Here is a 53,293-nt window from a genome sequence, read left to right on the forward strand (position 1 = left end):
TGTACGGGAAGATCGTTCCACCAGCCAGGAACAGAGAACGAGAAAGTTCTGGAGAGTGATTTTGAGCCTCTTTGAGATGGTACCACGAGGCGTCGCTCGCTAGCAGATCTCAGACTTCTAGAGGGCATGTAGATTTGTAATAGTGAGTGGAAGTAGACCGGTGCCGAGTCTGTGGTTGCATCAGTATGCAAGCATCAGTGCCTTGAACTTGATGCGAGCTGCAACCGGGAGCCAATGTAAGGAGATAAAGAGAGGTGTAACATGGGTTCTTTTGGGCTCATTGAAGACCAGCCGTGCCGCTGCATTCTGAATCATTTGTAGAGGTTTTATTGTGTTTGATGGAAGTCCAGCCAGAAGAGCATTGCAGTAGTCCAGTCTAGAAATGACAAGGGCCTGGACAAGAGGTTGTGCAGTTTGCTCTGTTAGAAAGGGCCTGATCTTTCTGATGTTGTGTAGTGCAAACCTGCAGGATCGAGCAGTCTTTGCAAAGTGATCTTTAAAGGTGAGTTGGTCATCAAGGATTACACCAAGATTTCTGACCGAGGTTGATGGGGTAATTGTAGAAGAATAGAGATGGGAACTCTATCGTCCTGCTGGGGGACTTCAGCGCTCACGTTGGTGATGCTAGCGACACCTGGAGGGGCGTGATTGGGAGGAACGGCCCCCCTGATCTAAACCTGAGTGGTGTTCTGTTGTTGGAATTCTGTGCTAGTCACGGTTTGTCCATAACGAACACCATGTTCAAGCATAAGTGTGTCCACCAATACACGTGGCATCAGGACACCCTAGGGCGGAGGTTGATGACCGACTTTGTGGTTGTATCATCTGATTTCCGGCCGCATGTCTTGGACACTCGGGTGAAGAGAGGGGCGGAGCTGTCAACTGATCACCACCTGGTGCTTGAGTTGGATCCGTTGGCGGGGGAGGGGGCCAGACAGACTTGGCAGGCCCAAACGTACCGTGAGGGTCTTTTGGGAACGTTTGGCAGAGACCCCTGTCAGGGAGATCTTCAACTCCCGCCTCCGGTAGAACTTTGACCAGATCCCGAGGGAGGCTGGAGACATTGAGTCCGAGTGGACTATGTTCTCTGCCTCTTTGGTCGACGTGGCCGTCCGGAACTGTGGCCGTAAAGTCTCCGGTACATGTCGTGGTGGCAACCCACGAACCCGGTAGTGGACACTGGAAGTAAGGGATGCCATCAAGCTGAAGAAGGAGTCCTATCGGGCCTGGTTGGCTCGTGGGACTCCTGAGGCAGCTGACAGGTACCGGTGGGCCAAGCGGACCGCTGCCCGGGTGGTTGTGCAGGCAAAAACACGGGTCTGGGAGGAGTTCGGGGTGACCATGGAAAAGGACTATCGGACGGCCTCAAAGAGGTTCTGGCAAACCGTCCGACCCAATGGAGGTGTTCCGGGCATGTCCCACCGGGAGGAGGCCCCGGGGAAGACCTAGGTCACGCTGGATGGACTATGTCTCTCGGCTGGCCTGGGAGTGCCTCGGTGTTCCCCCGGAAGATCTGGAGGAAGTGTCTGGGGAGAAGGAAGTCTGGGAGTCCCTGCTTAGACTGTTGCCCCCGCGACCCGGCCCCGGATAAGCAGAAGAAGAAGTAGATGTATATACACACATATATATACTTATAAATACATATATATATATATACATATATACACACAACTACACACATACACACACACACACACACACACACACACATATATATATATAAAATCATTATAATTTTTATATACTGTATAGTTTTTCCTGCATAATATTCAATCACATTTACTTAGCCTTAATACATCAACACAAGGATGGGCTAATAAGAGAAAAGAAAAATTGTGTAACACATCAGACGGGCAGGTTTCTCGTAGACTGGGGAAACTAGCCTCATAACTGGTTTAGTGCTATAAAGCATCCAACGGGAACCTAACCTTAATTTTAGCAAGCCATTTTCGGCCAAATGTTTATGGTCTATATTTAGCTTTTATCTAGTGGGCGTTTTATTTGATCGTACTCTCTCCTGCCCTCGTCTAAGAGATCGCACACCAGCTGAACACCAACAACAGCGAAGGTACGCGAGAACGTCTTCAAACCGACTTTATTCAGCTCTCCTCCGTGAATTCGCTCGAGCCCGACCTCGAAGCCTTCAGGGTCCGGATAAGGCAGAGAACACCTGCAGACGCCAAAGACAACCAAAAAGAATAAATCAACACTGCGACTGAATGACATCGAATGAAAGCTCAATGCATTTATTTAGTACTTGATGAAGCTCAGTCCTGTCTGGATCTCCTCCCTGCGCTTCTGACGCTCAGCGCTCATGTTTGATCATCACAACCCTGAAAAACAAACACGGGCGCGAGAGTCCACGGTTAACGGCGGTGCTTCCTTAAAAGTGTGCATTATTAAAACCAGTATCTGCCGTCGACATATTGTTGAGTTTTAAGTCACGGTGTAAAGTGTTATTATGCATTTTCAGAAGTGCGTTTATCCTTATCTTTGTCAGACGAGTCAAAAACTAGATATCATTATTATCATTGCATCCCAGCTATACTAGAAATTTCTAGAAATGCTTTGCTAACAAAAATTGTGAAAATAGTTCGTTTTCTAATAATAATACTATTAATAATATGTTAGTAATTACAAAAATAAAAAGTTCTGAATTACTAAAAACGCTCATCAGTGAGCAAGGACCTTTACGAATTGGATTTATTGTAGTAAACGTGTAGTAACCGTGTTTTAACAGTTTAACTTTCAGTTTAATAGTGGTTAACTTTCTTAAGGACAACTAAAAGAATTGTGTTTTGAATAATGTATAATTATTGTTATTATTATTATTATTTTTTTTTGTATGAGAAAGTAATCAACGGACGTTAACTTTGCTAGAAGAGAAGCCTGTCAGAACGTTGTATGTGAGAACGTTCCCTCGGCAGGGACGACGCTCGAAACCGTTACTGAGATTTGAAACACGGCCGAACTCCCTCGACTTCACTTCCTCTCGCCGAAAAACCGTTTCTTCGAAAACGAAACCGAAGCAGCTGGACATTTAAAGCGACAGTCTAATAATAGGGACCGCGCGTTCAATCTGAATAAAGTCGCACTAGAATCGCAGCAGAGAACTCGCAAACTTCCCACAGGACGCGTTTCCGAACTCACCTGTATCTGCAGAAACTCCCGCGCTTTCCTCCGAGTCGCGCGCGCGTTTCGTTGGCGGCTTGCGTGTAAAACGTTAGACGAGCGACCGACGGCTCGTCCGCTGCTCGAGCTCAGCGCGCTGCCAAACGCGTGTGGACGTCGCGCCGCTCCCTCGCCTGATGTTTCCAGCTAATAATAGAGGGGGCGCTCGACGTCCATTCGAGTACGTCCAGAAATCGTTTTTTCGCGTTATTGGGAACGTGTGCGGAGTAGAAAGCGTATTCTGCTTATTTATAGAGCTAATAACTGGGATGCAAATTCGATACGCGATATAATTACGTTCGACTAATCCAAGCCCAGCAATCAACGAAACACTGTGATTGGTCTATCCTGACCAGCGCTGTGAAAAGTAACACTTCTCACGTGACAATGGTGCTACGCTTGCTGTCGAAATTTACAATATATATATTTTCACTAACCCACATCTAATGTGTCCACAAGAGAAGGATTCGTTCATTCATGTGCTATAAACATGTTTTAATAAAAAATACCTTTGTTTTAGTTTCGGTTTTGCCGAATCCACCAAAACCGATCCCATGCGTAAAATGTATTTTATTTATGGGCATACAAAGAGATAAACATTTTTTTATGGATGATACAGAATATAATTACTCCATAAAAACTGTCTTTGGTAGCTATAAGGCTGTAGAATAATGCGTATTACTTTTACCTCACGATTTAAACCCGCGCCGTTTCTGCACAGATCTAATGCGCATGCGCGACTTTGCTAAAGCTGTTAAAAACTTCTTTTGAACAGGACATTGAATAAATATGAGATTTGCTATAATCTACCCAATGACTGAACTGAAGGTTCGTACAGGAAAAATGGCAGACAATCATGAAGTGAGTTTGGAGAAGACCAAAAATGTGAGATTCTCCTCCAGCACTGAAGTTCTTCTCCCAATGAAGCCACTGCAGCGGTTCTGCACAGATGACATACAGAAGATCTCTAAAAGAGGTGAAATAGACCTTCTGACTCCAGAATATTACACCAGAAAGGAGTTTAAAAGCCAGTCTAGTGGTGTTTAACCTTTTACACTAATGGTGTAACAATTGTCACTATGAGAAGCATATTACAAACCAAAGGGCATTAAACAGAATATACGTGCATTTACAAGAAATCTAGCTCTGCATTTTACATGACATATATTCATATTCATTATTTTTTTATGCTTATATGTACTATTAATGATAGAAGGTCTTGAGTAATGATGGAAAGGCCCAAACCACTGACGCCTGCCTCTTCAAGCAGTGCCTCAAGTGCATGCTGAGAGCCACAATCAATCAGTCTTTGCTATTAAAAAAATATATACGAAATAAATACATATTTGTCAATGCATACATGCACAGGTCTAGCTGTGAAGCCAAACAGAACCACAGGAACATGCCAAAAAACCACTAATCCTCCTGTACTACTATATGGGTCCATTCAGAATCACTAAACCGCTGACCGTTTTAAGCCAAGTGCACACTGAAAAGAGTCATTCATCTAGATGTAAGGCACTATTCTCCGCATTAGCGATCACAAAAACCCGCTTCGTTTAATTTTAAGATGTTGTTTGCGTTATAATGTGAGTTATTGAATCAAATTTAGTAATTAGTAACTAATCGTGCATACTGACAACATATAAATGGCAATCGGTTTGAACGGATTTGCCTGCAGTTTTTTACAGTTTTCAAAAGTTTGTTAAATTAGTGTGTGGTGATTTAAAGCCTGCGTAAAATATACCCCTACGTTTCGGTCTGCTTTTCGCAAGGTTTGATGAATTCTTTCATTCATTGCCTTCCTTTTTGGATTGAAATATACTCAGTACTCAGTATATACAGTATTATTTAAATCACTAGGGTTCTCTTGGGTTTGAGAATGTGGTTGGAAACATTTTAAAAGAGAATAGAGGAACGGTTATGTTCCAGGAATGCGAAAAAACGTATTAAATTAAACTGAGCTGGATGATAACATCACTGATATCGAGTGTTTATCATTGTCCTTGTATTTATTTATATGCATATACATTGATATGCTTTTTATTTTTATTATAATTGGTGTAGTACTTAGGGTTGAGGGCCAGAGAAGCAATATTTTTATGTAATGTCATGGTTTAACCCTTATGGCCTTCTGGTCGCTGTGAAGAGTTGTACAGAATAGCTTTTTTCATTTATTTATTTGATTAATGTTTGCATTATATGTTTAGACGTTATCAAACACTCCATGTTTATACGTTTAGCTTTTTTCAAATGTCGAATTTTTTCAAGTTTTTTAATGACATTTATGCGAATGTCAGTGAAGGTTAAAAAAAAGGCCAGCAGATACGGAATTTAACCAAAAATAAATAAATAAAAAATTAAAAAATTGAGTAAAAGCAAGCAACAGCATCCAGGGAAACTCTTTCTTGTATTACTTTGATGGGCAGTCTTCATTGAAACCCATTTTAGTTCCTACAGGGAAAGGAAGACTGCGGGAGGAATAAAAACATAAAATAAATAAAAATGGATATGATTAAATATAGCATATTATCTAAACATAACTAACATATTTAATTTGCGCATAAAATCAGTATTTAGGACGAATTTGTTCAACGTGTGATCCTAAACAACAACAACGATAACAAAAAACTAACCAAAATAAATCCGAAATAAGATACGAACTACAAACCCCATGAACCTTTGCGCGCGTGCGCCGCTACGTCATCAGAACGAGCGGGAGGAAGAAACCGGGTGAAACAGAAATACATCTGCGCGCAGAAAATCTCATCAAACGACCGCTGTAAGTACAAACTGAATATTTGTGCGCGAAGTGTGTTCCGGGGACGGCTGTGTAGTGGCTGTAAACAGGCGGAGTAACTTAAAGCGTGTTTTAAGTGCTGGTCCTGCGTCAGTGAAGAAAACACATGTTCATACAGACACAAATAACATTACATTTATGTAAACATGTACACACCTCACTTTAGTGGTGAAAAACAGCGGCTGCTACTACATTAAGAATAATTGACGTTTTAATTTATTCGTGAAGTTGAATCGAGATTAATAAATAAATATATATTTAATTACTAATTAAATCTATTTTTGATTATACTTATTAGAACATGAAAATGAATGCTATCACAAATACTAATTAATAGTGGAAACGAAGTGTGTGTGTTATGCTTGTTTATTTATTTGTCTCTTTAGTAGAAGAGATGCAATCAAGTTAAAGTCTTGTGTGTTTTATGTGTTTTCTTCAGTTGGTGTCAAGATGGCATCGGACGACGTGGCGAACCTCGCCGCCTCATTGGCCAAAACTCAGGTCGATGAGGGCGAGCTCAGTTATAAAGGACAAGGCCTTAAACTGGACAACGCCCAGTCCGGTGAGCTGCCGATGATCTTTTAATGGTGCATGTTAATGCGTGTTTGTGAACGAGAACCAGAGGCAATGGCGTGTTGTGTGCAGTGGAGACGATGGTGAAGGAGATCGAGGAGTTCGACGGCCTGCGCGCGCTCCGGCTGGAGGGGAACACCGTCGGCTTGGAGGCGGCGCGGACCATCGCCAAAGCCCTGGAGAAGAAGAGCGACCTGCAGGTGCATGTGCCAGAACGATCCCTGAACACAGCCTAGAACGGGACGTCGACCTGAAACATTGAAAAAAACCATGTTAGATCAAGCAATTTAATGCATCGTAATGACTAGACCGATCACATTTATTATGATGTCGACAAACTCTGCAGTATTATTCCACCAATGCATCTGTCATTTGATGTCAAGTCGATGTAGGCGTGGACGAAAAAAGCAAAACGTAAACAAATATGAGCGAGACTTGCAGCAAAATTTGCGTTGAACGTTGCGTTGCGTTTGCGTTATTGGTAATTATTTATAATAAGCTGCTATTTGTGAACATGGATTGATAGCGAAGAACGCATATTGCATTAATGCAGCAGTATATTATACAAAACAGTATTTAAGCGGTAGTTAATAAAAATGTTTTGATTTAAACTCAAAATGCAACTTTTGATCTTAAAAATCAACGTTGAGATTAGCATTATCTAATAAAAGTCGAAAAAAATTTGTTCATTGTTAGTTCATGTTAATAAATTAAACCATGCCATAATAATATATATATTTGCTTAGAAAATCAGTATAGTGCGTTTTGCAAATGTAATTATTGGCTGCCAAGAGCAAGAAACCACGTTTAGATGATAATATTGTGCTGATAATAATGTTCATTAAACACATCGCCATATTGGGAATGTAAAGTTAGAAACAAAAGACATCTATATCTCTGTTGTTTTTCTTGTATGTTAGTGCTGCCACTGGAGTGACATGTTTACCGGCCGCCTGCGAGCGGAGATCCCTCCAGCTCTGGTAAGAAGGACTCCTCATGATTTCATTCTGCGTTTTTTAGCGCGAAGGCTTCTTACGAGCTCGTCATCAAACCCAGCGTCTCCTCTCTAGGTTTCTCTGGGCGATGCGTTGATCATGGCTGGAGCTCGGCTGAAGGTCCTGGATCTGAGCGATAACGCTTTCGGCCCCGATGGTGTGAAAGGCATCGAGCAGCTGCTGAGGAGCGCCGCCTGCCACACGCTGCAGGAACTGCGTCTGAACAACTGCGGAATGGGCATCGGAGGAGGGAAGGTGGGTGGGGTTTGTCCTAATGACATCATCGAATCCTGAAAAAGTGCTCGGTTATATTGTCGGTTTATTTCTCTTGAAATGTGGCGTTACCTGCTTCTCCAGATCCTGGCGGCGGCTCTGACGGTGTGTCACAAGGAGTCGAGCGCGCTCGGGGCCCCCTTGCAGCTGAAGGTGTTCATCGCAGGCAGGAACAGACTGGAGAACGACGGAGCCACAGCACTGGCGCAAGCCTTTCAGGTGCTGGACCCTACGAGAAATGACCCTGACCTACAATCTTCCAGAATTATATCGACCATTTCCTCGATTTTCATTCATTTGAAATGTACCTGATCTCTTGACCTGTCCTTTGGTTCATTGTAGATGTTGTTCAGTTTCCCTCAGCTCATTGATCCTGTAGTGTTGGTCCATTGCCTTGTCTTCTCCATTCATTCAATGGTGTTGTTTAATGTACTCCATTGGTCCACTGGTGTTGGTCCATTATGTTGTCTTCTCCAGGGGTCCATTGGCCCATTGCTTTATTTTGTCCAATGTAGGAAATAAAGCAATGAACCAATGGACCACCATCAGTGGGCCAATAGAGAAAAGAAAGCAATGGGCCATCACCCAATGCTTTATCTTCTTCGTTAGTCCATTGCTTTATCTTCTTCATTGGTCCACTGCTTTATCTTCTTCGTTGGTCCACTGCTTTATCTGCTTCGTTGGTCCACTGCATTTTCTTGTCTGTTGGTCAATTGCTTTATCTTCTTCTTTGGTCCACTGCTTTATCTTCTTCTTTGGTCCACTGCTTTATCTTCTTCGTTGGTCCACTGCTTTATCTTCTTCTTTGGTCCACTGCTTTATCTGCTTCGTTGGTCCACTGCATTTTCTTGTCTGTTGGTCAATTGCTTTATCTTCTTCTTTGGTCCACTGCTTTATCTTCTTCGTTGGTCCACTGCATTTTCTTGTCTGTTGGTCCACTGCTTTATCTTCTTCGTTGGTCCACTGCTTTATCTTCTACATTGGTCCACTATTTTATCTTCTTCTTTGGTCCACAGGTATTGGCCTAGTGGCTCATTGCTTTATCTCCTTCAGGGGTGCATTGGGCCATTGCTTTATTTTCTCCAGTGGAGGAGATAAAGCAATGGACCAACTAACCAACATCAGTGGGCCCATAGAAAAAATAAAGCAATGGACCAACACCAGTGCACTAAAGGAGAAAATAATGGACCATCACCCAGGGTGCAGTGGTGTTGGTCCATTGCTTTATTTTCTCCTTTGGTCCGTTGTTAAATCTTCTTTATTATTAAACTAGTTTTGCTCCATTGATACATTGCTTTGTTTTCTCTATTGATATAATAGTGCTGCTTTATCTTCTCAGTTGATTGGCAGTCTAGAGGAAGTCCACATGCCCCAGAATGGCATCAATCACCCAGGAGTCACTGCTTTAGCCACAGCGATGCAGCACAACCCACAGCTACGAGTCCTGAACCTCAACGACAACACTTTCACCAAGAGAGGAGCGATCGCCATGGCACAGGTGCGCTGGAAAACACGCCGCGTCTACAGTAAAACGTGAAAACTGAGCTGTTAAAATTATGTAATTTGGGCGTTTTTATTTCACTGGATGAAAGAAGAAATTGTTTAAATTAAGCCATATTTAACTCACCCCAACGCCATCCTATGGTGTATATGACTTTCAGACAAACACACTCTTGAGTTTTCCAAAAAACAAGTACCCTTCCAAGCTTGGTAATGCTGGTGGAAAGTGGCCATTATTTTGAAGCTCCTTAAATCAGATATATCCAAAAGTACTGCGTCGTAAAACTAACCTATACGTCTTTGGGGAGGGTGAATGAAAGCGATGTTTCTTGCCTTAATTTAAGAGGTGTTTTCTGTTTTTTAGGCATTGAAACACCTGCGCAACGTGCAGGTGATAAATTTTGGCGACTGTCTTGTTCGGTCTGAAGGAGCCAGTGCTATAGCAGAGACCCTGAGAGAAGGACTGCCGATACTCAAGGTACTGACTGGTGGTCAACGTCTATGGGAGAGCTGTAAGTGGTGACTTGAAAAGCTAAATCGGTAAACCTGCTCGTCCCTCTCTCGCCAGGAGCTGAATCTGTCTTTCGGGGAAATCACGGAGGAAGCTGCGTTGGAAGTGGCTCGATCCGTAAAGCATAAAGATCAGTTTGAAAAACTCGACCTGAATGGTACAAACGCCAGAAGCATCACAGCATTGTCAGGATTTATCTGCAAACATCGCTAATAGCTAATGATGCGCTGCTTAAGCTAAGTCTAGTCCTCAAAAAATTGTGACGAACAGGTTACAAACCTTAAGACATTTAAGATTTAGTTAAGGTTAAACATTGTGTTTTTGTCTATTTGCTTGGAAGGTGAATGCTTTGCTATTAATCTCCTAATACGTAACATTAAATATGTTAAAATGCACAAATAATGAAATCACCGTGGGTCATTATAGTTAAACTGAACTAAATGCATGTTTAATTAAAATGAATCTTTAGTAAAATATATATTAAAAAAATGTATTTCAGTAAATTAAGGTAGCTTACTAAGAAATATATATATTTTAAAATTGTTTAAATGTACTAAAATAAATGAAAAAAATACTGTACATGTAATAGACGAATAAAAATTACTAAACTTCTAAAAAAAATAAATATGAATTCTGAGTATTAAATTTTTTTTGCTATATCTATTGTAAGACAGTTTTAAAATCATAAACTATTAATAATAAAACTCTTTGAATTAAAGATGAAATAAAAATAACTTAAAATGTTGAAGGTTGAAGTTGAAACACTGAAACTGTGAAATGAAAATAAATACTAAAACTAAAATAAATCCAAATAGCAATATAAAAAGCTAAAAAAAAATTAGTCAAAACTATTAATTTGTAAAATGTTTTTTAATATTATTAGTACATTAATAATACTACATTAACGTCAGCGTCATAAACTTAAAATAAATAAATAAAAATACACACTGTTTGTTTTTAGGGAACAGTTTGGGTGAAGAAGGCTGTGATAATCTGCGGGAGGTAATGGAGAGCATGGACATGGCAGACAAACTGGGCACTCTGAGGTATCAAACGAAATAAAAACTACACCGTGACATAAATTCTCTGCATATTAATGCAAAAAATACATTTGTAAAGCCTGACTTGCCCAAGCTTTCATCTGACTTCTTCTTCTCATGTCACAGCGATGACGAGGGAGAGCCTGAGGAAGACGAAGATGAGGAGGAAGACGATGACGACGACGACGATGAAGAAGAAGATGTGGAGGAAGAAGAGGAGGAGGACGAAGAAGAAGAGGAGGAGGAGGATGAGGGCGAGGAAGAGAAGAGTGAATTAAACCAGGTTTGGTCAATCCGTCAATTCAGATCAGCGTCACCGAACAGAAAAACGTGAGAATAACTGCGCATGTGTTCACCTAGTTCTCGACGCCTCCTTCAGCGCCTCGGACTCCAGACGTCTCGTCTTTCCTCAGCTTTCCGTCTCCAGACAAACTCCTGCGACTCGGCGCAAAGAGAAGCTTCCTCATCCAGCAGCAGGTCCGTCCACAGTCTCTCCAGCTCACTTCAAGGTTTCTGTTTCCTGCTTGAAAAGGAAAATTGAGCGCAACGTCTTGAATTGACAAATTCGAGGGACTTATAATACAAATATATAAATATCTTTTCCGATACAAATATCTAAACATCCTGAAATCAAGATGCATTCACTTGAGATGCAAAAGGTTGTAAGTCACGTGATTACTTTTCTAAATGTCTAACAAAGGTCCTTCATCACATGAAATTATTGTAATGACTTAATTTTAAAGCAAAGGTACCACAAAATCGGACTTCAGCGCCGCCTTTTACTTTAAGGTCGTTCTGAAGTTAAGTACAGATTTGAAATCATAATAGCTTCAGTCCTTCGCACAACCGAACATAAACGGAGCATGAATAAAACCGTCATCAAATAAACGACGGTCTAAAGTCCTGAAACATCGGCATCTCGTGTTTTAGAGCAGTCACTGCGATTTGGGAAAGAAATGAATCATATCTGTATGAATGTGTGAAATATATTCAACCAGTGTGTGTGTGTTCCTCAGGTGGACGTGTCGGACGTCAGTAAGACCGTGGAGGCGTTCCTGAAGATCTCGTCGGTGTTTAAGGAAGACGACGGCGAGGTGAAGGCAGCCGTGCTGGAGAGCGTCGGTGAGATAGACATCCATCAGACGACCACCGGACGATCTGAGACCTCTAACTGATTCCTGTGTGTGTGTGTGTGTGTGTGTGTGTGTGTGTGTGTGTGTGTGTGTGTGTGTGTTTCAGACGCAGTGCTGAGCAAGGCCTTCCTCACACCCTCCTTCCAGGGCTTGACCTTTATGTCGTCGTTGCTGGTGATGCTCGGACTGTTAAAGGTAAAAACCTTTAGCGCTTTCAGAGCGGGAGCTAATTGGAAACATCATGCAACTAAAATAGGTTATGAATGCCATTTCAGGCAAGATTACGGTGCTGAAAAATCAGGTCTTCAATTACTTCATAAGTCATTTGTTCAACACGCTTCTCCTGTACTTTAGTGTCAAATGTTGCTAACAATCTTAGTTCTCAACTATAAAAGGTGTCGTCTTTATTGTAGACCCTGTACAGATCATATAAACTGCATGAAAAAAACTATTACAGCATATATGCACGTTTGAACATCTTTGTGCTAATTTTTAATTAAAAATGTATAATGATCTTTTTATAAATATATTAAGGTGTCTGCAAGATGTCAATTTAAGACTTTATTGAGAACAATTTAAGGAATGAATTAAAGGAAGCACAGTACATTAAAATAGTTTTGAAATGTAAGTGTTTAAGAAAAACACAAAAACTCGTATTAGCACGACACTAAAAGTTTCAAAAACTCCCCTCCAACTGATCTCCATTAATTTTCAATTAATTTTACGAAAAATAGCTTAATTATAATGCAGATGCAATATCATAAGATGCAAAAATTACATATAAAGTCTTACATATGTGTGTGTATGCATGTGGATGTGTGTATATATATATATGTGTGTGTGTGTGTGTGTGTGTGTGTGTGTGTGTGTGTGTGTGTGAGTGTGTGTGTATGTTTCAGTGGGCTCAGAAAAATTTACTTTGATTCGAAGCCAAACACGTTCTTGTTTTAAGCATAAACTCACTTAATTTTCTTCAGTTTCTTGATTTAATGAACGCTTTGATTTCTACAGATGTGTGCTAACAAAGATATGAATTTTTGTCAAGCATGCAACCGTTTAAGACCATTTGTGTTAGACACATTTATTTTATTTTCATACATTTCTACACAAAACTATATGTATGTTGCGTCTCGTTTCAATCTCACCCTGAACCTCTGTCCTAACAGAAATGCAGTTTATCTTTTATCGGTCACCATGGCCGGTTGGTGGGCTGATTGTGGAAAGCGTGTCTGATGTTCATCTCTTTCTCTGCAGAGTGAAGACAAGCTGAAGCCGGTGAAGGTGGTCCCAGGACATCTACAGTGTCTGGAGCATGCCGTGAAACAGGGCTACTTCCCTCGAGAACACATCACCGTGCTGAAGGCTTTCATGGCCAGGTAACCCCACGAACAGAAGAGTTTACATCCGCAACGGTTTTTTCGTTGTTAACCGTGTTTGATTATTTTGTAAATAGGCCGAATAAGTCTCTGGAGCCGTGCAGCAGCGCTCGAGACCGTCTGAAAACCACCCTCCAGAAACTCACAGCCGAGAGCTGAACAGCGCTCTTGCATCTGATTGTTAATATTAAACTGTTATAACATGTCTCGAAAGCTCTCCGACTTCCTGCCTGGTTTGTCTTCCATCTAAGCACACCAGTAACTGCTTATATAAATACACACAAGATGAGATTTATAGAATAATTGTGTGGCACGTGAACTGATTGATTTATTAATTTTATTTATAATGTAGGAACGCAGCTACAAAGAAGAAGAAGTCGCGACAACACATTTCTTTTCATTTATTCATCAATCACTTGAGCGTCAGGTCATGGGCGGGTTGTAGTATTTTAGGACATGAATGCAAAACAGTACAAAGCAGGCTCGAGAGCACTAAATGTTTTGTACCAAAAAATAGCCCAACATTTCCTTTACTAACCCAACATGAGAAGTCGTTTCGGGTTCATCAAGAGCTTCATCAAATTCCACAAAAGCCAAGAATCCACATCTACATTTTCCGCATTCACGAGTGATTATAAGTTCCCACTTCCCGGAAAAAAAACAAAAAAATACAAAATACTCTCGTATCTGAGGTCATTAGGAGTACCAGAGGTGGCACAAAATTAATTCTGGAGTGATTTTGAAGCTCAGAGGTGCCATAAATCCACTTTCGAATATATTCATGCTAAAGCCATTATATCTTTACGCAAATCTTTACAGAGCAGCCTTGGCCTGGCTGCGTCAGAACTCAACTGCGTAGGCGACACAGTTTTGCGGTCGAGTAGAGACCTAGTCCGAACCCAGCATACAGCGGCTGAGTGAAAGCGGTCTGGACTCTGTGGATGAGACTCATTGTGTCTGAGACGCTGTAGAAGGACAGAGTCCCTGCGCTGTGATCCACATACACTCCTACTCTACGGCAGGACACTGCAGGGAGACTAGTGTTTTTGTTGTTGTGCCTAAACGAGCACCTCGAGGGAGAAGTGAACAGTATCCAGGATTGATTATTAGACCCAAACGCGCACTCCAGTCCCTCTCCCTTTCTGCCGATGCTCTTATACGCCACTGCTGTATACACGCCTGCACTACCGCTGTACTCCACCTCCCAGTAACAGCGTCCCGTCACACTCTGTCTACACAGCCCCTGAGCGTAGTCGAACCGCTCCGGGTGAAAAGGGTAATTGTTGTATGTGTCGGTGTAAGTGATGACTGTGTTGCCCTCAGACAGGAGGAGACAAGGATGCACCGTGTTTGGATCCAGAGTGAGCTGATGGAAATCTGATGGATGCAGAAACGATATTTTAGAAACCGGAAACTGGTTTGAAATGGTTTCGCACCAAATCGGCGTTGATGCGCTGCCCCAAGAAACACACAAAGATTAAAAGGAGAAATTGAAATATGCCCAATATCCCTATGCACTACTAAAGGAAGTCCTGCCAGCTCAGCGATGTTGAATACAGCAATAGTTGGCATCTACAGATAACAGTTATAAAGAGGTTTTTTTTTTTTTTACACTTAGCATTTACTCTACACTCCACGTGTATAAAAAGTCTGTAGTAAAGTCTTAACAAGTGTTTGTGATGGTTATTCGGTAGCTTACATTGTAGGAACTCCTGCTTGGTGTCATATTCAGGATTCTGAAGGATCTGGATGGTTTTCACTACGGACGTCAAAACACATCTGCTGTTTAATTCTCATATTTACAGGAAATTAAACCTACCTTTTTCAAACTTGATTTCATTTTTGAGACCAATTTTTTTTTACCTGTTCCAGATATGTTTTCTATAGTCTCACTGGAGAACTGCTGCAGTTTGTCTCTGAGCTGAGAGATGGATTTCAATACGCTGTCAAAAGACAGATGAGAACTGATAGTGAGGCTGTCGGTGGATCCGGAAAGAGAGAGAGACGACAAACTCTGCAAAGACGAACACAAACTCTCTATAATTACAGGAGCTGGTTAAAGTCCTCAGTGTTTGAGTAGTTCTCTGTTACCTGGAGGAAATGAATATGATCATCCGTGTGTGAAACCTGCTTCAGTTCAGCTTCTGTTCTCCTCAGATCATTGATCTCTTGCTCCAGTCGCTCCAGTTGTTCTTCAGCTTGCTTCACTGCAGCTCTTTCCTGATCTCTGATGAGCTGCTTCGCCTCAGAGCGTCGTTTCTCAATGGATCGGATGAGTTCAGAGAAGATCCTCTCGCTGTCCTCCACCGCTGTCTGTGCAGAGCGCTGTTTTAAGACACACATCACGATCAGAAGTTGTCATGACTTTACCAAGTAAGATATGATCCTGTATCAACGTGACTGTCCTAAAATATAGACTTACCCAATCCCTAACCCCACCCAACATTTATTCCTAAAATCAGTGGAAGAGATAGTTGATTTACAAAGATGTAGAAGCCTGATCCCTCAAATCTGATTTTGTTCCAGGAACATCTTGTACTCAATCAGATCATCCGCTCATGACTCAAGTAAAGTAATAGTTCACCCAAACATGCACTGTCATCCTAATCTTGTGTCTTTCACTCAGTGTATGACTTTGTCTCTTCTGGAATACAAACATGCTTTTCAAAAAATGGCTGTCCACATTCGATGTGTTGGACAGAGCAGCTCAAACTTTTGTTCTTGACATCTCATAATATTCTTTAAAGAAAGAATAGATTTTAAACTGCAGGGAGGACGTCCCATCTTTTCCAGCTGTCTTATCACCTTATGAGACGCCACAGCTTCTCTCAGCTCCTGAAGATCTTTCTCTCTCTTCTGGATTCTCAGATGAATTTTCTTCTTCTTCTCCTCCAAATGTGCCTGCAACACAAATAGTAATGTCTTAACTATACTGTGGTGTAGATTTCTTCTTTCTGTATTCAGTTTGTCCCTCAGAGACCTTAATGTTTAAAAACTTAGTGGCACAATGCTAATACATAACCAAGATTAAGCAGTAGTTCACTTCCAGAACAAATATTTGCATATGAACTGACTGAGTTTGAACTTCCAAAATGCAGTTAAATGCAGCTTTGAAGTGCTCTAAAATCTAATTTAGCAAAACACTTGGTTATTTTGATGATTTGAAAGTTGGAGTAGAAAATGAGATCAGAGTTTCTGTAAAAACAAAAGTTGAGCCAACTTAAAATTTTAAGGCAACCAGCTTCAGCAGATTTTTGAGTTCTCTCAACTTATTTTTTTTTTTTTTTACATTATATAAATTGTGTTTCACTAGAAAATGCCTTCTTCCTCAACTGGGATCATTTAGAGCCTGTTGAAGCTGCATTTAAACTGCATTTCAGTAAGAAAGTCCATTATATAAAGAGAAATCCCTAATGTTTTGCTCAAAAAAAAAGAAAGAAAGATACGAACATCTTGGATGACAAGGGGGTGAGCACATGATCTACTACTCCTTGAAGTCTTACATTTCATACCTGTTTCTCTGTCCTCGCTGCTGCAGTTGATACAGTGTCGTGATTTTTATGTTCGTCCACCAAACACTGCATGCAGATACATCTCTGATCGGTACGGCAGTAAATCTCCAGCATTTTATCATGTTGACGGCACATCATGTTCTTCAGTCGTCCGGTGGCGTCCATCAGATTGTGTCCTCTACCTCTGAAGAGACTCTCATGTTGTTCAAGGTGATTTTGGCAGTAAGAGTTGCGACACTCCCGACACGTCTTCACAGCGGTCTGTTTGATCCCAGAGCAGGCGTCGCACTGAACATCTCCAGATCCTGTGTGATGATGAGCAGGAACCGGTGGAGGAACCAGTGGAGGAAGAGGAACGGGAGTGGCTTGGAGTCTCATCTTGAGTTTCTCCACCATTTGAGCAAACACCACATTTTTACCCAAAACTGGCCTTGGACTGAAGATCTGTCTGCACTGAGGACATCTGTAGATTTCCTTGCGATCCTCTTGATTCCAGATTCCTGAGATGCAGCTCATGCAGTAACTGTGTCCGCAGGGAATCGTCACTGGATCCTTCAGAAGATCCAGACACACAGAGCAAGTGAATTCATCCTGTTCCACTAAAATATTGGTTTCCGCCATTTCACTGCATGAACACACCGACAGACCGGTGTTATTCTCAATACTGTAGCTCAAGTCAAGTTAAGTTGTATGAACTGGAAGGCTGATATATATCTTTTTGACGACGTGCTTGAAAAACAGGTTTTTCTGAGTGACTTACTGGAACTGAGAAGATTTTTAGATAACAAAATGATTCCAGTTTTAATTGGCCAAAAGATAAAAATACTCTGACCATAACTGCATTATTTCTGATTTCTCACTTCCCACTTCCTTACAGCACATTACAAAATCGCCACAATATTATAACTGGACCATGATAAAGGTGTTGCAAACAATATAAAAACGACTGCTCTGTAAAAACGTAGCCAGCATCAAGGTGTGTAGAATTGTCATTTTTAATAAGGCATGTTAATCATTTTTTTAGAACGTCCAGCTATTTTAATGATTAAAATACTGCTTCAGGTGCTTTGTATTTTTGTCGTCGCTTGTCAGCATTACGAAAATCATTATTGTCTTTTCAAATATCATCCAACCACAATCCTAAAGTTCTGCTTAAATGCATTTTAGGGGCAAGACTTGACAATTGTAATGGAATACAGCTATATGAAAGGCTACATGTTGTATAAAAAGTACATGTAGATGTAGTACAGGTAAGGTACAATGAAATATTACTATATTTAAGGACGTAACACTACCAGATTACGTTTGACCTCAACTGTATAATAGTGACTGTAATGTAAGAACTGATAATGAAAGTTTTTTTTGTGATGTAACTTCTTTGGCTTTCAAAAGTGCATTTCAACTCTCCCGATAAAATACAGTTTTTATAGGTCACATGCACTTTATGGTTTAAATACATTCCAAAAATGAAACATGATAGTTAAGTGGCAAACTTGAGTCCACTTAAAGTCCAATTTATCATGAATGCCTGTCACAACTATGGACTCTGGTTTCTGGTTTCATTCCTTACGTGCCGCGTGCGACCTAGTTTCTGTCTCTGATTGTATCATTATGTTCAGGTGTGCCTATTATCTTCATTCACCCTTCATTCGCCCAACTGAGGGAAACTCTTTAATTGAAGTATTCTTTAATTCTTCTATCTTGAATCTTAAACTGTTTTGTAAAATTGCCAAATGGCCTGAAAGCATGCCACCAAGTGATTATTCCATTTGGGTTCATGAGATGCCATGGCCTTCCTCAGCTCCTGAATGGCTTCCTCTTTCCTCTGGGTTTTCTGGTTAGGTTTTATCGGCATCTGCCCCAAATGTGTCTGCATGAAACCCCAAAACTTGAAAAAAAAATCCTGTTTTTAAAGCAAAGTATAAATGTAATTTTGAAAAAGATTTAAAAAACATTAAAATATGAGACTCTTTTAACGTAGAGTGCTTCTGTAATAACAAGCAGGCTATTATGCATTGCATTCAAATCATGGGATATATAGCTGAAAGCCTCCTGGTGGTGACATACGACATCTGAGCTACACTGAAGACAGTCTTGGTTTTCCTTTGCCAATTAATCTTTTGAACTGAAGGTACATGGATATGATATTCAGGTATAAAACCAAAGCAAATGAAGCACACAAAATAACAGTTCACCAAATTTCCTATTCACCAAAAAAAACCAAAACCTTCCAACAAAAGGCGTACGTTCTGACGATCGGTTTCTCCTTATTGCAAACATCTTTTGATAACAACAATTTAAGTGGTGAAATTTCCGTAGGGTGTGACTTACTGTAAGGTTAATTTTTTAATGATGAGTGTTGTAATATATGCACTGTCAGGAAAAGGTTACAAAGGCTGTAATTGCGGTACCGTTTCAAACGCATCAACACAATTACTCCAAATCAGATGAAATCATGATTAAATAGTTTAGTGCGATCATGAAATCTGTTTAAGCAGCCAAATTAAAGTCGGCAAAACCAAAACCAACCTATTGAACATCTCTGAAAACTTCTAAAATAACATAAAACTAGAATTAACCCCTTTAAAAACCCTTGAAGAGAAGGGTAAATGCAGTCTGTAAGTCTGAACTTACCTGCATCTGAAAGATCACCACAAATGCAATGTTCTGTGATTTAGTTTTAGGTTTTTGACTCTTCGGTTGAATAAAAGAACAAAAAAATACACAGATTAATCTTCAAGCATTAAGTTACTGATCTGTGAATAGAAGAGGTGTAAATGTAAATAATACCACATTACGTGTAATATAATCATTTATTCATATTCTGCATGCAATCAAAGTGCAGGGTTAAAAATTAAACATTTAATGACTGCTGTTGGAGAATATAAAACAATCTCTGTTATCATCTAATATACAGTATGTCATCTAAAAAACTGTGATTCAGTTGGTCAGATGGCATAGTTTCACTGTTGTATTGTTTTCTACTCCAAACATGACAAACAGCGGCTGAGTGAAAGCGGTCTGGACTCTGTGGATGAGACTCATTGTGTCTGAGACGCTGTAGAAGGACAGAGTCCCTGCGCTGTGATCCACATACACTCCTACTCTACTGGAGATATTAGCTACTGGAAGAACGGTCTCCATGTTCTTGTGCCAGAACGAGCAGTAGTCTGGAGAGCAGAACAAACTCCAGGACTGATCATTACGTCCAGCTGCGCTCTCAGGACCATCTCCCTTCCTGCTGATGCTCTTGTATGTCACTGCTATATCTACTCCTGATCTTCCTTCACCAGTCCACTCCACCTCCCAGTAACAGCGTCCAGTCACACTCTCTCTACACAACGCCTCGGTCCAACTGTCAAATCTGTCTGGATGGTCAGGATTTGGCTGGAATTTGTCGGCAAAAGTCAACAACGTGTTTCCCTCAGACACACGGAGCCAGTTATTCACTGAGTTCGGATCCAGAGTCAACAGGTGGAAATCTGAAAAAGGATACATGCATAATTATCTCGAATCTTCGCTAAATGTGCACAAACATTTTAACTGGTACCATAATGCCTATAAACAGTAATGTGTTACCAAACTGTGTTACAGTTACCATGGCAAGCATTTCCACTTATCAACTCTGTTAAGCTTGTGAAGAAGGCTTGGAAAGTTTTAATATTGACTTTTTGCTGTAAAATGGCTGCTGTCGAACTCTCAGCAAGCAAAAATGTTAATTTTACGTTCATTTAGCAAAAGATCTCAGTCTATATACATTCATGGTAACTCACGTTGTAGGAACTCTTCTCTGGTCTGATATTCAGGAGCCTGCATGGTTTTCACTGTGGATATCACAACACATCTGCAGTTTAATTCTTGTCAACAGGAAATTATATACCCAAATGGTTTTATATTTATTGAATGGCACTGAACATATTTCTGACAATAAATTAAACCCAGAAACCTTTAGAAGACATCTTTGAGTTCAGAGACCGGATTCTCTATATATCATCCAATGAGGGTCAAGAACCGACGCTGAAGACATCTGAAGATCCAGAGTGAGCGAGAGACCAAACTCTGCAAACCCAGAGATGGGATCAGCTTGGTTTCTGAAGGGTCGTGTGACACTGAAGAGTGGAGTAATGATGCTGGAAATGCAGCAACAAATTACATTCTAAAATATATTTACAAAAACCTTTTACATTTGAAATTGTAATAATCAGTTTGGCCAACTAACTCATCTGTTCAGGCAAAGCTTCAATCGTAAATACCAACTTTAAGCAATGATTATTGTTTCTTATACATTATTGAACACAAGCGGCGTGTTAAAAAAGGCAGAAGAGATGTTTGTGTCGTGTTCATGTTCAAATGTTAATATCATTCTTACATCCTAAAAATTTAATTAAATTAAAAGTATATTTACATAAAGCACATATTTACTGCTGTTAGTATTAATTTCTTCTTCAGACTGCAATTTCATTTATATAATAACATTCATTAAAGGTGTAGCTCACAAATAAATAAATGAATAAAAACTGTATTCCAAAGATAAGTACAACAATAAACCAAATACAAGTCTTCATGATCTCTCTCTCTCTCTCTCTCTCTCACACACACACACACACACACCTGTTTACTGTACAAACACAAAATGATACTGGTTTTCCATTTCTAGTACAACCCTCTTTCCTTAGCTCAGGTGTGCAGACCTCTTTGCCACATGCACTGGAATATATATCGCATTGAAAGTTACATTTTTAAATGAAACTATCATTTTACAAAGTAGCCTATGTGTTCACATGAGCTTCATTTTCAGCTGTGGTGTGATGAGGGGTGAATGCAGCGAAACCTTCATAAACGCTTAAAATGTATTTGTAACAAAGAACTGAACAGATGCAGATAAATAACAATCTATGGATAAACACACACCTTGTGCTCCGTCTCTCGCTCTGCTGACTGAAGAACGTGCTGAAAGACGGGGAGGAGCCGATCGAAGTCTGCTGCCGGTGTTTTTACGAACTCAGGATGTGCTTCAGTTCAAGCTGTTGCGCAAATCTAACGAAGAAGTTTTTCTTCTCAGAATGAACTACGTGCTTTGACCTTGATATGCTCCGAAACAACTTCAGCAATGGTCATGTGGTCAACACAGCTGCCGTCTCACCTCGGGAGGCTGGATCAGCTGAACGACATTCAATCAATCAATCAATCAATCAATCATTTTTATTTATATAGCGCTTTTAACAACACAGGTTGCATCAAAGCACTGTACAGTATAATGACAGGGATGTATAGTGACGAGAGTGACCAATTTCTTATTAAATGCAGAGACGGTCTCTGTAGTCAATTCAACGATAATCACTAGAAGTTAAGTGTCCCCAACCAAGCAAGCCAGAGGCGACAGCGGCAAGGAAACAAAACCCCATGCATACAGAATGGAGAAAAAAAACCTTGGGAGAAACCAGACTCAGTTGGGGTCAGTTCTCCTCTGACCGGACACCCAGCACTTAACTTCCAGTTCAATTTTAAACGCAACTGTGTCAGGTAGTGTAAATGACTTGTGTGTGTGTGTGTGTGTGTGTGTGTGTGTGTGCATCAGGATCTGGTGATCTGTCTGGTGATCTGGGCGCATCTAGGTGTTCAGGTCTCTGATGAACATAATCTCTGGGTGCTGATCCACCATCTAGTCTGGATACAAACTGTGAAAACAGATTGAGAAAGAGACAGGACTAATATTAGCGTAGATGCCATTCTTTTACGATGTCACAAGTACATCGTATATTGTAGAGTAGCGTTCGGTAAAAGTAATGCAGCCTAAAAATCCTTTAACGGATTTGAATAATAAAAAGGCGTGTTGGTGTGTTATGTGTAGGCTAAGTAAAAAGATGTGTCTTTAATCTAGATTTAAACTGGCAGAGTGTGTCTGCTTCCCGAACAGAGTTAGGAGATTGTTCCAGAGTTTAGGTGCTAGATAGGAAAAGATCTGGCGCCCCTTAGTTGATTTTGATATTCTAGGTATTATCAAATGGCCAGAGTTTTGAGAAGCAGCGGACGGGCAGGACTATAATGTGATAAGAGCTCGCTCAAGTATTGAGGAGCTAAACCATTCAGGGCTTTATAGGTAATTAATAAGATTTTAAAATCTATTCGATGTTTGATAGGGAGCCAGTGCAGTGTTGACAGAACCGGGCTAATATGATCATACTTCCTAGTTCTAGTAAGGACTCTGGCTGCTGCGTTTTGGACTAGCTGAAGTTTGTTTATTAAGTGTGCAGAACAACCACCCAATAAAGCATTGCAATAATCTAACCTTGAGGTCATAAACGCATGAATTAATATTTCTGCATTAGAGGTTGAAAGCATAGGTCGTAATTTAGATATATTTTTAAGATGGAAAAACGCAGTTTTACAGATGCTAGAAACATGATTTTCGAAGGAAAGATTGCGGTCAAACAGCACACCTAGGTTCCTAACTGATGATGAAGAATTAACAGAGCAGCCATCAAGTGATAGACTGTGTTCTAGATTATTATATGTGGGGTTTTTAGGTCTAATTATTAGCACCTCTGTTTTTTCAGAATTTAACATTAAGAAGTTACTCATCATCCACTTTTTTATATCGACTATGCATTCTGTTAGATCTCAATTTGGTGTGTATCACCAGGCTGCGCTGAAATATAGAGCTGAGTATCATCAGCATAGCAGTGAAAGCTAACACCATGACTCCTGATAATATCTCCCAGAGGTAACATGTACAGGTTGAAAAGTAACGGTCCTAGCACTGAGCCTTGAGGAACTCCATATTTCACTTTTGATCGATATGATACCTCCTCATTTAATGCCACAAACTGATAGCGGTCAGATAGATATGATGTAAACCATGCTAAGGCTCTTCCTCTAATGCCAACATAGTTTTCTAGTCTATCCAAGAGAATGTTGTGATGGATAGTATCGAATGCTGCGCTAAGATCTAATAGCACTAATAACGAGATAAAACCACGATCAGATGATAGAAGCAGGTCATTAGTAACTCTAATGAGAGCAGTCTCAGTACTATGGTACGGTCTAAAACCTGATTGGAAATCCTCACAGACACCATTTTTTTCTAAAAAGGAATACAGTTGTGAGGATACTACCTTTTCTAGTATCTTTGACAGAAAAGGGAGATTAGAGATTGGTCTGTAATTTACTAAGTCTTTGGGATCAAGATGTGGTTTCTTAATGAGAGGTTTAACTACAGCCAGTTTAAAGGTTTTGGGAACATAACCTAATGACAATGATGAATTAATAATGTTCAAAATAGGATCTATGACTTCTGGAAGCAGATCTTTTAATAGTTTAGATGGAATAGGGTCTAACATACATGTTGCTGGTTTAGATGATTTAACAAGTTTGTACAAGTCTTCTTCTCCTATAATAGAGAAAGAGTGTAATTTTTCTTCAGGGGATCTAAAGCTCATTATCTGATGTGAAACTGTAGTTGTCGGCTGCATAGTTACAATTTTATCTCTGATGGTATCAATCTTAGAAGTAAAGAAATTAATGAACATTCATTCAATCTCAGTTTCCTAATCCAAAATGGCACCACACTCTTCTTTGCGGTCCAGTCAGAGGACAAACAAAATGCAAAATCTGAAACCTCCAACATTGCCCAAGCTTCAAAGGTCATCTCTGCTCCAAAACCACTGGGAATATCCTACCCAGGCATGAATCTGACAGCTCTTGCTGACAATGTTGTTGGTAACAGGATGGTAATGGAATTACGTGCATACGACGTCATGGTTATGTTGCCTATAAGTCTAAAGAAATTACCAAAAAAGAGCAATAAGTGAATTACTGTTATGTGTGCTAGCTGGGAAAACTGTCAAAGGAAACATGTAGTGTGTTAGCATTATATAATTTAGCAATTTTGTATTTACTTTTGGTTGTTAGAGTCAGAAATTCGAAAAAGAATTAAGACATTCAGAATGAAACTACTGATCTCTTAATAGAGGCGTCTTATAATTTCTGCTTCCTGTAAAGTCAACTCATCTACTATAAATCAAAGCTACAAAGTTCATCCAAACAAAGTTTTCTCATTTAAACATGAGCTTTAAATTTAACTATTACACATCATGTCTTTATGGTAAGTATAATATGTTCCTGGATCAACATCTATGTTCATATTGGAACAATGTTCCAATCAACCAATCAGAATTGAGAGATGATATTTCATGAAATATCTGTTTTAGACTTACGATCAGGTTTAGGGGCTTCTACGCCCTTGTTAATCAGCTATCAATTACATTGATTTTAGGAATAAATTAGAGGTAGGATTGGGAGTCTATATTTTTGGACAGTAATGCTGATCCAAGATCAACCAGACTTTTTTTACAAAAAGTGAAAAATACAAACACATCTGTCATTAGTTTTCATCCATTTTCAACCATTTCCTCCATTTTTTATTAAATAAATTACATCTTTTTCTTGAATACTTCTTGCCACCGTATTTGTTGAAAAATATTTCATCTGTGGTTTGTGAGCCACTTATAACAGTCACTGTTACATATTTCAACAAAACCCCAAACTCTTTATAGATCTGTAATTATTATTAAGTAGTGGTATTTCTGATTACTGATACTGATTAATCACGCGATGCGGCAAAACAGCTATTCAATCAACACATGATTTATTTGGGTAGACGGCACAGTTTAATCATTGAGTTTCTATCAAATCCAAACACAGCATAGAGCGGCTGAGTGAAAGCGGTCTGGACTCTGTGGATGAGACTCATTGTGTCTGAGACGCTGTAGAAGGACAGAGTCCCTGCGCTGTGATCCACATACACTCCTACTCTACTGGAGATATTAGCTACTGGAAGAACGGTCTCCATGTTCTTGTGCCAGAACGAGCAGTAGTCTGGAGAGCAGAACAAACTCCAGGACTGATCATTACGTCCAGCTGCGCTCTCAGGACCATCTCCCTTCCTGCTGATGCTCTTGTATGTCACTGCTATATCTACTCCTGATCTTCCTTCACCAGTCCACTCCACCTCCCAGTAACAGCGTCCAGTCACACTCTCTCTACACAACGCCTCCAACCAAGAATCAAATCTGTCTGGATGATCAGGATACTGCAGCGGTATGTTAGTGAAGCTCATCACTGTGTTTGTGTCAGAGAGACGGAGAGCACAATTCACCGAGTTCAGATCCAGAGTCAACAAACAGGAATCTGATGAAAAAAAACAGAATTATTTGCAACTTTCCGACATTAATGCAGACCCTATTTCTTGTGGCATCTTGTTAAGATCCTGACGTTCTTGCTGGATAAAGGACATCTACAGTAGTCAGCCAAATTAGTTGGAAGGGCTGACTTAATAATCAATAATTAACCTAGGACCCGTCCACGGTTCCTCAGAGACCTCCTGTTTTAACAACCTCAGATGGCTGAACAGAGGCCTCCTTCACTTGCCTTAGTGGAAACCAAACGTTTTCAATTCACTCATAAATCTTTGAATTTGTCTATGGCCAAATATGTTTTTCTGTCAGCATCATATATACAACTAAATCTGAGTTTTATGGTTATTTTCATAATATTATAATTAAAAAAAAAACACTGCCACCTAGACTGGACTTCATATGTGCGAATTCTTCATAGTAACTTACATTGTAGAAACTCCTTCCTGGTTCGATATTCAGAAGCAGAAATTACCTGCACTGTTTGTACTGCGAACACAAAAAAACATCTGCCGTTTAATTTTCATGTCAAGAACATATTAAATCCTCATATATACATTTTAATTTCTCTTTGGAGTGTTACTGTTTGTGCACAGATACCTAAAGAGGGGTCAAAGACAAAGAGATATTATTTATAAAAGTTTAGACTCGACCACAGCCTCCATGAAACACACTTTGTTTGGGCTTCTAAAAGCGGACACAACTAGAAATCAATGTTAAGTTTTTCCAGAACAGTTAAGCCCAGATATTAGAGTGTGTTCAGCACATTTACAGAGGACTGCTTCTTGAACCTGATAAAGTGAGGTGATTCTAACTCTGCAAGGACAGTCTGGAGCTTCTGACTCACAACCTGTAAGTACACTTTCTCATTTATATAATATGCTTACATTATTTATCAGATTCAGAAGTCGCAACATTGCAGTTTTAGATATGAGACGACAATGTGGAAAAACAATTAAAAATTTTGTTTATTAATTGGTTTAATACTCAAAAATAATCTCCTAAATTTCATAGGTCAGATAATTGAATAAAGGTATTTAAATGACTATTAAAGTTGACTTAACATTATAAGTACAAGGTCGTTATCCTGATAATGGGAGAGGAATTGTGCAATAAATTTTACACATGTTGGAGCACAAATATAGATATATAGCATCTTTTGAAAGCTTAGAATCCAAACTTTCGAATTACATGCATCAATATTGCATTTATGCTACATGAAGTACGTAAATAAGGTCTGAAGATGAGTCTTGAACCAATCTGCCTTTCCAAACCTATTCCACCTATGTGATCCAATTTAGAGTATTTAAATATTATTTACTGTGAAATGAGACCATTTTTATTAATTTACTCCAATTCATTTGATAATGGCACCATTTTAAATTCAGGACAAAATCTTTAAAACATACAAAATATGCCATAGAGCCTAAGAGGTGAAAAGTGATTTTCTCAGGTTTTCAGTTGAAAAAAAAAAGAGTACAGATGACCATAATTCCAATGGGTATCTTTAAAATCATTCAAGGTATGATTTTGACTAGGATAAAGCTGAAAAGCTTATGGTCTGTCTGCTCTTTTCCAATTTTGATTTGGAACATCACATACGATGGTATGTTTATGTATCATTATGATGTATATGTGTTTTTTATTAACCTTAAACTACATATTGCATTACACAAATACACAATTGAATTTTCTTTTTTGCAACACCATATGGCCCCTTTAAATAGACTAAATCATGACATAGAAAAGAAATGAATCCCAAGCACGATTAAGAACAGATTAAGAAATTGCAAAACCTGCAGCATTGTAGCTTCAGTTAGCAAAACCGTAGTAATGTACCTATGGGAGATATCTTTTCCATCGCTTCTCTGGAGAACTGCTGCAGTTTGTCTCTGAGTTGAATGACTGATTTCACTACACCATCAAAAGTCAGACGAGAACTGACAGCGAAGCCTTCTGAAGATCCGCAGAGAGAGACAGATGACAAACTCTGCAGTAATAAAAAGACAAAAATGCTTGAACCTTGGTCGTTGCCACCCTGGAGGTATGAACAATTCTCTGTTACCTGGAGGAAATGGATATGATCATCTGTGTGTGAAAGCTGCTCAAGCTCAGCACTTCTTCTCTTCAGATCATTGATCTCTTGCTCCAGTCGCTCCAGTTGTTCTTCAGCTTGCTTCACTGCAGCTCGTTCCTGATCTCTGATCAGCTGTTTCACTTCAGAGCGATGTTTCTCAATGGATCGGATGAGTTCAGAGAAGATCCTCTCACTGTCCTCCACCGCTGTCTGTGCAGAGCGCTGTTATAAGACACACATCACGATCAGATCATTCACTAGCGCTGATACCTCAAACAGAATCAGTGGCTTCCAGTGTCGGGGAAAGTTACTTTTAAAAGCAATGCATTGCAATACTGTGCTACTCCCTAAAAAAGTAACTAATTAAGTTACTTAGTTATTTATGGAAAGTAACGTTTTTACGTTACTTTTTAAAATATAAAATTTTAAAGCAAATGAAAAGCCCTTTTGTACCAAAAAGTGTAATCAATAAACCTCAGGCTGAAAGAAAAGTAAATATATGTCTGTATATTAGAATGCAAGAGAGGGAATTTCAACACTCTTCAGCAATAAAAAAATGAAGCTCAATTGTTAGCTTATCCAAAGTACTTTTGGATCATCAAAAGTCAGCGGCAAAGACATTGGTTAATAAAATGGGATTAGATACATTTGTGTTATTTAATCACACCTCTGGAAATTGTTTTTGGGATTAGATACGTGTTTAGTTGTTTAATTGTCTGCAGCCGTGTCTTTTAATTGATATTTAATTATTAAGCCCTGGCGTTCCTTTCCCGAGAAAACCACGGAAAACCTGACATTAACATATTTAATTATTGCGGGTTTGTGTCATATAAGTTTGCATTTCACTGTTTAAATTGATTTTGATGAATTATCTTTTTTTGTGAGAAGAATTAATGCATGGTGACATTTAGTTTAGAGCTACATGTTCACAATACCTCTGTATTAGTAAAAGTATTATTATTGCATAACTTGCGTTACTTGTAATGTGTTACCCACCAAAAAAATGGTGGTTTCAGTGGGAACTAAGACTAAGTTTTCTTTTTCTCTTAACTCACCTTGTGAGACACCACAGCCTCTCCCAGCTCCTTAAGACCTTTCTCTTTCTGATGGATTATCGTCTGTAATTTTCTCTGTTCCTGCTCCAGATGTTTCTACAGAAAACAGAAACTGTGTTTAACTCAACACTATTATTTATTTAAAAGTAAGGGGTAAGATTTATTATTCATTTACTGAAAATCTGTACCTGTTTCCCTTTTCTTTCTGCTGCTGTTGATACGGCGTCATGGTTTTTGTGTTCATCCACCAAACATAACATACAGATACATCTCTGATCGGTGCGGCAGTAGATCTCCAGCAGTTTATCATGTTGAGGGCACATCATCTCTCGCAGTCGTCCGGTGGCGTCCATCAGATTGTGTCTATTACCTCTGAAGAGATTCTCATGTTGTTCAAGGTGATTTTGGCAGTAAGAGCTTCGACACTCCAGACAGGATTTGACTGCTTTCTGTTTAATTCCAGTGCAGGAGTCACACTGAACATCTCCAGATCCTGTGTGATGAACTGCAGGAGCAGCAGGAACAGGACCAGATTGGAGTCTCATCGTCTTCAGCTTCTCCACCATCTCAGCAAACACCACGTTTTTACCTAAAACTGGTCTTGGTGTGAAGGTTTTTCTGCACTGAGGACAGCTGTAGAGTCCGTTCCTCTCCTCCTGGTCCCAGCAGTCTGTGATGCATCTCATACAGTAACTGTGTCCGCAGGGAATCGTCACTGGATCCTTCAGCAGATCCAGACACACTGGACACGTGAACTGATCCTGATCTACTGAAATATTAGTTTCTGCCATTTCACTGTAAATGGGCACACAGACAGAGAGATAAACGCTGCAGCTCGACTGTTCAGTTCCTTCCGCTATGAACTGGAGAGTTTATAACCCTGAGTTATCACATACTTACGAAACGGTATACGGTATCAGTGTTTTAGGTTTTGGGTTTTTTTGACTACACTGATAACCACCAAAAGCAGGTGGTGATTAGAAAGTCTTGTGACGAACCAAAGTCCATCACAAGCAGATTGTGATTCTAATAAACATATAGAAGGTGCAGAGTATCATTCACACACGCACTAAACACCATCATGGTAGACTTGAATATGCAGTAAACATTAATGTAACAGCTTTACATGTAACATACAACCCTAATAATCATACCCGATAAGAAGAAACAGTGATTTTAAAGATAAAAACATCAAATTCAAACTAAATTTGAAGTGGAATGCACCTTATTGTGAGAATGTCAATTTATATTTTTTTTACAGGAATCTTTACAGGAATTTACTGTTAATCTTTTTACTGTCGCATTTTCACATTTTGTTCTGTATTTTTTTTACAGTGAAGGGTTTAGGGTTGATTGAATGGAAATATGGGGGGAAACTGTGCTCATAATGGTCCAGTAGGAGGTACTGTCACCTCCTATAAACATGATGTGTTACTGTAATAAGGTGCTACAGTGTCAGAATATGTTATTTTTAAGAGCTTGGTTAAATAGCCATTGATTAACATTTTGTTTAAAAAGTTGAACCAAACCAACCAGGTTAAAAAAAACTAACTCTAATGAAACTCAGAAAGAACTACAATCCCATGAAGCAACGACAATAAAGTCTAATATGACCAGACTGATTTCAAGATGACATATACCTTAAATCAACTGACCTTAATCCTTAGTGCATTAGTTTGCTTCAATATGTTCGAAGCATATTGATTTCTTCATCTGATCACTATTGCCTAAATAAAGTCCTAAATAAACAACTCGAAGTAAAAATGCAGCTTTGAATATTACTTTTACGCACGACAAATATTTTTTTATGCTACTGAAGACACAACAACCCCTAGCACAATCTAGTTGTATATTTTCTTTGTTGGATTCAACCGATCTTACCCCACAGTGCTCCTTCAGTGACGGTGTTTCTTCGAGTGGTTTCCTTTAACAGTTTTGACAAATGATCCGTCGATCGATCTGAAAGTATTCGCGCTGCGTATCGAACAATTCCTGCTTTCCGCAAAGTCACATGCTCCCATACTGTACGTCCAAATGAAAGTCACAGTTCGAGTAAAACCGAAAGTCTTTTCTTGACACAGTGCAGCACATCTAACGGTAGAGTGGACGCGAGCGTTCACAAGCACGTGATGTATGGTTCAAATTCAGCCAAGAATTATTATTAATATGTATCAGTGTGCATTTAAATAATGTACTAAAATGTTGCACAAAATAATATTGCTTTCCAAAAAATTTCAAAATGATATAGAAATGTAGTGCGTATAAAACAAATAAATAAACACGAGTGATCAAATGAGAATTAAAAGCGGAAAACGTGTTACGTGTTGACGTCAGTAGACGCGACCCGGGAGAAGCGCGCTTTGCTGATGGCGGGAACAGAAACAACGACAAGATGATCCTTGATTGAGAGTGCCGTGAAAACTGTTTTGTGGATGTTAATGGTATGCGAGACCCTCCCGGATTGGGTGAGTTCCAGTGTAATATTGTGTTCATTTCTTTTGAAGTTCAAGGTTATTTCGTACCTTGTCCTTCTGAGACTTTCCTGTTTTGAGTGTTTTACATGTATTGATTGCTCAAGAGATCTGTTGAAGGCCATGCCTGTTAAGTCGCACATGATGATACACTCATGTATGTTATATGCTTTGCTGACAGAAAATAGAGCACTTAAATGTTCTCCTCACATGTTAGGGGGATGAATTAATATGCTAGTATGTGAATGCAGCTCATATTTTATGTTGTTACGAACAAGTGAGGGTTTTTTTTGTTTATGGACAAAACTATGAAGCACAAGAAACAAGATCTTTGAGTTGATTCAGATCATCAAAAGAGAGATCTGTGCCATTCTACTTCCAAACATTTTAAGCAGGCAGGGTTAACCTAGTCACCCGTACTGATTACTGTCATACTTTCGAAATCCATCATTATCTGAATCAAGAATATAATTTCATTTATAGCACAACAGGTTAACACAGATACAGCTACGATACTGTTTTTAAAATTAAATCTTTGCATAGCTATGGAATCACTTGCATCTTACGATGCCTTGGAAAAAAACTGTTTTAAACTATATTTTAAACAAATAAACTACATTAACCTCTCCTGTGCGTCTAAACTCCTAAAGCATTGGTGTCACGCATTTTGTGGCAGTCACTGCAATTTATGAAGTCAGTTAAACCTGTATTTATCTCGATGCTTGTCAGTATATACTGCGATAACTGACTATGCCTATTGTGATTATATAACTATTGCAATTCACTATTATAGTTTATTGTGATTTGCGCTTTAAAGACTAGACAATGAATACCTGATTCTTATCTTACTAAACATATATTTTAGGAGCATACACATACACAGCGTGTGTTTAAAGTACCTTGAACCACGAAACTTTCAAGTACCACAACCCTGATTAAAAAAAAACATAGAGTAGAAAAATACATTCTCGAGTAAAATGAAAGTGTTATGTTACTATGTGTACCTATTTAGAACAATTTCTTATTTGCAATAACAGCCCGGCAGGAGAATGAACATCTCTGAGGAACATACAAACATCACACAAACACACACAAGGCTTGTCGTGTTTAGTTAAGTTTTCCTGGTAGTGTGTAAAATCAAAAATGCGCAGAAGATTTCAGGAAGAGGTTTGATCCACTGCCTCCCTCGTGATTTTCGCTTTCAGTGCGGCATCTATACATTTAGCCCTCTGATGGGAATTAAAAAGCTTTTCTCCACCACCTCTTAGGAAAAATTAAAAAAGAAGATTCATTACGTTTTTCTCCCACCCCTACAGATAACACAGTTTCACCCTTGAGTTGCTATCTAGTCCAAACACAGCATACAGCGGCTGAGTGAATATGGTCTGGACTCTGTGGATGAGACTCATTGTGTCTGAGACGCTGTAGAAGGACAGAGTCCCTGCGCTGTGATCCACATACACTCCTACTCTACTGGAGATATTGAGTACTGGAAGAACGTATTCTGTGTTCTTGTGCCAGAACGAGCAACAGAAAGGAGTGCAGTACAATCTCCAGGACTGATCATTACACCCAGCTACACTCTCAGGGATGTTCCCCTTCCTGCTGATGCTCTCGTATGTTACTCCTATATCCACTCCCGATGGCTCTTTGCTGCTCCACTCCACTTCCCAATAACAGCATCCAGTCATACTCTCTCGACACAATGCTTGCCACCAGTGATCAAATCTGTCTGGATGGTCAGGATAATGTTGTTTGGTGTCGGAGACCGTAATTACTCGGTTTCCCTCAGACAGACGGAGGAAATAATTCACTGAGTTCGGATCCAAAGTCAGCTGACAGGAATCTATTGGACATAAACACGCAAAATCATTCATCAACATTCGTATATGAATGTACTCTTTAGATGAATTTTATGTTTATTGATAACACTGCGGCCTCGTTTCTAAAGCGTTAAGCAGAAACCATCCTAAAATTGTTCCCACAATCATCTGTAAAATACGAGTATGTGTGATTCATAAAATGAATGTACATAAAGAAAACGCACATACATGTCACTTTCAGGAAATTTTGCATTGGTATCTTTTATGAGCGTAGTGTTGTGTTTCTGGCTAAACCTTTTACAGTTACTTATAATAAAATATTCCTTGTGTTACAGGGGTCAAATATGGTTTATATAAAGCCTAAATTGCTTTTTTTCACAAACAAAAGGCATTTCAGCCTGTCACAACCAATGGGGCCATCTGTCTGTATAAGTTGGTACTGAATGCCATTTCTTTAAAATATTTCACTTGTTAAGTAGCAGCATTGATTTAGGTGCAGAATAGCCAACTATGTTATGTGTATTTACTTTATTAAAGGGCACTGAGGTTATGTTAGTATCTGGTGTATTCCCTTTTTCATACAGTTTGCACACATTGTGTTCAATAACATTTGTAGAAATAAAATCCAATAGCTCCGAATAAAAAGCCATCTTGCAAGCTCAGTCAGTGTCCAAGGTGGGGTATAACATGTGCACTTCTAAGGACAACCTAACACTGAATCAGTGATGCCCAGGCTATGAGTTTTGGGTTAATGGATAAAAACGTCCTGTGCAAGGGCATGGATGTCCAGGTTATAAAACTTAAAACCAGCAAGCTACTGCACAGCTATCACCAATAGACCAGACCCAGGAGGAGATCATACCCCTGGTAAAGTGGGCCCTCATTCCAAGGGGTTACTGTAAGCCCATTATGGCATAAACTAGCTCAATAGCATCTACTGCTCAGATCCTCCTAAAGAGACCAGGCCAATTTCTCCTGAGGAGGATGGTAATTCTTATGGGAAAAGAGCACTGGGCGATCTTGCTACAGAAGGAGTAAAGCAAGCAGGACCTGTACTGTGCTATTTCAGAGAAACAGTGTTTTCCCATAAGTGCTGGCAAATACAACATGAGTGAACTGTAACAAAAGGAGCATATATATTTTCTCACTGGCTTTGTGTTTTTCAAATACTGTGCATCACTGACGAAGGCTTTCAGCCAGTGTCACAGCAAAAAGTATGAAACAAAATCATGTCATTAATTCAGTGTGAAACAGGCGTAACTCACATTGTAGAAACTCCTTTCTGGTCTGATATTCAGGAGTGCCAATGACCCGAACGGTCTTCACTAGAGCACAAAAACACACACAGTCTCCTCAAGAAACTAAACTGAATGACTTACATGTTTAATGAATAATGCAGAACTCATTTTTGGGAATACATTCGTGCATACCTCTTGCAGATATGTTTTCTATAGTCTCTCTGGAGAGCTGCTGCAGCACATCTCTGAGCTGAGACGCAGTGTTTACTACAGCATCCAAAGAGAGATCAGAACTGACAGCGAAGTCATCTGTAGATCCAGGGAGAGAGACAGACGACAAACTCTACAGACACAAAGACAAAAAACGCAAGCTCCTTATAATTACAAAAGCTCGTTAGAGTCTTTGGTGTTTTAGAAGATTTTTCTCTGTTACCTGAAGAAAACGAACATGATCCTGTGTTTCTGTGAGCTGCTTTATCTCAGCACCTCTCCACCTGACTTCATCCAGCTCCAGCTCCAGTTGTTTAAGTCGTCTTTCAGCTCGATTCATTACAGCTCTTTCCTGATCTCTGATCAGCTGCGTCGCCTCAGAGCGACGTTTCTCAATGGAGCGGATGAGTTCGGTGAAGATCCTCTCGCTGTCCTCCACCGCTGTCTGCGCAAAGCACTGTTATACAGTGAGACAACATCAGTTTGTTAATACGTATTGGTCCCACACAGTGAGCTACAGTAGGATATTAATTGGGAGCTCCAGCACTGGAAGAGTTTCTCATTGTTGTCTTGTCCAAACTCACCTTATGAGATGCCACAGCCTTTCTCAGCTTTAGCTGCCTCTGCTGGATTACCGTCTGTATTTCGATCAGTGTTTCCTCAAAAAATCTCTGCAAAAAATAGACACGAATAAGTTAAAGGGGACCTATTATGCAAAAGTATGTGTAAATTCCCTTATATTTTTATGGATCAATAGCGACGCTTCCTGAATATGGTAGTTATTGTCTTATGAATGTGGTAGTTAAAAATTCCATATGAAGACAATGATTATTTTTCGACGCTCTGCCAAATTGTTGAAATCCCTACATGATTACCTAACACTAAATGCACCCCTAAGCCCATCCACTGCCCCAAACCCTAAAGCTACCAATACTAGGGGCGGTATAGTTTGGTGGGAGTCAGAATTCGGCACAACACCAGCTCTTGAAGCTCTCTTGCATTTAAAGGGACAAACACAAAAGCTACACGTTTGGCACTTACCCTAAAAGTGGCAAATTCGGCAACCTATAAAAAATTATCTAATTACATCTAATATTAGGAGAGTAACAAATCCAGTATGGAACAGTACCTGTTTCTCTGTCCTCACTGCAGCAGTTGATACGGTGTCATGATTTTTGTGTTCATCCACCAAACACTGCATACAGATGCAACGCTCATCGGTACGGCAGTAGATCTCCAGCAGTTTATTATGTTGAGGGCAGATGATCTCCCACAGTCGTGCAGTGGCATCCATCAGATTGTGTTTTTGACCACTGAAGAGATTCTCATGGCATTCAAGATGACTTTGACAGTAAGAGATTCGACACTCCAGACAGGATTTCACAGCTTTCTGTTTAATTTCAGTGCAGTAGTTGCAATGAACATCTCCAGATCCTGTTTGATGAACTGCAGGAAAAGCAGTTTGAAGCCTCGTCATCTTCAGTTTCTCCACCATTTCAGCAAACACCACATTCTTATATAAAACTGGTCTTAGCATGAAGGCTTTTCTGCATTGAGGACAGCTGTAGAGTCCTTTCCAATCCTCCTGGTCCCAGCAGCTTGAGATGCATCTCATGCAGTAAGTGTGTCCGCAGGGAATCGTCACTGGATCCTTCAGCAGATCCAGACACACTGGACATCTAAACTGATCTTCAGTACACAAAATACTAGCTTCTGCCATTTCACTGCATAAACACACAGACAGAAACAACACTTAAGAAACAGGTTCTGTAGTGAACAACTATATATATTTGCGGTGCCCCACAACGATCGGATCTTGGTGGAGGAAAATAAACAAATGTTCAGAACCTTTAGATAAGATGCCATAGCAGGGCAGAAAGCGAGACCTTCTGCACCCACAATGACCTTAGAGGGGACTTCAAATCTGAAGGTTTAGGAAATGACTGCCATCAACATTCCTCCAGATCTCTGGATGCAGCAGCGGTGGCCAAAACAAAGGCCACAATGATCTATGTAAATTCGTTCATACCCATCTTTGGAGACCTTAAATGGACAAACTGTAAGGGATTCAGTTCATCCTCAAATGAAGTACAGGATATGTTGATGGCTATTGACTGGTGGAAGATATTAACATATTATGATATGAACAAGAAGGTTCTTTGTTCCCCTCGAAAACCAATAAGATTGTAAATTTGACAGTGATTTCATTCAAGAGTTTAAACTAGTTGTTTCTTGAATGAATTGATCCGACCGAATCGTTTGAATAAATAACTCAATGACTCACTCATTAAGACGGTCACTTACTGCCACCTACTGGCGATTTACTTTCATCTTTAAAATGAGCCTTCTGTATTTTTCCCAACATTGCATGTTTGTATATTTAAAAAAATATATATTTTAAAACAGCGTTATTCATGCAGTTGTAATTTCGGGGAAAATGCATTCAGAAATTAAACTTTAGTGTCACTGATTCTGCTACTTCCATTTCTTACAAAGGTACATTTTTATAGAGGCTTTTATTTGATTTCATTAGTTTTTAGGCATCCAAATTGGCTAGGGAGTGAAAAAGTTAATTTCAAACCTGATTACAGATCCCTAGTATAGTATCATAGGCAGGTCGAGGCAGTTACATTATTTTTAAGTAACTATTTATCAGGGAACTGGTATTGCATTGCTTAAAAAAACTAAAATCAAATGCAAACTTGAATGCTCACAGTATTAAATTGATTTGCTGAAGTCAAAACGGATAATAATGGCTGAGCGCCAGCCAATGAGATTGTCTCTCGTGCATTATGAGAAAATTGTGGCCAGTGAAAATGCTGTGTGGCTAGTAAATTAGGAAAACCACTAGCCACATTGGCTGGTAAACCCAAAGGTTGTTGCCTACCGATATCACTAAAGTAATTATTTGTGTCATGAATGTTTAAGCATATAGTGCTATTCTAGGGTCTTTGGAATTGTGTGTTTCTTATTTTATAGCAAAAACGTGGACGGGACCCTTTTCTATTCTAACATGACAATGCCTCTGTCCATAAGGCAAGGTTAAAAGAGGAAAAAGACTCTTTAAAACTGTGGCAAAAAGATAATTCATGTGTTTAAAATCTGTATTTCCATGTCTGTTGCAACAGTTTTGGAAGTGTCTAGAATGGCTCAAGGTCTGCATTTATACCATTTTATTGCCTTATAGAAAAGGGTCTTGTTTAAATTGTTGCTATAACATTAGAAACGCACAATTCCCAAGAATATCACTATATGTCAAATCAATTAATTAGAAGAGGGTGTCCCATTACTGTCGGCAATATAGTACATGTGCAAACAAATTGCAAGGAGGTGGTCAATGAAAAAAAAAACAGAAAGTGAAAGTAAAAGCCGACCGAGTTTTCTTTCACTGTTTTAACGCCACATGTTCTAGTTTAGAAGTTTTTATATTTTATTATTCATTAATTCCGGACATAGGCTACACTGTTATAGTCCTGTTAATTGTGGAATGCATCTTATTTATATGCGTGCGGTAAATGCGCTATGAAATTATTAATTGTAGTAGACCAAGACCAATAAATGCAAAAAATAAAAGCACCATAATGATATTAATAATACCATACATTAATCGGAAATGACACACAACACCGTCACGGACAACACGTGAATCGTGAGCTTTGGCTTCGCCTCGCATGCGGTCTTCTCATAGTTGATGACATCGGACGTGTATGCAGATTAAAGCCACCTGGTAATACGAACTGGTCGTTAGACTGTGATGGGGGTTTTTTTATTACACTTGGGGCAAAACCAAAACCGAAATCAAATATTAGCCGGTTGGCACCAGTTGGTTTTATTTTTGTTTTATGACAAACCCGAACCAAAAACAGCTTAAAACCTAATAGTCACGAGCCCAAAGGGTTAACAGGATTTAGGATATACATGAGCAGAAAAGAAAAGAAAGTAGGGGAGAGAAACAGATTAAATCTTTTAATCTCAGACCTCTTTAAAATATACTTAATGGTAAATAATGTCTATTAATCTTTACGAATATTTATGAATTAAGGACGCATGTTTAAATACTAATTTTTAAAGCTCTTATATTAAAAAATACTTCTATATTTTTTCCTCAATGTTCAGCTTGATTCTATCGTGAAATCCTATTGGAAAAACACGTAATTTTGTAATGGTTTTACTGTAAAAAAAAAAAAGAAGTGAATGGTTCATAATGGTATTTTAATGTAAACCATTAGAATTTCTGTCATTGTTTCTATTGTGCTTTTTTTATATTTATTATTATTATTTATTTTTTTTTTTTTATTTTAGCAGGGACAATTATTTGAATCCAGTGTTTTTCAGTTTACTTATGAACGAGACCCTAAATTATAAAACGGGGCTTAAACTTACCTGTAAAATGCACCCGTGACCTGAATGGAGAAAATCCTCACAAACAGCGCGTTCTAACGCTTTGATTCCTGCGACATTTGAAGGGTTTGAAAGATGATCCTTAGACCTGAAGTTCGCGGCGTTTCACATCCCTGCCGGTCGAAGAGAAGAGCCCTCTGGGAACGTTTCCAAGCCGTACACTTTCTGCTTCCCGGAGATCACCTGATCTAAATCAAAATGAAAGTTGCACAGGAAAGACAAAAGCAAAGCCATAATCACGCGCTTGACTTGCTGGTCTGCGTTCAAATCCTGCTACGTCGTTCAATTCGTACCTTCAGCTGTATCTTACATTTTTAGTTAAGCACGCCTACACCTTCGGCGACTTTCGTAAGGCTGAACCACTCTTCGGTATACCTTATTACTTTGACAGTTTACGGTTTTGTACGTCTCATTCTATATATAATATTTAGGCGAAATCAAAGACGGAACCGCCCGCGGTGCCATAAAGTGTGAAGTATTATGTGCATAAAATAATAATAGGCATCGCGCATATATGACCCTACTCATCGTAAACCTTCAAACGTTTCTTTATGTATGTGCAATTATAACACTATTCTTATGTTACTAAAAGTCCGGTGATATCTTCCAAAATAATCTGTAAAATTAATTGGTCGGATGACACAGTTTGAAACACAGCATAGAGGGACTTTATTCTGTCAGAAAGGCTGTAGAAGCAATCTCATGAAATAGCAACAATAATTCTACATTTCATACATTTCTCGACACCCATACAATACACAAAATAATACGCATCAGATGATTTACTCTTTAATGTACTTCTGATAATTAAAAGATAAGTAGTGGATAAGACAAAATATTGGGGAGGGGTTACATCTTTGATTTTCTTGATATAATCAAGAGGAAACTCTTAAACGTGATGATCGCGTTCATGTGCAGGATAACACGGCAAGTGGCTTTCAAAAGAATTAATCAAACTCTCACAAAGAATTAATCTTCCTCAAAACGGTAACATTTGAGTGTATAAATCACGATAACCATAAAATAACCAAAATGTCACCTTCCCGAAACCCACTCGTTGTGGGACATGACAATAAAAACACATTTCACGCTTCTGCGCAGTCTAATGGTTTAGGCGACACAGTTTCACGCTTGAGTCCTTGTATAGTCCAAACAGGGCATAGAGCGGCTGAGTGAAAGCGGTCTGGACTCTGTGGATGAGACTCATTGTGTCTGAGACGCTGTAGAAGGACAGAGTCCCTGCGCTGTGATCCACATACACTCCTACTCTACTGGAGATATTAGCTACTGGAAGAACGGTCTCCATGTTCTTGTGCCAGAACGAGCAGTAGTCTGGAGAGCAGTACAATCTCCAGGACTGATCATTACGTCCAGCATCAATCTCAACTCCTATTCCCTTCCTCTTGATGCTCTTATATGCCACTGCGAGGTCTACTCCCGATGTTCCTCTGCTCGTCCACTCCACCTCCCAGTAACAGCGGCCGGTCACACTTTCTCTACACAACGCCAGCGACCAGTTATTGAATCTGTCTGGATGGGCGGGATAATACTGATGTGTGTTGCTGAGAGTCATCGCTGTGTTTCCTTCAGACAGACGGAGGAAATCATTCACAGAGTTCAGATCCACTGTCAGCAGACGGGAATCTAATGGAGAAAAATGCATGACCGTTTGTGACTTAATTACTGCTTTATACGCTTTTTCTTTAATGCTCGTTGCACTGAAAGCTCTCAGAATCACAGAAAAGTATGAGAAAGATTTTCATTTAACTGTTACCGTGATACTGTTAGCTCTCTGGAACCTAGTAATGTGTTACTTTACAGTTCCTTATTCATGAAGCAATATTATTAACTGTATTACGAGCATCAAGATGTCAAACATAAATTTCATAAGTGCCTATTATTTCTAACTAAATGGTTTAAGTCTAAATTATTGTATTGCCCGTCATAAAAGATGTTTCTCTGAAAGAATGCAAACAAGGGGTAGATTTAGGTGGTAGACTAAAAGTAATTGGTCAAAATAAAAGTTGTGTGTGTGTTTTAACTCACATCGTAAAAACTCTCCTCTGGTCTGATAATCCGGAGTCAGAACGACCTGTACGATTTTCACTGTGGAGATGAAACGCATCTGCAGTTTAATTCTCACATCAAGAGGAAGTTAAACAAACCCGCTCCTTTTCAGGCCATATAAAATGAATGATGCTGAAACTTTACCTTCCGCAGACAACTTTTCTACAGTCTCTCTGGAGAGCCGCTGCAGTGCGTCTCTGAGCTCACAGACTGATTTCACTACAGCATCAAAAGAGTGATTAGTGACCGCGAAGTTGTCTGTAGATCCAGAGAAAGAGACGGACTGCAATCCCTAAAGACAAAACACGTAAGTCAAGAAGCTGGAAGTCCTCCGTCCTGTGTTTAAGAAGATGCTTTACCTGGAACACATGGACAACATCGTGATCCTGTGTTTCTGAAAGCTGCTTCAGCTCTGCATCTTTTTTCTTCAGATCATTGATCTCCTTCTTCAGTCGCTCCAGTTGTTCTTCAGCTTGCTTCACTGCAGCTCTTTCCTGATCTCTGAAGAGCTGCTTCGCCTCAGAGCGACGTTTCTCAATGGATCGGATAAGTTCAGAGAAGATCCTCTCGCTGTCCTCCACCGCTGTCTGTGCAGAGCGCTGTTATAAGACACACATCACGATCAGTGTCTCCAGTGGGACCGTAAGCGCTCTACACCGAGACCCAAACCTTTTTTATTATCAAAACCTACCTTGTAAGACACCACAGCCTCTCTCAGCTTCTGAACACCTTTCTCCTTCTGCTGGATTATCTTTTGGATTTTTATCTGCGTTTCCTTAAAATATCTCTGCAGTTAAACACAAATATGACTAAATGAATGAATCCAGTGCAGTCTCTGCTCACCAAGACTGCGTGTTTATAAGTACACTAATAATAGTGATGTCTAAAATACTAAAATTGAACGTAAATGTAATTCATTCTCCGTGTCACGCTGTTCTTCTGCAATCATTCTAATATGTTGATTTTCTGCTCAAGAAACATTTCTGATCAAATAAAAATAAAAATTGAGAGACTGTCATTAGTTCCGGTTTGCAGCAGTACCTTTTTCTCTTTGCTTGCTTCTGCAATTGATACGGCGTCATGGTTTTTGTGTTCCTCCACCAAACATAACATACAGATACATCTCTGATCGGTGCGGCAGTAGATCTCCAGCAGTTTATCATGTCGAGGGCACATCATCTCTCGCAGTCGTCCGGTGGCGTCCATCAGATTGTGTCTATTACCTCTGAAGAGATTCTCATGTTGTTCAAGGTGATTTTGGCAGTAAGAGCTTCGACACTCCAGACAGGATTTGACTGCTTTCTGTTTAATTCCAGTGCAGGAGTCACACTGAACATCTCCAGATCCTGTGTGATGAACTGCAGGAGCAGCAGGAACAGGACCAGATTGGAGTCTCATCGTCTTCAGCTTCTCCACCATCTCAGCAAACACCACGTTTTTACCTAAAACTGGTCTTGGTGTGAAGGTTTTTCTGCACTGAGGACAGCTGTAGAGTGTCTTCCAATCCTCCTGGTCCCAGCAGTCTGTGATGCATCTCATACAGTAACTGTGTCCGCAGGGAATCGTCACTGGATCCTTCAGCAGATCCAGACACACTGGACACGTGAACTGATCCTCAGCCCATGAGATACTGGCTTCTGCCATTTTCGCTGTATATCAACACAGACAGAGAGAGTATGTTTATGCGTGGTTTGGTGGTCCATTCATTTGTCCACCATTCACTCATTTCATTAAAATTACATTTTACTAAAATTTTTACTTATTCATCCAGAAAGTTGTCCATCGTGTTGACTTGAAATCACCTGAATCACGTAAATTCAGCATATTAAGCATTTGCCTAATGGCCTAACGGGATTTCGAGCCAAAAAAAGCAGCTTCAGGCTTCAGAAACGTAACCGTAAGTGAGTAATGTTCCTAAATTACTGCATATTAATAGCCTACTGTTAAACAAATGAAAACATTAAACAAGTTTTTAATCTCAGAATTCTAGCTACTTATTGACAAATAATGTCTCATGCACAAACATTTAAATTTAATTAATCTCTTTCTGTATGAAGTGTTAAGATAAGATCCCTAAAGTTGCAAAGACCCTAAAGTTTTAAAGAGCCCCCTCTATTTTTCACAGAGTGGTTTATTTTCAGTCTCGGCCCAAATGTTTCCGCAAAGAAAGAAGGCGGGGCTGTTATTCTCACTGTAGTCTTGTTGCAGTCGCCATTTTTCTGGAGATGCTGTGTTTCTTTGAAAAGTGAAACTACTGTGCCTGTGCTTCCAAAAGAGGATATATATTATATTTACAACACTGTTCCAGAACAGTTCAACACAAATATTAGAGTGTGTTTAGCACATTTTCTTTAAAGGATTATTTCCTGAACCTGGGAGGAGAGTAAGTGGGGCAATTCCAACTTTTCAAAGGCTTATGATAATTAAAGAAACAGATTTCAAACAAGAAAGAATATATAAAAATATAGGCTAAAGGCGCACCTTAATTAACATGATAATTAATCGATGGCTGACTTTTCTATTTGTTGACATGACATGGTTAGATTGATATGGTAAATATACGCTGGGTGTCCATATTAGAGAGAACTGTTTGGAAATAAACCATCGTATTTAAACACGATATTAATCATATCATATAATACATTATCATTTGTTGCGATTACTGAAAATATATTGTCGGTTATTATTGGATTGAAATCATTCAGGATCTCTATTATTTTGTTTCTGCATTTTAACAAAAAAAGTTTATATTAATAATCATTTTTCAAAATAAGCAAAAAATAGTACAAACTTCCACCTCATACATTTCTATTTAAACTAAATAAACAACTTTTTCACACAAAATCTCTTGCTCATTTAATGTTCAATATAAATGTATATATTAATTTCTGCAATTGTACATTTTAGAAGCAGTGAATAGCTCATTTATTTCTTTAGGTGTGCCTTTAGCTCATTTGTACCTTTTTCAAAACCAAACGCTATGGTTGCTACAACAAAACCTATGCTAAATATCGTTGCACAAACAGCGCATGCGCGAAGTTAAAACACAGCTGTGACGAAAAATAGCACGCGGCATAACGTCACGCAGTCAAACGAAAACAATCCAGAGTTAAGAACAAGTTACTTCAATTCTATTCAGATGAACAAATTCGAGTTTCCTGTTTGCTTCCGCTTTTATTCAGTCAGCCAGAGCCTAATTAAACATACCTTCAAAAAGATACGCCGAAAACCCGTACAGGCTTGAACCAACCAATAAAAGCGCGGTTATCTTTGGGTGACCACGTGATTCCTGCCGGACTCTGAACTCCCGCGTAACTTTACCTGAGGAAGATCACCACAGCTCCGCGACTTTTGGGCGTTTTCTTCGGTTTAACGGAGGACAAAATGGTCCTGAAAGGCGTTTGCGACGTTGCCGATGTCCTTGTTGGTCTCGATTATAAAAAGGTTAAAGTCTTTTAGCGCGTTCTTCGGTCCGCAGAGAAACACAAGGCAGATGTGTTTGTTTATCGATTGCGTTAGATATAATCCGCGTTTGCGCAGTTCTTCAGCTTCGAGCAGGGTGGAGCAAAGTTTTGCCTTTCATCACACATATAAAACGAGCATGTTGCAATTTTTCACTTGAAAACATATGACAGTGCATGTGGCGTTCACCACCACGCCGTCTTCATGCACAAACCATTAAACACTGAGCCAGACAGCACTTCGTTTTAGCGGCACATCATTTTAATTAAGCGTTTGAAAGTGAATCACAGCACCCAGGTATATTCTGATTCTGATCATGTTTATATTGTATATGGATTGTCAGTGTTATATGTGCTGCATGTTCTCTGATTGCACGTTTCTGTTTGTGCTTGAGCATAGAAAAAGGTTCGTAGGCTATATTGGCGAAAATGAACTGAGCTGAATGTTTGCATGAGCAGTAAAGAAAAGGCACAAGATTCTAGTTTAATCGCAATGACAGAAGTGAGAGTATACTGAAGGTAGAAAAAACGAATAATTTGTTGTTACAGAGTGTTTGAAACCTCTGCTTACATTTAGTACCATATGTAGTGAACTGAAAACAGTCTGAATGCATTATTTCATACAAAGTCGGACATGTGTCTTTCTGATTTGAATGAATGAAACCATTTTATCCCTTGAAGCAGAATTTCATATGTTATGCTGCATTGTACAACTATTTTGATCATTTATTACTAAAATAAAAAGTGCAATGATTTCTGTATTTCACATGAACGCTCAGCAGATTATATTATTCAAACAGTGTATAGCCTAGCATTTTAAAGCAATTCTTGGCTTTCGGCCCCACACCTCCTGAAATCATAACGAAAGCAATAGTTCACCAAAAAATCCCTGGTAATTTACTCGCCTCCAAGCCGTCCTATGTGTATATGACTTCATTCTTTTAGACGAACACAGTTTTTAAAAAAAATGATCCTGGCATAGTGGTCATTATTTTGAAGCTCCATAAATCCTATATATAGCCATCGTAAAACTAATCTATACGTCTCTGGGGGGGTTAACATATGTCTTCTAAAGCAGATAGATGGGTTTTGTAACAAAAATTTGTTCTTATAGTGAAATCCCCTGAAACTGAAACTCTATCTTCGTTCATCTAGTATCCGGTGAGCTTATGTTACGAATGCAGAAGCAGGAACTCAACTCTCAAGAACGTGCATACGGCCATTGTTGTCGGATGTCACTGGTTTGAGTTATAATTTTAAAAATACAAGTATTTTTGTTACAAACACCCATTGTTTTTTTTTGTAAAAGAAGACATGATTTGAGAAGTTGTGTTACCTGCCCGAAGACATATAGGTTAGTTTAAGACAGATATATCTGATTTGTGGAGCTTCAAAATCATAGAAATTATTCTTTCCATTGCTGCGACATTTCCCAGAGACACCTTCACGAAGCGTACATCCTACATCCAAAAGTGTTTATTACATTAGAAATATGGATATTTATCTTACAAAAATTCATTTGATTAGCTAGAGGAGGCCTTTATGCATGTCCTGATTTAGTTCAATGTGTACCTAGGGCAACATATTTTGTCTTGACCCTGGAACAACATTTTAATCCAAAAATTCTTGACCATATCTCTACACCAAACCTAACTTTACCCATGAGTAAACCTTTTTAATGATAGATGAATGCCGGTGATGTACAAACAGCAAAAGACGGCCAGAGAAAGACGGCCAACAAAAACTACAGTAGGGAAACCTGTTGAAACACACAGACCAGTGTTTAAGAAGTTCCTCTTCAGGAACTCGAGCTGTGTCACAAACGCTTTGGGAACGCCTTCAGCGTGAGCCGTTCTGAACCACGTGTGAAATCTGTCCAATGGAGGGGAGTGACGTCATGGACGAGATGACGTCACCGACCAGGAAGTATAAAGTCACGCTCTGCGAAGCCCGCGCCAGCCTTCTGCTGTTCAGTAAGCGCTCTTTGTGAATTGTCTGTCTATTTATCGTTTGTCTGTCCAGTTTAAATATATTGTTTCAACTGTTAGACATGGCTACCGCTGTGAACACTCCGCTCCCGGAGGGCTCTTTTTGAGGAGGGAGCCTTCACCAGCGTTCCCAGGGGTTTGGGACCCGCTGCCGCCGAGGCGGAGCGGCGAACGCATCTCTGGGGATCGCAACTCGATCTGGCAGAGGAGATGGAGACGGGCTCGTCCTTTTCTCCGTTGGAATCCGCCAGATTGGGCGCTCGATCCCATGTATCCGAAGCCCGAACTTCGGCTTCTTCGGCCACGTGGGAGACGTCCACCCGTGCTCGCTCTTCCTCCGAGGAGGTCGATGTTGACGCGGTGGACGACGCGCCACTGCACACGCCCCAGTATGAGGAGCTTTTAGAGGTGGTAACTCGTGCGGTAGCTAAGTTAAACATCGGCCCGCCGAGCAATACGCTGAGCCTCAGAGATCTAGATTAGATGAAAGGTTTTTGAGAGCAAAGCAGCCACCTCTAAAACGGAGCCTTCCGTTTTTCCCAGGCCTCCACAGTGAGCTGGCGTACTCTGCTCGTGTTTTCTCCCCCACTGCTGTTGATCTTTTTGGCAATGTGGCGGGAGTCACAGAGTACGGCTACAAGGCGATGCCCCGGGTGGAACAGTCTCTTGCCACCTATCTGTCCCCCGGTGCGGCGTCTTCTTTGAAGGCTCCGACCTTACCATCAAAGCAACTTAGAAGAACATCGGCTTTGGTGGCTAAGGGGTATGCGGCAGCGGGTCTGGCTGGGTCTTGCCTGCACACTATGGCGGTGTTGCAGGCATATCAAAGAGGTCGACGAGGGAGAGGGGGTCAAGTCCGATGATATTGCAGAACTGCGTCGGACCGCTGACCTCTGCCTCCGTGCCACAAAGGAGACCGCTCGTGCTGTGGGACGGTCTATGGCATCCCTTGTGGCCGTGGAGAGGCATCTCTGGCTGACCCTGTCCGTCATGAAAGAGAGGGGCAGGGTCTGCCTATTGGACGCCCCCCTGCAGCCTTCTGGCCTGTTCGGCGACTCTGTGAACGAGGTCATCGACAGGTACCGGGAGGCTCGTAAACAGGCGGCGGCGTTCAAAATTATCCTCCCACGTCGATCTCAGGGGGCATTGGGACGAGAGATGCCCTCACCGTGTGCCGGCTCCTCATACAGGCGAAGGCAGAAACAGAGCGTCACCTCTCGTTCCCCCCTAAGAAACAGCAGGGGGCGAAGCGGTGCTCTGGGCCAGAGCACGGAGCCTTCCAGCACCTGTCCCCAGCCGGATTCACCCGAGGGTGCGTCACAGCCGGGTAGCGCGTCACCCATGCGGGGGTCCCGTTTACAGCTAGCCCGGTGTCTGCCTGCTGGTCCGCCGCTTCAGGCCACCGAGTTACCTGTATCTCGCACTCCAGAGGTCAGCCTCGAGGGTCACCCTGATTCCCTTAGTAGATTATTTAGCAGCGTGGAAACTTCTGCCAAATGTATCTCAATGGGTCATGCAAATGTTAGAGAAAGGCTATCGAATTCAGTTCAGATTTTCCAACCACCGACATTCAGGCTGGATCTATTCTCTCAGGTGAACATGAAGTGAACATGATCATCTGTGTTCAGTTCAGTCTCTTTCAACCTCAGATCATCAAGCTCCGGGTTCAGTTCGTTCCAGTAGTGACACACCAAGCCGACTTCAAAAAACTTATTAGTGTTAATATACATAATCATATATAATCACATAACATACAGTATGTGTGCTTGCATATACTTACAGCGTACTTACCTGAGAAAACATTAGGTAGAGTTAGGTTTAGAGCTGGATTCAGGGTTAGTACCTAGTTTTTACCTAGTTATGGTAATTACTTTAATAATTACAGAATTTGTACATGATGAACAGGACTATAAAATAAAGTGCTACCAAAAAGTTTATTTAACTCATTTATTTCATTGTACCGCAACTTTTTGTTGGTGGACCCGCTGCATTTTTTTTTTAGGATTTCAATTAAACACAGTCAGAAAGAAGCACAAAAGTGTGTCTGGGGGAGTGGTCACCAATTAGTCTGGGTACGAAAAAATAATGAATAGTATAATTTTTGTTTTGATAAAAACTGAAAACGAACCTGAACGCCATACAAGGGTTATGCGTGATAATAATTCTGCTGTAAATCAATTACCTGCATTCTTGAATGTGTCTGACAATTAACTTTCTGCGCCTTAAAAATGATAAAACACAAGTTGTTTTGTTCGGATCAAATGGCATAATTGACTCGAGCACAATCAAGTTCTGTTTAATTCCAGTGCAGGAGTCACACTGAACATCTCCAGATCCTGTGTGATGAACTGCAGGAGCAGCAGGAACAGGACCAGATTGGAGTCTCATCGTCTTCAGCTTCTCCACCATCTCAGCAAACACCACGTTTTTACCTAAAACTGGTCTTGGTGTGAAGGTTTTTCTGCACTGAGGACAGCTGTAGAGTGTCTTCCAATCCTCCTGATCCCAGCAGTCTGTGATGCATCTCATACAGTAACTGTGTCCGCAGGGAATCGTCACTGGATCCTTCAGCAGATCCAGACACACTGGACACGTGAACTGATCCTCAGCCCATGAGATCCTGGCTTCTACCATTTTCACTGTATATCAACACAGACCGAGAGATTATACGCACTCGAGCTCAACAGTTGATTACCTCTTTCTGTCATTTGGAGAGCTTATATTTTCTCCTGATGACATGCTGTTTTTTTCTGGGAGTGAGTGATTACTGTAACTTGTTCATTTAGTGTATTCAATGTGCAATAGTTTCGATCTCGCTCCAAACACACATACAGTACCATGCATTATTCAAATAATCCTAAATTCAAACAATTTAATGAGGGTTAAAGTTTCAAGTTTCAAGTTTATTTGTATAGCGCTTTTTACAATGGCTATTGTTCCAAAGCAGCTTCACAAAAGCAAATTATTACATAACAAAAGCAAATCATTCCACAGACAAAAGCAAATCACTACACAGCAGGATCGGAAGACAGCAGGATGAATTACAATGCAGAAAGTCCAAGATAGAATTAGTCCAGACGGAAGGAGAAAGTTTTCCTTGACGTCATTTAGGAAGGTCATCTCCTCACTGGGTCCAAGAGGCTCTCACTAGATGCCTCGGGATGTGAATCGCGAGGTGGAGAGATAATTAGCGAGTGGCCATTCATACTAGAATCACGATGTACTGTAGCATAGGTTTATGTGAATCTTTATAGTATGCTTTGCTAAAAAGATATGTCTTTAGCCTAGACTTAAACTGAGAGAGTGTGTCTGATCCCCTAACATTTGCAGGAAGGTTATTCCAGAGTTTGGGTGCCAAATGTGAAAACTATGACCACTGGTGTTTAGTAGACTTTGCTATACGAGGAACTACCAGGAGTCCTGAGTTCTGAGATCTTAAAGAGCGTGACGGGTTGTAGCTTGACAGAAGGCTGGCCAGATAAATGGGGCTAAACCATTTAGACCCTTGTAGGTCAGTAACAGTACTTTATAATCAATGAAATGAACAGGCAGCCAGTGCAGGAGGATAAAACTGGGGTTATATGATCATATTTCCTTGTCCTGGTAAGAACTCGAACGGCTGTAAAGAAGCTAAAGGAACTGCGACAACTGAGTTTAACATCAATGAGAGAGACCACGCAGTGGTTATAGGGTTATAGACTAATATGATACCTAAGTCCGGTCCAAACTCGTCCGATGCATTTACTATAATTAAAATCTTCAAAGCGGTATGCAAATACAAAAGTTGAGTAACAAATCGCATTTATTTTAGCATGCTATCGTTAATGCATTTCCACAAGTCAACAAAAACAGGCTCTTTGTGGACAAATAACCAGCTAATTTAAAAAATATTTTTTTTTAGAATATGTAGTAACCTTATTTTATTTATTTAGCATTGGTAGTCTTAAAAGCACTGACTTTTTAAAACTAAACTGAGTTTATGTTTAGAAAACGTGGCTGGATGAGATCTAAAAAAAAGAAACTATACTCTTTTAATGTTTAATGTTTTAACATGAATTAATGTTCTACCAACCTACTAATGGTTTTTCACTCTTTATTTGACTTTCCCTTTTCATTTGCTTATTCCACGTATTTTATATTAAGCACGTTTCTTTCCCCTATGGTGTCCTCTTATATTTTCTTATATAATTCTGTTAGATGCAAATGGATACTAAATCAGACAAAAAAAGAAAATCTCTGATATTCTAAATATATTCAAAATGATGATCTAAAGTGAACGTTGAATGTTGTATTTGTTTGCATATTCAATTGAAAATGCTTATTTTGCTAACATTTTTAGAAACTAAAAACATCTCACTTTATTGGAAACTTGGAGACGACTGAGTTTTGGATGCATTTGTAAGTAAATGAAATTCTTGCCTGTTTTCTGCTGTAATGTGTCTCCTCGCCGCTGGGTGGCGCCCGAGTTCACGGGTTTTTCTTCGACCCTCTGTGCTGTGTTTCCTGTCTTTTAGGCCAGGGGGCGCCGCTCTGACGGACGGGGCCCATATTAAGACACACGGGATGGATTGTCCATATTAAGACAAAGACCATATTAAGACAATGGCGAGACTCGGTTCAACACTGTGTACATTCTGTCGCAACTTGTTTGCTGAGAGACATAATGTCCTAAATGACCCTGACACTGAGGTTTACACAACGAACAAACATGACTCCGCGGGTTTAAAACGAACAATTCGGGAAAGATTAATTTCACAGGGACACATGCATGGATCCCGAAAACCTAAAAAGTGAAAGTGGAAATGAGCTGCAATAATTAGGACAGTGTGTGTGTGTGTGTGTGTGTGTGTGTGTGCGTGTGTGTTATCAATGAGGTCGTTCTTGTACAGGTTAAAGTATGAAACGGTGATTTGATGTCTCGCTGATAAATAAGGACAGAACACGACGGTCACGTCCTTCTTTTTTTTTTTACTGGGTTAAAATATCATCGTGTTCTCTCTATAAATCTCCAGAAAACCAAAACAGCTAAAAAGAATTGGCTGGTAAAGAGTCTTATCTAGACAACGAGATGCCTACAGTTTCCTCAACAATGCCGCTTTCGTTACTACAGCAAAACTGTCGTATAATTCTAATTATTTTTAGTTGTTTTGGTTTTCTGGAGATTTTCAACGACATTTTAACCCAGTAAACGAATGACTTGATGATCGTGTTCAATATATATTTATCAGCAAACATCAAATCACCAATTTATACTTTAACCTCATACAAATAAACTTCTATACCCTTTACATAATTCAAATGATAGAGATTCAGAATTTTATCTACTCTTTCTTTTTTACGATAACAATAAACGATAATACACGATAAACAATGTTACATCAGAAAAACACTAAACATTGAAGAATGTAAAGGTCGTCACTCTTTAAGTGTGTTGCTTAAATGCTTAAATTAAATAAAGAAATAAACAACATTTAACCTGCAACTCAAACATATCCCTGTGGAAAAAAAGAGAGGTAAAAGTAGCCCCCAAAGTAGCGCATTGGTTATATCCCACATCTCAAAACTCAAAGTACAGCCAGTGTCAGAATGATTATAAACAGCAAAAAACTTCATAAAAGTGGCCCTCCTCCGGGTCACCGGATGCCCGTTTTCCACAAGCTGATATGATTCTTAATGAAAAAACACTTTGATTAAAATTAGCGTAAAACACCCTCATCCTGACAAAAAAAACCTCTTTTTTGCACGCTGCTTTAAATGCTAATGAGCTCTGATGACTCCGCCCCTCTTTCGCGGGGTGACGAGCGAACAATTCTGTTTGCTTTAGCCGTAATTAGCCACAAACTAGCACTCTATACTCTATAACTTGCCTGTACTCACTTCTTCTGAAGGTAACGCTGGATAATGAACGATTTGTGTGACAAGTTTAGGTGGATCGGAAGAAACGGTCCTTTCACAAACAAAACGAGTCCTCCGCGTCTTCAGTGGAAGAGAGAAAACGATGACCGCTTTTTACTACATCCAACATCAAAACACCTCAAAACACCTCAGTCGCTTAGGAGATACGCTTTTCCACAGCAGAACATGGGTTTAATGGTTATAAGGGGAATTGTATTCGGTTTTAATTGAAGCTATGATGGTGTCTGCTGGTACGTGATGGATTCTTTTGGTGGGAAGTTAAATCCTGTTGGAAAAATGGACAAGCACACTATAAAATGGATTTTTAATGGTTCATAATGATAGTCTAATTAGAATGTCTATTGTTTTTTTTTAGTAGACTGTTGATGGCTTACTCGGAGTCGCTGAAGCACAACAATAAAGTGGGCGTGGCTTGTGTCTTTGTGACATCACACAGCAGAAGCTGAGAGAGGGTTGATCATTTTAGAAGATTATAGGGTTTATATAATTCTAGGGTGGTTGAATACAC

At 39.8% G+C, this 53,293-nt stretch overlaps 4 protein-coding genes across 8 annotated transcripts in view; 1 reads left to right on the plus strand and 3 right to left on the minus strand.

Moving 5' to 3' along the window:
- Window positions 1-3,628, minus strand: part of zc3h7ba (zinc finger CCCH-type containing 7Ba) — a 15,925-nt gene extending 12,297 nt beyond the window's left edge. Inside the window, exons 1-3 of one of the 2 annotated variants that reach the window (XM_043226491.1) lie at window positions 3,151-3,628; window positions 2,258-2,333; window positions 2,095-2,170 (exon numbers count right to left, since the gene is read on the minus strand). In XM_043226491.1, coding sequence (XP_043082426.1) covers window positions 2,095-2,170; window positions 2,258-2,316 — 135 coding nt within the window. In that variant the 5' untranslated portion in view covers window positions 2,317-2,333; window positions 3,151-3,628. The remainder of the gene's footprint in view (window positions 1-2,094; window positions 2,171-2,257; window positions 2,334-3,150) is intronic. The other variant, XM_043226483.1, reaches the window with a different exon arrangement.
- A 2,204-nt stretch (window positions 3,629-5,832) lies between these two features.
- rangap1a (RAN GTPase activating protein 1a) lies at window positions 5,833-13,585 on the plus strand. The gene is made up of 16 exons (XM_043226579.1): window positions 5,833-5,953; window positions 6,411-6,533; window positions 6,617-6,744; window positions 7,465-7,524; window positions 7,615-7,794; window positions 7,897-8,031; window positions 9,152-9,310; window positions 9,677-9,790; window positions 9,881-9,980; window positions 10,785-10,869; window positions 10,990-11,146; window positions 11,224-11,340; window positions 11,880-11,985; window positions 12,103-12,191; window positions 13,251-13,372; window positions 13,450-13,585. The coding sequence occupies exons 2-16, from the start codon at window positions 6,422-6,424 to the stop codon at window positions 13,529-13,531; spliced, it is 1,746 nt and encodes a 581-aa protein (XP_043082514.1). The 5' UTR covers window positions 5,833-5,953; window positions 6,411-6,421; the 3' UTR covers window positions 13,532-13,585.
- A 110-nt stretch (window positions 13,586-13,695) lies between these two features.
- On the minus strand, window positions 13,696-45,576 carry LOC122329915 (tripartite motif-containing protein 16-like). Of its 4 annotated transcripts, none has more exons than XM_043226622.1 (7): window positions 31,092-31,245; window positions 29,399-30,005; window positions 29,211-29,306; window positions 28,144-28,377; window positions 27,918-28,068; window positions 26,508-26,567; window positions 25,515-26,073 (listed from the first exon to the last, which is right to left on the minus strand). In XM_043226622.1, exons 2-7 carry the CDS (start codon window positions 29,999-30,001, stop codon window positions 25,532-25,534), a joined length of 1,686 nt encoding a protein of 561 aa, XP_043082557.1. In that variant the 5' UTR covers window positions 30,002-30,005; window positions 31,092-31,245; the 3' UTR covers window positions 25,515-25,531. The 4 variants fall into 4 exon arrangements, with proteins under 4 accessions (XP_043082530.1, XP_043082557.1, XP_043082540.1 ...); XM_043226605.1 differs by lacking the exons at window positions 25,515-26,073; window positions 26,508-26,567; window positions 27,918-28,068; ... (2 more) ...; window positions 29,399-30,005; window positions 31,092-31,245 and adding exons at window positions 39,999-40,997; window positions 41,400-41,459; window positions 41,565-41,712; ... (2 more) ...; window positions 42,462-43,069; window positions 44,742-45,576; XM_043226613.1 differs by lacking the exons at window positions 25,515-26,073; window positions 26,508-26,567; window positions 27,918-28,068; ... (2 more) ...; window positions 29,399-30,005; window positions 31,092-31,245 and adding exons at window positions 39,999-40,997; window positions 41,400-41,459; window positions 41,565-41,712; ... (2 more) ...; window positions 42,462-43,069; window positions 44,628-45,576.
- Window positions 32,519-39,499, minus strand: LOC122329936 (tripartite motif-containing protein 16-like). The gene is made up of 7 exons (XM_043226649.1): window positions 39,336-39,499; window positions 36,082-36,676; window positions 35,537-35,623; window positions 35,176-35,409; window positions 34,935-35,085; window positions 34,770-34,829; window positions 32,519-33,527 (listed from the first exon to the last, which is right to left on the minus strand). The coding sequence occupies exons 2-7, from the start codon at window positions 36,670-36,672 to the stop codon at window positions 32,992-32,994; spliced, it is 1,659 nt and encodes a 552-aa protein (XP_043082584.1). The 5' UTR covers window positions 36,673-36,676; window positions 39,336-39,499; the 3' UTR covers window positions 32,519-32,991.
- Window positions 45,577-53,293: the final 7,717 nt, after the last annotated feature.

Source organism: Puntigrus tetrazona, chromosome 3 (assembly GCF_018831695.1).
Source record: "Puntigrus tetrazona isolate hp1 chromosome 3, ASM1883169v1, whole genome shotgun sequence".
NCBI lineage: Eukaryota > Metazoa > Chordata > Actinopteri > Cypriniformes > Cyprinidae > Puntigrus > Puntigrus tetrazona.

Coding starts and splice junctions, on each gene's coding strand:
- LOC122329936 (XM_043226649.1), bottom strand. CDS start 36,672: ATGGCAGAAGCTAGTATTTTGTGTACTGAAGATCAGTTTAGATGTCCA. Junction 35,624..36,081: donor CAGTGAGGACAGAGAAACAG/GTACTGTTCCAT, acceptor TATTTTTTGCAG/AGATTTTTTGAGGAAACACT. Junction 35,086..35,175: donor ATCATGTTCGTTTTCTTCAG/GTAACAGAGAAA, acceptor TTGTGTCTGTAG/AGTTTGTCGTCTGTCTCTCT.
- rangap1a (XM_043226579.1), top strand. CDS start 6,422: ATGGCATCGGACGACGTGGCGAACCTCGCCGCCTCATTGGCCAAAACT. Junction 9,311..9,676: donor GAGCGATCGCCATGGCACAG/GTGCGCTGGAAA, acceptor TCTGTTTTTTAG/GCATTGAAACACCTGCGCAA. Junction 12,192..13,250: donor TGATGCTCGGACTGTTAAAG/GTAAAAACCTTT, acceptor CTTTCTCTGCAG/AGTGAAGACAAGCTGAAGCC.
- LOC122329915 (XM_043226595.1), bottom strand. CDS start 17,505: ATGGCGGAAACCAATATTTTAGTGGAACAGGATGAATTCACTTGCTCT. Junction 16,274..16,884: donor CAGCGAGGACAGAGAAACAG/GTATGAAATGTA, acceptor TTTGTGTTGCAG/GCACATTTGGAGGAGAAGAA. Junction 14,750..15,071: donor CAAGCAGGAGTTCCTACAAT/GTAAGCTACCGA, acceptor TGCATCCATCAG/ATTTCCATCAGCTCACTCTG.